The sequence below is a fragment of the Cryptomeria japonica genome, chromosome 5 (assembly GCF_030272615.1).
Source record: "Cryptomeria japonica chromosome 5, Sugi_1.0, whole genome shotgun sequence".
In the NCBI taxonomy this organism is placed as follows: Eukaryota; Viridiplantae; Streptophyta; class Pinopsida; order Cupressales; family Cupressaceae; genus Cryptomeria; species Cryptomeria japonica.
Window position 1 is genome coordinate 158,627,057 of NC_081409.1, and position 72,089 is coordinate 158,699,145.

Consider the following 72,089-nt stretch of genomic DNA (forward strand, 5'->3'; position numbering starts at 1 on the left):
GAACAGAAGGTGATAGGACACAATGGGACAACAAAGAGAAGTTTATTTCTTTTGAATTGATTTCCTATATTTATTTGATTGGCAATCTAGGAGTTTTCATAGTTTCTATTTTATTTTTTAGGTTACACACCAACAACAATGGGCATCCCAAGATACACAAAGGGAAGATAACCAATCTAAAACCTAAGAATCCGAACAATCCTATTCTAGACAAGTTAAAGAGTACTAAAGAAAAAGATAAAAGATTTGTCTTCATTGATTTTTTGCCCTGAAGCTACCAAGTAAGTGTCCAAGGCTATCCGAAAATTCACAACTTCATTAATCATAGTCATGCCCATAAAGGTAGTATCATCAACAAACTAGAGATGTGAATAAGGAGGCAATTTAAATTACTCCATATCCATCCTTGAATCAAACCGCACGTCACACCAGATTTAATAAATCTGCCTAGCCCTTCAACCATGATAAGAAACAAATAGGGAGAAAGAGGATCTCCTTGCTGAAAACCATGAGAAGCCCTAAACAATTCAGATGACTCCCCATTGATAGGGACACAAAAGGATGGTGAAGTAACACAACTCAAGATCCAGTCCACCCACTCACACCCAAAACTAAAAGCAAGAAGAATCTTGTGTAAAAAATTCCAATTGACTCTGTCATAAGCTTTGGTCATGTCCAGTTTCATGATCATAGCCTTCTCTTTTGAATTCGCCATCGAATGAACAACCTCTGTAGCAATGACAATCCCATCAAGAATTAGCCTGCCTTCAACAAAACCTCCCTACTCCTCAAAAAATAAGAGTTTTGAGGCACACCTTGAGTCTTTTAGCAATTAATTTAGAGATAATTTTGTATGCCATATTACTTAGTGCAATTGGTCTAAATTGGTCTAGACTCATTACATCTTCCTTCTTGGGGATAAGAGCTAAAAAAGTGGAATTCATGGCTTTCAACATTTGTTTATTTCTATGGAATTCTTGGACCATCTCTAGAAGGTCAAATTTGATATTTTCCCATAATTCTTGATAAAATTTAATAGGAAAGCCATTAGGGCCAGGGGCTTTACTTTTTTTTCATGTGAAACACAACTTCTAATTCTTTCAACGAGATGGGTTGAATGAGAGCTTCATTCATCTTGCCAGAAATCAAAGAGGGAATGTAATCCATTATAGATCTTTCTTCATCTCTCGCTAGGGGAGAATCTTCAATGAATAGAGCAACAAAATATCTAGAGGCTTCCTTCAAAATATCACCCAAAGATGATTGGACACCTTTAGAAGACATGAGAGAGGAAATTAGATTACCATTCCTTCTAACCTTAACTGAATTGTGGAAAGAGGTAACTATGTTCTTATCCCCCTCTTGAAGCCAATCAATACACTGGCACATACCAAGAGACCAAATTCTAGGAGCTTCATTGAGTAAATCTTCCACTATCAACTTAGTTTCTTGAATAAAAACATTGTCCAGAGAATGAATCAATCAACTCACGAATAGCCTTTTGTCTAGGGGTGCTATTCATACCAATCAGCTTCACTTTCACCTGATCTAGCTCACGACCCACTTTTAAGGTCTTCTCCGAAGAGCTCTTCTTAAGGGATTTATGACGTAGACCCAGGGCCTAAGAGGACCAACAACCTTTACTCGGATCCAACTTCTCTTTTACAGAAGATAAGAGCAGATTTTGTACAGTAACAACACCTTGCTTGACAAGGGTTTCATTTTGAACAGGGACTTCAAGAGCCCGAGAGGGTAAGTTTGTATCCATTTGCCCCTCATGTGATACAAACAAAGTCATATTCTTATTATTATTCTCACCATATTTAGGCATAACCATTCCCAAAGGTTCAACACCAGAGGCCACCTCAACATGAATTCCCTCTTCTTGGACCAAATCTTCCAAAGCCTCAAACATATTAAAATTCTCGTCATTTTGCCTATTCTTTAATGTTCTCTTATGCCCTCTCCCCTAATTCCGAGGACTAACAAGAACAAAACCTTCTTTGTAACCCTAGGTAAACAAATTAAACTAGGATCTTAGATTTAATTAAATTTCAACTAAACTATACCACTAAAAAGCCATGCAATGTATAATAGAGAACTAACTCTCGACAATTAAATATACCCTAAGAAAAAAACAACATAATGATGACATAAATTTTAATGGTTACAAAAGAGAATGTCTAAAATCCAATATCTATATTTATGTAAATCAAAATAAATAATTACAACATGTAGATTTTGGGATCTAGATAGGATCACAAGTATCCCAAAGGAGTTTAATTTAACCACATTAATATAGTGGATTGATTCAACATGTATGAGCAACAATATTAAGTGATGTTAACTTGACCAGAGAATGATGACAATTAACTACCATAAGTGAAGTAGTGAATGAGGAAGTGGCACAAGATTTCTATCAATCATGGAATTGGTCATATGCTAATTATTTCCTAACTTCATACAAGGTGAAAAATATAATTGCACTAACAATAATGATATCTAACCAATGGACTCATCTCTTCTATTAGGTGGTTTCTCTTTCATATTATGTTTAGTGTCAATATCAGGTGTGTTGTGATGAAACACATGTTTAGTGTATGCATCTAGAATCTTCAAATGGTAAGAAAATACAAAATGTAAGAGCATTTAATTGCAGATGATTGCTAAGTCCGTAATATTCTCATGTGAATTGGGTCTAGAAAAGTTTGGAAAAGAAATATTGGCCAAACTAGTTAAAGAAGTTCACAACAAATAAGATGAATCAAGGACCACTCTAAAGCTCTACCACTCAGATACAATTTAAACTCACCTATCAATAAAATATCATCATTTATGTGCCATGTATTCAGGAAGTAAGAAAGAAAATATTTAAGTATGATTCATTAGGTATATCACAATAAGACCATCCAAAACTTTCTCACCAAGGTTCACAATATCATCATGCAAAGTACGGTAAGGAAATATAGTATTGACATGAGAAGCTGATAAAGTATGACCAAGACACAATCCATCATCACATAAACAAAGGTGATATAAAGAATAAGTATCCAAAATTCAACATGCGATGTAGAATCATGATATTATATATCATATCATTATTTACGAGATGATGTATATTACTTAAAATCATAATTTTGTGGATGTGAGATCATCATGACAAGTGGATGAAAGATCACCATTAGATGCAACAATATGATGATTGGGTGTGGGAAGTAAAATTACATTATCTATGTCTATTTAACGAGGTAGATAGTCATTGGGCATGCAGTCATCAAAATCAAAATCCAAGTGATTACCTCAAGCACACAAATAGATAACATACATGTCTAATGAGCATAGACAAGTACTAATAAACTCTATGAAGGACTTGGAAATTATGAAACGTGATAGATAAAACCTTTTATAGAGTTCAACAATTTTGCATCCTTATAAAAATATGTATTGAGATAGGAATGATATATGCATTTTGTGTAATAAGAGATAATAATCTATCAAAATAGTAATTGTATGCATGAATATCAACCAATGAGCAACAATTATCAACCAATGAGCAACAACTAACGGGAGTTACGAGAATGAGAAAATATAAGGGGGAGGGTGGGATAATCTAGCTAAATCATTACGTATGCTCAAACCTTAATCTAAGAGATTCAAGCAAATAAAATCAAGACTTATAATATATGAAACATTATAGTACTATAATATTTAAAGATATAAATTAGAAATCCTAGAAAGGTGGGATGCGAGGATTGGGTAGTTTCACCAAAATGTAATGGAAAATATAACTTGCTTAAGGTAACCTAGGTTAATCTAATGCAAAATAAACAAATAAGCATAGACTAGTCTACACACATAAATGATATGGGAGATTGATAAAGTGTAATAATTACATGTGACAAATAATAATACAAGACAAGTGAACTTAGCTTGATACTTGACAGATGTAGAAAGCATGAAGAGATATGGGTACAGTAAGTCTTGTGATTAGGAATATTTATTCTCATGTTGACAATTACTTTGAAATTAGGCTTTTTGGTTCATTATTTGTAGGAACAAATTTGATTATTATGCACAAATTCATGACCATGAACTCAACCTATGTGATATGTAGATTTCATTTCTTCACTTTGTTCAAGGTACTTTGATTTCTTTGATTTTTTCTTAACATCTGCAAGGGTTAGTGGTATTGATAAATAAATTTACTACTTTGTTATATGACTAAATCATGGGGCTCCTCGCAACCTCTTGAGGTAGAAAAATTTGAGGACAACACTCTTAAGTCATGCAAAGCTTTTGTAATTATTGTGCAATGCTATATTCTTTTTAGAGCAACAATTGAATTGTGAAGATGCAAATGATTTCTCCTTATAATTCAAGATATTTTAGACAATGAGAATGATTATCTTTAAATACAAGGACATAACAACATGTCAAACAAATTTGTGTTTCATCTACCCTAGGCAATAAGGGTAAAGGCGAGAAGACAATCAAATATGAATTTTGAAATAGAAACTAGGATAGAAAGAAATTGTGTTTCTGAACTAGTTTGATGATTAAAAAAAAGCTAGATTGTATGCATGCGAGTAATAAATAAGTAGATAAGATGAATGCATAATATTGCACGAACATTACACACACACACACATCCCACTTTACACATAATCATGCTATTTGTTTGTTTATATATAAATGCTCACCTCAAAAACTAAATGAGACATAAATAGATATACAAACGTCTTTTTTTTTAATCGGTAATATTATTATTTTATTAAGAAGTAAAATGTAGTACATGCTAAGCCATCATTCTTCCAAAACCACCACTTGAAATCAAAACCATCCTACTAAAACCATACTGTTTATCTAACTGAAACACCAAAAAAAAACCTTCCCCCATCCCACTACAGAAAAAGGTCCCATTACAATGTGCCACATCGGCATAAACTGTTCATCAGAGAAAAACCACGAAATAGCTACACTAAATCAAAAATTATGTACCAAAGGGTACCATTGTTCATCAAAATTCTTCAACCTTCAGCAACATTGTGTGAACTCAAAGCATCCGCTGACCTGAACGAACCACCCACCGCACCGCCCTGCTCAATCTGTCTTGCCAACTATGCAGAGAGCCGTCTAGTGATCGACCTTCTTCTTCACGCCTCGTCCACCAACCAAGCCTCCATGCCCACCTGTTTGATAATTTCTTCAAGCTCCATTATTTGAACATATACCACCAAACCCTCCCATCCTCTTCTGGCATCATCTTTGAATCAAGCTTTGACCTCCTCGTGGCGTCGTAAAAACGAAATTCGCAAGTGTCTAGCTCGAAGCTCAACATCATCCTCTGGAATACCTTCGGATACATTAAATCCCCAACCTGGAACAACCCACTCCAACAAAGACTCCAAGTTTAGTAGATACGCATGGGGAACAATCATCCTCATCACCTTCCTTACCTCCTCACACGCATGCCCCAAGTCCAGTCCCCAAGCCATGATAAGAGAATAAATATCAGCTCTCGACCGACATCTATGGCCGATTACCACCACCTCCTCACCTAAAACTAGCTGAACCACTTTCAAGATCAGAGGGTCTCTTGCCATGGACATGTTCTCGAGCTTCTTCATCGGGACGAGACCCGAGAAAGTTGACATTAGCTTCGAAGATCTCAGGGTAAAATTTGCTTCCATATTGGAGGCCCTCAAAACCGTTAAGCTCTGGAAAAAAAACGTCAAGCTCTGCAAAGAATCTGTAGCCTTCTCCACCAAACTCACACAAAAGCTACATTGAATAAGCGAAACTACCAATATTAGAAATTAAGGAGGCATTCTCTACAACCGCCGCCATTTCAAAAAGTATTCCGCTTAATTGCCCATTAACTCGACCCATACTCATAGCTTTGGATAAGATGTAGGCTGCAAGTTGCACATATCAAATTTGCAGGAGTACTGTTCTTGATAGACTGTCTTAACTCCATTGCACAATACAATCATTGCTATCTCACCACATCAACTTTCCTTTGGAGAGCTCACACGCCACGTTTGACAGACCGTCAACAATGACATTCCCACCTCGTTTAACATGGGAAATACAAAAGTCTTGGAAGGACTTTAGTTTTGCACAAATAATATGTATGAACTTATTTAATTTCCAACATGGGGTGTCACCTTTGATAAGGGCATTGATCACAATCTGGGAATCCCCGTCCAAGTGGACTTTCGATGCCTTCATGTTCATTGCCAAGTCAGTCGCTAACAACGCTGCCTGAGCCTCCGCCTCGTTGTTGGTTCCGTCTTGTAATCTTCTAGCTCCTATGAAGAAGATCTTCCCCTCATTATCACATGTCACACACCCCACACCTGAAATGCCTAGATTCCCTTTTGAGGCCCCATCAAAATTAATCTTCACCCAAACCCTCTCAGGTTTTGACCATGTCACTACATCGATTTTAGAAGAACTGGTCACAGGATTAACCCTGGAAAACCCATAAACGGGTCAATATACAAACTTCACCACTAGACATATTCCCTGAATAGATTCACTCCATAGAAATCTAATGCATATCATCTTCAACCATAAATAACTTATTAATTAATAACTAGAAAGAGGAAAATAGAATGATAATTTTAAAAAATAATGATAATTATCTGAATTAAAGAGAAACTGGTCATATATAAAAGATACGGGGCCTCCTACAGAATTCTTATAAAACCCTTTATTTTTGTTGTGGACAGTGCAGGCATTAGGGAATCGGCATTGCAATGGATAAGATATTTGGACCAGGCTATCAAGGCGATCCTGGCGTCCCACACTCTGGCACGGAGCCTTTTGAAGCCATTCTCTGGGGAACCCTTTACACCAACATATTGGCCATATGGGAGCCACACTTCAACCAGGCCACCAGCGCTTTCAAGTAACATCACATACGTATCCTCTTCTCTTTTCACATCAAAGTTGTAAATTTCTCCGCATAGATGATAACATCCTCAAGTGGTGAAATCCCTACACTGTTGGTTCTTGCATAGAATTAAATTCTAAATTCTAAACCCTGAAACTTCCATGCTTTTGAAAACACCAAATCTCAATTTTAATGTTCTTTGGAAAACCCTAAGCTTTGTGTTCTGTTTTGTATTTTAGCAAGCAGACTGTTCGGCGTATCAATTTAAACGTTGCGCGCGGCCTGAGTCTTTCTTCTTGATTTTGGATATTTTTGTCGAAAGTATAACAAAGAATAGGTGTTTCATGTAAACGGTTCAAAAAATACTGAAATTTTGAAGTTCGCAGGTTATTGGGATATTTTTATAGCTCTTAATTTTTAGCAAGAATTGTGCTTGGCATCGATTTAGTGTGGTTTATGAAGGTTACCAATGTGTCCCTCACATATCTAAAATAAATAATAAAGTGGGCTCATCAACCTTTGACAAAAGTGCAGCTACATGTACTAATGACCTCACAAATATACATGGATGGATGAAAATGCTAATTTCCTTGACTATTTACAATAGCTTTCATAGATTGATTACCCTTGAATTAATATACTTTTTCCAATTTTTCGACAGTTTATTTTTTTTCCAAATCACTGTTTTGGCTCAAGCTGTCACAAGTATTCCCCATTCATTTGTATTGATTGATCCTGACCTTGTATCTAGAATATACCCAGCTGACTTCATGACTAAGATAATTTTTCTAACAGGTTTGATCACTTCTATCGGGGCTTTGATATATCTATATGAGCTTCATAAATGGCGATTATTCATGTGACTTGCAGTACTTAAAACATAATTAGAACGAGGGAAATATGCACCGAGGCCTTATGAGTGACTGTACAATATCTTTTTAAATAAAGATCTCAAGCCAATTCAACACAAGGAACTGTTCATATATCAGTTTAGAGAACAGTAGTAGCATCGTAATTCTGATTATTTCTGAGAATTTATTAACTGCAGACAGCGCTGTAAGAGGTTTTCCCTTTGTAGAGCTTAGAGTTCTGATAACAGATCACTTCATTTAACTACGACATTTCTTTTTTGATTGAAATGACAGTACCATTTCCAGCGAGTAATGCTCCTCATATTCATCATGACATCTGATTGTGGACTTTTAAATCAGTTTTGCAGAAGGTGAGTGATATTCTCTTATGTCATCTTAGTTTCTTGGTTAATGTATGTAAGGTTTGGTCTTCTTAGTTGAAGCTGGATTCTTATCAAGCCATTTCAAGATGCAATCCTTTACGACATCACATCATTAGAGGTCCATGATGGTTTACTTTGTTAACTATATTTGTTTCCTTGACATGCAACCTCAAGGTCTATCCTAGGAATGCTATCATAAATGATAACGAGTATAGATATTGCATACTAGAAGTAGTCACCAAGTAATCTCTCACTAGTGCTAAGCAATGCAAGAAGCTTTTATCAGTAGAAAGTTTATCCTTCTTATGGCTATATCTGAGATTAAGATTGACTTTGTTGCTCAAACTCATATTGTAAATCCCTTAACATAGTCACAATAGTTGAATGACATGCTAGAGAAGTACAAGAATCTCTTATAGTCACCAAATCACAATAGTTGAATGACATGCTAGAGAAGTACAAGAATCTCTCATAGTCACCAAATGCAATGACTTAGCCTTGTGTGGTAAAGTTTACAATTGATTTGATACTAGGGCTACATTTCCTAATGCATTCCTATATCATAAATTGTCATTTGCGCATGAAGAGACTAGGTGAGAAATCCAAGAAGTTGTGGACGAGGGACACGTTAGTTCCAACTCTTAAAGTTGCGATAGGGCAATTCTATTTGTGCCAAGATGGACAGTGTGTGGTCATTGTACATTGATAACAAAGCACTTAACAAGTTCACAATGAAGAACCAAAACCTACTCCCTCAAATAGAGGATCTCTTGGACTAGGTTCATGGTGCCAAGTTGTTAACAAAATTGATCTTAAGCTAGGTTATCACCATATTATTGTTTAACTTGCAGATTATTGGAAGACAACCTTCAAAGCTATGGAATGTCTATTTGAATGGCTGGTTATGCCCTTCGCATTGACCAATGCTCGAACAACTTTCATGTGGATGATGAATGACTTTCTTATGTCATTCATCAACTTATTTATTGTTGTCTACCTTGATCATAATCTAATATTTTTCAACAAGACATTGGATGAACACGTGCCACATCCAATAGGTGTTTCACACTTTACAATAGTAGAAGCTCTACACCAACTTGGACAGATATTAATTCTCCATGCTGGAGATACAGTTATAGAATGCATTATGGATGCATAGGGAGCAATGTGGATGTGGCCAAAATCTGTGTCATCCAAGAATGCCTACACCAAATAATCTTATAGAATTTCACAATTTCTTGGCTTACACATGGAGCTTGTTTTGCAATTTTGTCTCTCCAATGTTTAATGTAATTCCATTTTGGTTTTTAGTTTTTGAGCTTTGATGAGCAAAGGAGGTACGGATGAGTAAATAGAATGTAAGGCCTCTAGGTTTTAAGTTTGTTATTTTCAATTACCATGCGTTGTTTTCTTTTGTAAACTTGATTAGTCCTTGAGATAACATCAAAGTAAATAATTTTAGATCTAATTTAAGTAAAACAAGTAACTATAGTTGGGAATTGAAATAGGATTAGAGCCACTAAATGAAAGAAGAAAAGGTTAGAAAGATGTATGAGAAGCACACAGCAAATACTGAGAGGTGGGGGGGGGGTGAATCAGTATTTGGAAATTTTCAACTCTTTTAAAATTTTAAAAACTCATGAAACCACTTAAAACAGAGGAATAGCAAATGAAGAAAAACACAGAAACGAGAACACAAGATTTTCTCGTGGAAAATCCTTTCAGGTAAAAAACCACGGCACAAATTTGTTCATTCAAAATATGGGCACCAACCCAATTACATAAGTGAGCTACAACTCATACAAAGAGCTCCAACTCAAGGCAACCAAGGCACCAACCTCAACCAGAGCACTGTTAGTTTTTGTGATCAGATTAACAATGATGAGCAGGAAATAATAATGCAGAGTCACAAGAATCAAAGCACACAAATAGAAAGGGCACACAACACAAGTCTACCCTGGGAAAACCTCCCTCTTGGAGGAAAAACCCAGCAACAACAGATCCTCAGATCTGATTATTCATTATGAATAAAATTTCAGTCTTACAGCACTTATCTCAGGCTGAATACATGTGCAGATATCTTCAGCTTCAAATGACTTTTTTGTAATCAGCATAACCGTGCCTTCTTCAGCATGAACAATAGACTTAAGTTCGCATCAATCAGAGCAGAGTCGCATCCATAGATCAGGTATCTTCACACCAAAGGAGAGCAGATATATTTCGCACTGTTATTGCAGATCTGATTCACATATCTGATAATTGTATCGAGATGCATTCTATTTAGCTTTTATATATGAGGATTGGTGCCTTATTGGGTTGGCCCAATAAGGCACCTTTTGGCGCTAAAGTCTTTGTACTTTTCACACGTTATATGTGCAAAATAGGTTCGGCCCTATATCTCACTCCACGATTTATTTAGGTTCAGCCCTATCTTGGGCTCTAAGGTAGATGCCACAATCTCACACGTTTGACCTTGCTTGGCGTGTGGAAGAGAAAGGGCCCAGCCCTATCCTAATTTGTGCACATAGATAGGACCCAGCCCTATGTGCCCTTTTACATAAATACATTAGATGGAGATAGGGCCCAGCCCTATTAACACGCCTCCTTAATGAAGAAGGGCCCAGTCCTACAAGGATTCGGATGATCCCTTAAGGCAATCCGAATCCTTTTTATTTTCCTATCCAAGTTACACAAAAAAACAACAAGCACCAACTCAAAAGTTTGTCAAAACTGAACTGCTAAAGGTTATCATCTTCAATCACGACATCACTGCCAGCTTATATTAAAAGCTCATAACACACTCCTTCACTCCCGTCCAAACAAGAATTAGCAGAATATTTCATACAATATTTTTAACCAAAAGAAGTATCGATTCAACCCAGCTTGAAGAAAACTGTTAAGCCTCCACACAGATTTACAGCTCGCAGCTCTGCTCAAATACTCCTGTCTCCCAGCTCACGGCTTTTACACATTTGCGATTAGAGAAATAAACAGAATATGTATTCCACTCAGATGAATGCTCCACAAAAATACTAAACACCTTAGTTTGTTTTAAAAAAAAAAACATGCTGAAACACATTCCAAAAAGGAATTTCAAGTTTGTGTTTTTGAATATATCTCACTACCTCCACACAAAAAGACTCCAAAACATATATACCACTGTATCATATCTGGCAACTAATTCTCCACAAAAAACGAACAGCCTATTCGTATTTGCAAGTAACTGAAATTTTTAAAAAAGATTCAAAAGTATTTTCTTGTATTCCATGACCTCTGTGCTTTTATTAAGCATGAACTCTGCTGAAACAAAACATTTTTTATTCCATCATGCTGAGATAAGACTTTCTTTAGAAAACATATATCAAAAGAACATGTCTTTTAAAAACTTCCATTTGCACGACCCTGCTTGAAAATAAAATTTCTGATGCTAAAAGGCTCAAAAACGATGCCAGGCAAAACTATGATTCACATCAACTTCACCTGATACACAAATCATAGCCACCGCGATAATGACTCAATATCGTGCAAGGAGAAATGGATAAGAGGATAAGAGAGACAGCGACCCCAAAATAGTCATATTCATTAAACATAGACTTGAACGCCAGCTAAAATAAGAATGACGACATCCGTTAAAAATTAAATTGATTCAAAGACACTCTCCCAACTCATAAAGGAGCCATCACTGCATAAAATAAAGATAGAGCATCGAACTTTAATACCAAATAAGAGAAAATAGCATCTACTTGAATGACTAGCTCTCTACTTGGCATCGCATCATTTATTTTTAAAAAACGTTGCCAGGATTCAATGCACAACTCCAATAAGAATTTGTTGAATAATTAATATGTTGCCAAAACTTAGGAAGGAATCGGGTCCCATAATTCTCATAAATCTGATGATATGGCATAAGAGGCTGACATGGCATAAGAGTCTGACATATTAGCTGACTTGTGGACAAGTAAGCACACACACAGGCTGCTCAACTAACACCCAAGCATAAAAGCACCTCATGCAGGTAACCAAGCAGTTCAAACTGCTCAACCAACCAGGCACAAAGGCAGCTCAACCAACCAGGCACACAGGCAGCTCAACCAAAATTCACAAGCCTTTGACATCAATGACAAATATTCCATCAATGTGTCCATGATTTGCTGGTTGATGAAGGTAGAGTGTAGAAGAAAGTTGAAGAAAACATTTTTATGTGAAATTTTGTAGTAGATGGTCTTGGTCTAGAAGTCACGTTCATGTCTTGGGAAATTGTATAAGCCATATTGGAAATTGTGCTAATGACCTTGAGAATTGCACTATTGATCAAGGAGTCCAATTGTCCCAACCTAGATGTTGTAGTTGTTATGTGGGAAATTGTGACAATGACCTTGCAAACTATGCTATTGTCATAGGTGTCCTATCGGTATATTTTGCAGTGCCAAATGCATAGGAAAATGCATTATTGACCCTAAACACATGAGATAACGTGTCTTGGTTGCATAGATCTGAAATTTGTGGCAGATGGTTGTCATATTTTTTTTAAATCCTAATGATGCTGGCAAAAATTGGATTTGATTCGACTATGTAGACATGTTTAGGTCAAAAGTTATGAGAGGATAGGAAAAGGGGTCATGTCTACTTGAGAGATTGTTTTAATTTGTCTTCAATTGGTATATTTCAACTTCAAAAATAGCAATAGAAGTTGGGAGTGTGTGATCGCTGGGATGTAGGGGTAATGTTGGTTTGTGCAAGAGGTGTCAAGGATTAACCTTAGTAGGCCTACTAAATGTTTGAAGTGGTTTGCAATGAAGGAAGATAGGCAGATGAACTCAACAAGGTGCCATGGTTGTGAAAAGGGGAGGATTGGTAGGATATTTTTAACAAGTTGTGCAATTCGAAAATTGTTTTGGATGTTTCAATTGGGTTTGGTTCTATAGTTGGACACATGCTGCAAATGCACTTGCAACAAAGAGATCGCTTGCATTATTGTTGTAAGTTCCCTTGCAACAAAGGAGGATTTTTTAACATGATTACATTTGATTTATCAATGTGTTGTAGGTAATATGGAGTGAATCTTTTGGGGTTGTTTTCTTTAAGCAATCTATCGTACTTTCAACAATGCTTTGAATGCAAGGAATGTGACCAATGAATATAATATGGTTGGATTTTGGATTTGGTAGCATCTTGGTGATGGTCTGAAACAACATCATGTTGTCTTGGAGTCAATTAACAATTCATATGTTTGTTGCTAGTTGTTTCTGGCTGGCTTTGCATGCTGGAGGATGTTGATGTAGGTCTTGAATGATACTATTTTGTCTCTTATTAGTGTTGCCGGGAATAATCATTATGTTATGTTGTCATATTATGTTTATGTTGTCGTCGGTAATAATGAGTTACGACAGTCAGTTAGTTAGTCGTCCCGAAGGGCAGTTGGACGCGACGGTTGTTCGCACCCCTTCGGGTATTATATATTGCATACCTTTCCCTTGAAGTAGGATCATCATAGTCGTATTGGGGTGTAATGTTATAAGCACATGATGTACATGGACTGTTGAATTAATACAAAAACTGGTTCTTTAATATCTTTCAATTATGTTCTGTGCATTTTTTTTTTGCATTTAATCGTTTACCCGTATGTGGCAAACATTTGGCGCTGTTGCCTAGACATACTCGAGAAAGGATGGAGTGAATGGCGCACGGACACGATGGGCCTACCCGTTGGTGAGATTAACCCAGAGGCTGCCGACGCGCAAGTAGAGCTCTACGATGGAGAAGACACTACAACGAGGGAATTCTCAATCCTGCTTCAGGTGGCAATCGAGACCTATGTCCGAAGGGAGGCCACGGAGGTTGACGTCCCAACGAGTGCAGTGTGGAGTGCACTGGAGGTTAGCCCCGCAGCGAATCGGTTGATGAACCACCTCCTCCGGTTGCTTGCACAGGCATCATTGGCACAACGAACTCGCCTGGAGGAGATTGCTCGTGAGGAGTGACGCCAACAAGTCCTCCAACAGTACGAAGAAAACAGTCGTCGCTGGGAAGCGGAGCGTGATGGCACGAGGCCAAGGGGAAATTGAACATTGAACCTCTAGGAGGAATAAAGAGCACTCTATACTATAATAATGGTGTCGTACTATTGACACAAATTGTATCCGACGGGATGAATTAATAAAGAAGTGTTATATTTTCATGTGTTGCTATTTATGGGGATGTACGGGAATTAATGCCCAACCTATTAAACAAAGATAGAAATAAGAAAGCACAAACAGAGGAGTGGGAGGCCGCACAGAGGGCCTTGATTATGGAACAACAAGTAGAACGTAGACGGAGGTTGAGGCAACTTGCTGAAGGACGACTTGTCGAAGGGTTGCTCGAAGGGAACCAAGGTGGTGTCACAGAGGGTGCAGAAGCCGAGGAAAATTTCTACGCGTCGCCAGAACACTGTAGGGTGAGAAGCCACGAAGAGTTTTTGGGGGAAACAAGGCTACGAAGGAATCTATCGCCAGAACACCGTAGGGTGAGAAGCCAGGAAGAGTTTTTGGAGGAAACAAGACTACGAAGGAATCTAGTCGAAGAGACCCGGGATCAGTTCAGGAACTTATCCCTTATGCCGTGTAGTGAGGATCATCAAAGGGAGCCAGCAACGGGCGCGGGTGAGAATGAAGGTGCGGGGAACTGTACGACCGTAGGTGCGGAGGAGTCGCAGACACACGACAGACAAAACACCATACCCCCAGTCACTCAAGCAGGAAACACCATCGGCGCAGGAGGGAGTGGCGCGGGTGCATGACAGACACAACCACCTCCGGGGACACGACCCCCATCAATGGCCAATAGGCAGAAGCTGCCAAAATTCACGGGCGACGAGAAGGAGGATCCCGTCAGGCACTGCAGAACTTGCGAAACCATATGGGCGGCCAATGGTGTCACGGACCAGGACGAATGGACGACGGAATTCCCAACAACATTACTGGGAGTCGCCATCGATTGGTACTCGGATATTGACAAAACTATAGTGGCCACATGGGACACGCTGCCGAAAGCCTTCGAGAAGGAGTTCCGCCTACTCCGAGATGATAATGAAATAGTGATAGAGATATATAGTACGAAACAGGGACAAAAGGAATCAGTTTGTGCCTACGGAAGGCATCTAAAGGAGCTAATTGGGAAAATGGAGAGTCAGCCGATCGACAGACTCAAGAAGAGGTGGTTCGTAGAAGGCCTAAAACCCAGTTTGAAGAAGAAAATGAAAATAGTCCCTCCTTCATCATACGACGACGCATACAATAGGGCTATGGACTTAGAAAGTGAATAAAAAACGTCCAAGAAAAAGGGGAAGTCCTCTAAGGAAAATGATTCTTCCTCTGATGAGAGTGATAACGAGGGGTCGAAAAAGAAAGTGACGGCTCTGCAGAGGGACATGGAGCGTATGATGAGGGAATTTAAAGTGATGAAAGGCTCTACGAGCCGGACCGAAGGAGATGTGTGGTGCACGGAGTGCCAGGAGGAAGGACATACGAAAGGTATGTGCCTGAAGAAGGCCTTTTGCGAAATTTGCCAAGTAATGGGACACTCCATCAAGGAGTGCCCATACAATATGAAGATTCGAAGTACGCAAGTGCTGTTCACTGAGCAGGCCACAACATCCGCACCAGCGGGTACTACCCAACAAACCAACACAACGACATCATTTGGAGGTTATTGGGACAACAGACGCGGCGGCGGAAGGAATAACAACAATAACAATAACAATAACCGAAGCCGTGTCCAGTATGACGCCAAGGGCCGACCAATGATCCAATGTAGGGCATGCAATCAGTGGGGGCACTTCGCTCGGGATTGCACGAAGGAAGCCACCCCTCAGCACCTCTGTCGATGGTGTGGGCCAGGCGACCATGAGGACGCAAATTGCCCGAAGGAAGGAGTAAACCTTTTGAACATAGAACCTACGAAGGCAGAAGTGTTGGCAATCACAAGGGCACATGCCAAAAAGGTTGTATACCCAGATCCTCGCACGGAGACCGAGAGAGTGCGGGAAGCAAGAGACGAGATCACAAAGGAAATGGCCGCACAAGGACAAAATAGCCACGAGGCTGCAAGCCTGTCACAGACGAGGGGAGAAGAGAGAATCTTACGACAAATATTGCAATTGGAGGTACCCGTGAAGATTCAAGACCTCCTTGAAACCATGCCGTAGTTGAAAACAACTATCTTAAACTCCATACCCACACAAGTGAAAACGAGGGAGGTCGTAAGCCCCACGGTCGACTCCATGTTGTTAGTAGTCAACAGCGGACGCCAATCGGCGGTGGTAGAAATGGGCATCCTTGGGACTACCTTGACGGACACTATTGTGGACGGAGGGTCAGGAGTAAATGTGCTCCCAGAAGCAACATGGAAAAAATTGGGAAAGCCTACGTTGTGGCCTCCCACGTTCAACCTACTAGGGGTAGATCAACACGGGATTAAACCCCTTGGTACCCTCATGGGCTAGCGGGTGATGATTGGCACGCGGCCATTCGTGCTGGATTTTGCAGTGATTCCACTGAAGCAGAAAGGGTATGACGCCATTCTCGGGCGTGGGTGGCTCATTGTAGCAAAAGCAAACCATAACTGGAAGCGGAATACTCTTTCCTTGGAAAACATGGGGAGGAAGTACGTGATCGATCTCCGTACGCAGATGGTGAGTGAGGAGTTAGCATCCTCCTCCGACTCGGAATCTGAGGGAGACCAGTTGGGGGAGGGTGGAGACGGACGCGGCATGGAGCCCAATGAAGGAGGGGTGTTAGAACTGGAAGCATGCTTGGGGGATGACGGGGACTCCTTGAATGGCCTCTTCCACTGGCAAATGGGAGATTATGAATCATTTACACCCTTGTGCAATGTATTGAGTATCGAGGAAGAACCAGATATATTTCCCCCAAAATATGGAGAGTACAAGGAAGGGGAAGCCTCTGTGAATGACACGCCCGCACACCACTTCCCGAAGGGTGAGTATTAAATATCAGGAAGCCAATCTGAAGGAGACAAATCTTGGGGTGATGAGTGACCCCAAGATCATCCTTGTCGGAGATGACTGGAATCCAGTGCTGAAGGCTGCAGCCTTCAAAATTTTCCTTGAATACAAGGATGTTTTTGCATGGACGTACAAGGACCTGAAGGGCGTGCCCCAGAGCTATGTGTACACCGCATAACATTGGTACTGGGTGCCCAACCGGTAAGGAAGTGGCCTTACCGTATGAACAAAAATTATGCTGCACGGGTGAATGACGAAATTGAGCGGATGTTGGAAGCAGGCATAATCTTCAAAGTGCAGACAAGCGAATGGGTGTCTCCCATTGTGATTTCCCTCAAGAAAGAGGCCAATCAGATCCGGATCTGTGTAGACTTTCGGTGTTTGAACGATGTCACTATTAAAGACCTGTTACCCATACCCTTCACCGACAGCATCCTCGAGGAAGTGGTTGGACATGAAATCTATTCCTTCATGGATCGGTTCTTTGGGTACAACCAGATATCCATCGCGGAGGAAGATAAGTTGAAAACGACCTTCGTGGTGGAGGACGGTGTGTATGCATACAACCGAATGCCCTTCGGCCTATGTAATGCACCCACGACCTTTCAGCGCATCATCTTGCACATCTTCGACAAGATGTCCGAAGGGAACTTCAAAGCCTTCCTGGACGATTGGTCTATCTACAGCGGACAGGACATCCACCTAAAGGCCCTCGGGGAGTGCTTGGAGAGATGTCGAAGGGCATGGTTGGCCCTTAATCCGAAGAAATGTAGATTCATAGTACCACAGGGAAGATTGCTTGGACACATTGTGTGCAAAGAAGGATTGAAAACGGACCCTGACAAGATTCGGGTCATAGTGGAAATGGAAGCTCCTACAGACGTCATGGGGGTAAAATCTTGGTCATGTAGGGTACTACAGGAGGTTCATCAAGAACTTCGCTGGGGTGTCCCACCCGTTGGATAGATTGACATGAAAAGGGGAGCCATACATATGGACGAAGCCTCAGAGAGATGCATTTGAAGAGCTGAAAACGAGGTTGATGGGAGCACCCATACTGGCATATCCGGATTGGGATAAGGAATTCCACGTTCACGTAGACGCTTCAAATTATGCCATCGGGGCTACATTAGCCCAGGTAGGAGGACACGGGTTGGACCATCCGATTTATTTTGCGAGCAGGTTGCTCTCCAAGGTTGAAAAGAACTATAGTACCACAGAACGCGAAGCCCTCGGCATGGTCTACGCCGTACAAAAATTCTGACATTACCTACTCGCTACACCATTCACATTTTACATAGACCACCAGGCACTAATGTGCTTGGTAAACAAGCCTATTATCCAAGGGAGGATAAGCCGTTGGCTATTGCTACTACAAGAGTTCACATTTACAATTGTGGTAAAGACCGGAGCGAAGCCATGTCATAGCCGATCAGCTGTCCCGGATCAAGTCGGGGGAACTTCGGAGGGAGTAAATGATGATTTCCTAGATGCGCACTTGTTCCAAATAGCCATACTCCCTTCGTGGTACAAGAAGATTGGAGAGTACCTGTTGACGTCCCAATTCCCCGAGGATATGCCCCCAGGGGAGCGGAGGAAGCTAGTACTAAGGAGCAGGACCTTTTCACTGATCAATGGCTTACTCTACAAAATGGGGCCAGACCAGGTACTAAGGTGTTGTCATGGAGGAAGAAGTCCCCAGTGTATTGAGGGAGGCACATGAAGGACCCGCACTTGGACATATGGGCCTAGACACTACGGCCCGCAAGGTGTTGTTGGCAGGGCTGTGGTGGCCAATCGTACATAACGACGCCAGGGAGTGGGTCGTGGGGTGCGACACTTGCCAACGGGCGGGCAAACCTTTGAAGCGGGACTTCATGCCCCTCAACCCCTCACATGCACAAGAACTCTTCGAACGATGGGGACTCGACTTTGTAGGGCCTCTTAAGGCTAGCCGTACACGACGGTGCCGTTACATTGTGGTCACGACAGAGTACTTGACTAAGTGGGTGGAGGCAAGGGCTCTCTCGGATAACTCTGCAGTAAGCGCGACTAAATTTATCTATGAACAAATTATTAATTTATTACACGATATGGCATACCTATTCAGTTGACCAGTGATCGAGGGGGCCACTTTGTGAACCATGTCATACGGCTGTTGACCACAGAGTTTAAGATTTTCCACTCATTATCGAGCCCGTACTACCCACGTGCGAATGGGTAGGCCGAGGCCACGAATAAAATATTGGTGTCGGTAATCTACAAGTCCTACGGAGTAGAAAAGGAAGACTGGGAAGAGAAGTTACCCTTCGTATTATGGGCCTACAGAACGACTTACAAGGTGACCACCGGTCAAACTCCATTTCAACTGATGTACGGTCATGAAGCTGTGGTGCCTATCGAATTTATGGTACCGAGTCTTTGAATAGCAATTGAAAATAGACTCTGAGACATGGAAAGCCTGCGGGAGAGGCTTTACAACTTGAACAAACTGGATGAGTGTCAAAAGGTGGCGCAGTGGGCCACGAAGGCCGCACAAGCCAAAAGAAAAGTATGGCACGACAAACACCTAAAATGGGTAAGATTCACCTCGAGACAGCTAGTTTTGAAATACAACAGGAAAAACGAGATCAAACCAGGGAAGTTTAAGGTGAGATAGCTAGGACCCTTCCAAATTCGCGAAGTCGAGGCCAACGGGGCCATCCGATTGACAACGTTGGATGGAAAACAGGTGCGTGAGGTTGTGAACGACTCCAAATTGAAACCGTACTGCGAACGACAACTGCACCAGCGGCCTCAGGGACAAAAATAAAAATAAAAAAAAATAAAATATATATTTCAAAAAAAAAAAAGAAAAAAAAAAGAAAAAGAAAAAAGAAAAGGCCACGGTGGGACCACTGTGCGGTGGAAACCACCGCATGAAGACACCGCCCAGCAGCATAAAGAGACGTCACCAGCCGCTAGCACAAACACACGACACCCGCAAAGACACCGACACAACACAAAAACGACGTCACACAAACACGCAGCCCAGCCTATACAAGACACAGTCACACACAAGCGCACGTAGCCGCACACACACAGCCGTAGGCATTCGGCCTGAAGACAAAGGTGGGATTTCCAGCATATCCGTAACCATTGCTGCAGGGAAGGGGAAGTGGTGTAACGGTTTTACAAGTAGCCATATCTCAGCTGGCAGGTTAAGGAGCAAAACTACTGGGAATGTATTTAGCCGGCAAACGTCATTGGCAAGCAAAGTTGCAGACAGACATGGACAAGACCACAAGGGTTTTACCATCGGGAGTTCGAGTGGCAGAAGGCACTGATACAGGCACCAACACCAGCAAACAGAAACACAGGCCAAAGATAGCCACAGCCACAGACACGGGAAAGGTTACTGCCAACACTATTGTGTTCGAGGGTGTGAATGGAGCCGAGTGCTGCAAGTGGTGGCAGGAGAATACTGTCGATCAGGAAGTGAATTTTTTTTACAGTGAGCAGGAGTTCATTGGGCTATCCAGATGCCGGTTTTTCCCATAAAGAAATTCGAGGTACCGTTGCGAATGATGGTTGACGTGTTTGACGCCACCTCCATAACCAGCACGTTTGACTACGACAACCATAGGCTAAGGGTTTCCTTCACAGCAACAGATTTTACGAGGGTATTTGGCATACCAGGCCGCAATGGGAAGAAAGTGGAGTTGAAAGCTAAGAAAGTGAATAAGGACATGAAAGAATGCTGGGTGAAGATGGTCTCCTGCAACCTTACACCGGCTGAACTGGCCTTTGTGACCAATGCCACAAAAAATAGGGGAATGAAAAAGTCATTTGTAGCCGAAGGGCCGTGGCGCTATATCATGGATGTCGTGAAGAGTTGACTTACTGGGTCCAGCCGTGCATCGGATATCACCCTACCTCAGATTATTTGGATGAATGGACTTATGAATGGGGTGCAGTACGATTGGGCTACAGTACTGGCTGACAGAATGTATGAATTCATGACTCTACACCACCGCACCTTTTACATGCCGCACTACGCCATTGGGTTGTTCCTGGAGGCTATGCGTTCCCAATTGCTGGAGGACGAAGTAGACATCAAACCGGAAGGTAGTCTGGCACCAAGGGAGTCACCCATCTTCTATTGGCGACATATGGATGTAGGGCTGACACCTGCGGCAGGGCAGAAGAGGCGAAGGTAGGATGTGTCCGAGTCCAACGACGTTGACAGTGGGCGGGAAGAGACCTCGGAAGCCTCAAGTGACTCAGATGGAGATAGTGGGGCAAGCTTAGTCGAGGCCATTCCCGCATCCACACCCCCACCCCAAGTCTTGTTCGCCACACCCATGCTAACTAGATAGAAAAACTGATAGTAACTTCACCAATCTCAAAATCAATCTCTCAAAGTAAACTTAGAACTATCAATGTAATACCACTGTCAAGATAAAAACTCGTAAGATAAACCGGTTGACAGTTACAACAAATTAATAGTAAACAACTTCAAATTCATAAACATCCAGATGCTCTTTCATATGTCAACAGACTTCATTTCTCAATGCTTCCAGTTATCATGACTTATCAAAGTAGTTAAGTAGTTACGTAAATCAACCATAAGAACATAGCCACAAAAACGTTCACCACTTGACACAAATATTTTTGACGTGGAAACCCAAATGGGAAAAACCACGGTGAGATGAGACTCACAAGATAACTATCTGAACTCTTCTGAAGTTCGCCTTGTTAGGAGCCTAGCTTGTTAAAGCTTTACAAAAGTCCTGTTAAGAACTGATCCTGTTAGGAACCACCCACTTAAGGGATTGACTACAATGCCTTGTTAGAAGCAATACCTTGTAAGGAGTAACCTCGGTAGAGGATTTGAAAATCCAAGCTAATGGATCACCTTGTTAGAGGATTTGAATAGCACTAAGCTTGTTAGAGCTTACCCGGTTAGGGGATTTCAATTCTGCTGTAATTGTTAGAAAACAACAGGAGTTTGCTGATCTGTTTGAATAGCACTACACTTGCTTGATCAGATCCTTTTCATGCTCCTATCTGCCTTTACTCAAACTGCAGATACATCATCTGGTTCGGCAACCACACACTCAACTGATCTTTGCCAACTCTTAAACTAAACAACTTCATCAACCTTATAAACAAATCAATGAGGTCGGTAACACAACAAAAATTTAATTCTCATAGAGATTACAAACAAGTTGGTTCAAGTATGACCATTGGATTACATAGCAATCTCTGCACATCAATCAAAAAAACCTCGATCGCTCCTTGATCACCGCTTCATCGAACTTAGTAACTCATCACACGCTTTGCATTATATGCAATATACTTGCTCATTCCCTAGACAAAAACCGTTACATCAGCTCGCCAAAAAAATCACTTGAAATTGTCTTCATACAATAATCATACGTGTAATCATTGCCGCCCATCATCAGATTGTAAACCAATATGACCAATTCATCAAACTTAATCGGTTAGGATTTATCAAAAACAACAGGTAGGGTTTACCGGTTACCAGTTCAACTCTCCAATATATAGCAATACCAGTTCACTCCACAAATTCTTCCTACCGGTTACAAAACAATATTACAACATAACATATCATTAATGCAATCTTCATGCAAATGCCAACAGTCTGTCCCTTCTAACCCAAAAGGCAGTACCCCTTGTACCCCCTTGGCCTCATGGGACTCCCTGGTCTACTACCATGAGGTGGCATACATAGAAGAGGATCCCAATGCCATTTGCCCTCCTTGTAATCCCTCAGTACCCCTATCATGGGTGACTTTAATAATCAATCAGAATATATAAAGAATCCAATATTATGCATGTATTCTACATATATTAATCAGTCATACACAACAGCATATTATTAGTCAGTAATGAGCAGATGCAAATAATATTCATTATGCTATGTTAAACAGTCATAAATGACAATGCATCATTAATCAGCAGTGTGCAGATACAAATAGTATTCATCATGCTATGTATAGAGAACTCATACCGTAGTCCACAATTTATGTTCAAATCTGCTGTGTATTCTATTTGTTATTAATGCCAAATCTGATCTCATTTGATTGAATGAATTACTTTGATTGTATGACTCAAAGTATTGGTGAGTCATGATTAAGTGATGGTTGATTAGGTGATTGAAGAGTGATGATGTAATGATTGCTGGTTTCATATATTGGTGAATGATGAAGATTGACTGAATGCTGATTTGATAGTATGAGTTGTTGATTGATTGTTTGCTTGATTTGATAATTGATCATTGCTTTTGTGAATCCATGAGTGATGAGTGATGATTGAGTTAGTCATCCTTGAATGCTTTGAATGATCTCTCCTTTATACTTTATTGGTGGAAGAGTCACCACCTTTGACAAGAATTGAGGTACCACCTTTCGTAACAATTGAGTCACCACTTTTCGATGCTGCTTTTGAGAATAATATATATTATTATCCAAATTGATCTCCCTTCAATCTCTTCCTTTAAATGAACTTTCTTCCCTTTATATCTTCCCATGAGAGGGAGAGGTCACATCTCTTCATCATGCCCACCCTTTGGCAAGAGACACAACCTTTCACAAATTCCACCCTTTGAAATAGTACAACCCTTCATAACTCTTGCCCTTTGGAAGAGACACAACCTTTCACAATTAGCACCCTTTGAAAGAGTGCAACCCTTATATTTTCTGCCATTTGAAAGAGTCACTTTTTTATCTACTTCCCATTCCTTTCTTCTTCCATTAATCCTTCTTTGATTCACATGCTTCATTCATTTCTTTCCTCCTCTTTCCCCTTTTTAAATGATCTCTTCTCCCTCTTATATCTCATGTTTGAGGGAGTTACAAGTTACAGCTCTTCATTCCATGCGTTTTGACCGTTTATTAACTTAATTACATTTTATTTATATTATATTAATTTTTTATTGTTTTATGTTTTAATTTATTATTAAATCCGATGTTGAGAGGCAAAGGAGAGCAAGAAGGGGCTGGGCTAAGGGGCTGCATGGATTTTATACTTATCAAGAACAGCAGGATGTGATTGACATGGTGATCAGATTTCAGAATTATTTGTAGAACCAAAGGAGCTGCCCCCAAAGAGAGCTACGGAACATGATCCTCAATTGTTATCAAAGTTTCCTTGTGAAACTTGTGGTTGTATAGGCAAAGTGTAGTAGAAGCACAAGAAATAAAAGAGCAGTTTGAGAAACTGTTGGAGCAAGGGGTAATTGGATCTAGTACCTCTCCATGTGAATCTCCTATTTTCATTGTGCCAAAGAAAGGTGGCATGTAGCAGACGTGTGTAGATTATTGGGGACTGAATAACTTAACCATGAAGAACCGGTATACATTCCCTTGGATTGATGATCTACCACATCAGTTGCAACATGCCAAGCACTTTACAAATTTGGACCTTAAATTTGGATGTCATCAAGTGAGTCAAGAAGAGGACATATGGAAGACAACCTTTAAAACATGCTAGGTTTTTTTGAGTGGTTGGTTCTCCCATTCAGGTTGTGTAACACACCAGCTACCTTGTGAGCGATGTATTGAGATCATTAATTGATTCTTGTCTTATTGTTATCTAACTGACATTGGTATTTAGCAAGTTGTATGAAGAGCATTTATCTCATCTTGGAAAGATGTTTGAGATCTGGAATGAGAACAAATTGTTATTGAATGGTAAGAAGTGCAAGTATGCTAAAAGATAGATCCATCCAAGGTTGAAATCATAGTTAATTGGCCAAAGCCCACTATCATGAGTGAGACAGTTTTTTAGGTACATCCTAATGCCTCTATAAATTTTTGAAAAAAATTATCATACATTGCTGCCTCATTGCATGAAGTTATTGGCAAGGTAAGGAAGTTCTAGTGGGGTGGCATATAGAAATGAGCGTTTGAGGAGTTGAAGAAGGAGATAAGTACAACACTAGTCCTTGCTTTACCTAATTTGTGAGTAACTTTTGAGGTAGAGATAGATGCTAGTGATTATGCTATGGGTGTAGTGTTGCTACAGGGAAGTAGGCCTGTTTGCTATCACTTTGATACATTTAGAGGGTTTCCATTAATTTACAATGCTTATGATAAGGAACTATATGCCTGGTTTCTGTAGTGAAGAAATGGAAATATTACATAATGGCGAAGGAGAATGTAGTGGATACTAACCATAAACCCTTGCAATACTTGCAAGCATAAACAAAATTGCAGTAGCCTAGTTATTACAAATGGATGGGATTCCTTAAGCGGTTCCATTTCGTTGTCAAGTGTAAGCATGGTGTAATGAATAAGGTGGCTGATATGCTGTGCAGACGATCTCTTTTATTGGGAGTAAGTAGCTTGTCTAAGTTGGAGCCTTTCCTAGGCAAAGTATGTTTAGATAACTATAAACATGCTGCAGATTTCTGTAAAGTATATCAGACTGTATGCAACAAGAAACATGTGGGGTTTGAGCCTCATCAAGACTACTGCCTTTTGGAAGGATTCCTTTATAAAGCGGGTATACTATGTGTGCCAAAAGAGCAAAGGGTTTTGTTAGTATCAGAGGCACACACATCATGTGTAGCTAGACATTTTGCCATTTTGGTGTGAATAAAATTGTAAGTAATCTCCAAACATGTTTATTGGCCATATTTACAGGCCAATGTTGCAAGTTTTGTTTGTAGTTATCAGTTGTGCAATATGAGTAAGTTCAACAATTGGAAGTTGGGGCCGTACCAGCTGTTGCTTCTACTTGGGAAGCCTTGGGAAAACATCTCTATGGACTTTGTTGGAGGTCACCCAAGAACTAAGCGATGCAACAACTATATTTTTGTAGTTGTGGATTGCTGATTGCTTGTAAAAAATAGTGACGGACTGATATAGCAGAGCTTTTTTTTAATCACTTGAGGATGTATTTTGGTATCCTAGAAAGTAGAAAGTGTCAGTTCTGATAGAGAGAAAGCATCATGTCTGATGGAGAGAAAGCATCATCTCCAATAGGGGTTCTAGGTTTTTGATCAAGTTTTGTTGCATGTTCTGGGAAAGAATGGACACAAAACTCAAATGGTTCATTGCCTTCCATCCACAAACAGATAGACAGAAGTTTGCTATAGTTGTTGAGGGGCTATAATTAGAGGTTTCCCAAAGGTTAGGATGAATACTTGGTTTATATTTAGCACTTACAATAAGGCCATTTATTTTTTGTTGAATCTTTTGCCTTTCGAGGTATGTTTTGGTTTTATGCCACCAAGCCCACACGATATCCATTTTGGCCAGTCAAGTAAGGGCTAGAAAACAGTGACTTTAAGGTTGATAAAGCTTGCATGTTTGTGGAGAAGGTGAGACAGATGCACCTCCAGGTCTGAGAGAGATTGAAAGGGTCTCAGCTTAAGTACAAGACATGTCATGATCAGCGTAGGACAGAACATAGATTGCATGCTATTGACATGGTTTGGTTCTACTTGGGTAAAGAGAGATAATAAGGGTCTTCATGGAAAGCTGAAACCTTTGTGGTATGGTCCATTTCATATCATAGAGAAAACAGGGCAGAATGCTTTTCGTTTGGAATTTCTGAAGTATATGAAGATGTTTTTAGTGAATATTGCCAACTAGTTATGCTTGTTTGAGCCTTCTATTTTGGATGAAGAGCTATAGGATCTAGTTCCTCCTTTATTAGATATTTTGCACCAAACGATACGGATGAATTGGAGGAGGATGCCGTTCTTAATAATAATGTGATGTAGATCAAGTGAGGAGAATGTGACACATTGCTAATGGGTGAAAAAGGACATTTCTTGAATAAGGCAAAGTTGTTGTCTTTTGACGATGTGGGGAAGAAGTTCCCACATTTAGTTGTGTTTGGGAACTAGGGAAGTGTGATTTGAAAATTGGTTTGGATGTTTAAGATCAGTTTCGGTTCTATAGCCGAGCACATGCTACAAGTGTGCTGGCAACAAAGAGAAGGTTACTGTTGTGACGTTTTCACACATCACACCATTGCAACTGGGGACCCCCACTTTTTGCTTGTAGGTTAGTTGTTTTAGCTGGTCATCTAGCTTGGCAGTAGTTTCTTTAGCTATTAGCCTCTTGCTTGAGAGGGGATGTAGTGCAACTTCTCGGTCAGGGCAAGGTATGGGTCTTAGGGGTGATAGTCTGGTCAAGATGTCAAGCAAGTGAATACCCTTAGGTCAGAACTCAGAAGTCAGGAACAGCCAAGGGGAAGAGAGCAATCAACTAAAGATGAAGTATTCAACAAGTCAATCCTTGACTTGGAATGATTGAATGAGGAGCAATATCTTAGTAGGGGCAAATAGATAGGCTAAGTTAAGGTTAGCCAAACTGACCAAGGAAGGAGACATTCCTCACTGTCTCAAAAACTCGGCCAGATCTTGAGGGCATTCCTCACTGCCTCAGAAGCCCGACATATCTTGAGCAATATTCCTCACTCCCTCAAATCCCCAACCTAGCAAGGTGACTTGAAAATTTTGAAAACTAAGATGTGATCGCTTTGGTGAATGAAGATGAAATTCTTTTGAAGAGAATTGAGTGAAGGAACTCCCAATGATGAAGGAGAAAAACAATGAAAGATGTATATTCTTCTTACCCTTAAAACCCCGACCAAGTCTTGGCAATGTTCCTTGCACCTCAAAAAGTCTGGCACCTTCCTCATCCACCAAAATGTCCGACTTTCCTTGCATGCTCAAATCAGCGATCATTTCTTAGGCATGTTCTTTATCTCTCAAAATCCACGACCATATCTTGAAGACATTCCATTCCATCCAAAAACCTGGCCTAGCAGGTGCACTAATGAATGAAAATGATGCTATCTTAATGCCCCAACAAGGATGTAGTTGCCTTGGTGAATTGACCTGCCACATTCCTTACCCTTTTTAATTCACGGCACATTCCTTGCTCCCTAAGATCTCTGACCATTCTTTGACAACATTCCTCACGCCTTCAGAAGCCCGGCACATTCCTCATCATCCTAAATCCCCAACCACATGCCTGACCTCTCAAAAAGCCTGGCCATCATGAAGAGGACTTCCTTAGCAAATCAGAGATCAGACCTGAAACATAAGGAATGCCAGTCTTGAATTATCTCACAAACCCTCTTAAACCTATAAACAATCAGATACACAAATCAGGTCAGACCTTTAGGCATTACAATATCAGGAATCAGAACATCCTTTCACTCCATTTAGAAGGCATATCCGATTAGAAAGCTTGGAAAATATGTGAAAGCTGTTGTGTTTGATGCTATCTTGTTTGTTGTTGCAGGTGATCAAGAGAAGGAGCTGGCTGCGAGCAACATCAAAGTATGATGCAAGAAGCGAGCACGTGGAATGATGGAGAGAAAACATTACAACAAGGAGGGATCAAGACATTCAAGGCTCAAGGAATCAAACCCAAAGAACTTATCAGTGCAAGGGGAGGATCAGCATTAAGAATGAAAGGCTCGGCAGCACTTCAAGCAAAGAGTTTCATGACATGAGAGGAGACAAGGAACACTCCAACAAGGCAAGTATGGAGATCAACATCAAGGAAGGAACTAATGACTATCTTGAATTTCCTTCGGAAATCCAAGAATACTTGTCAGTATAAGGAATCATGACAAAGCTAGTGTTGTGACGTATTCACACGTCACCCCATTGCAAATGGGGACCCCCATTGTTTCGCTTTCTAGGTTAGTTGTCTTAGCTTAGCTGCTGGTTGCTGTAGAGTCTTTTACTATTAACCTTTGTGTTGAGGAAGTGTAAGGGGTCAAAAGGATCAAGGATGAGCTCTAGAGTCTTGTAGCATTTCATCTCTTGCAAATTGAGTGCATGAGGTTAATGTATGGTCGTCAATTCGATTGACGAAAGCCTATGGTGCCAAATGGTTAAATGGAAAGTGTTAAGTAAGCGAGGAGGTTTGAGAGATGAATCCCATAGGCAAAATTTGGCTAAGTACAAGAAAATTTCCTTTGCCCTTGCATAGGAGCAACTTCCTTTGCTCAAGTCTGGGAGCAACTTCCATTGCTCTTGGATGGAAGCGAACTTGACTTCCATTGCTCAAGTGTAGGAGCAAATTTTTGGGATACTTCCATTGCCTAGACATTGGAGTGAATTTTTTCCTTTGACATAAAATATAGTTGATTGCATCTTATTAAGAGGAAGGTTGCATGGAGAAAGTTTGGTTAAAGAACTTCCATTGCTCCTCAATCCAAGCGAACTTCCATTGCTCATCTTTAGGGGTGAAATGCATTTCCTTTGCCTTGGTTTTGAAACGAACCCTTTTTAGTCACTTCCTTTGCTAGTGATTTGGAGTGAACTTCCTTTGCTTGCATCTTGAAGCGAACTTCCTTTGCTCCCATTTTTGAGCGACTTCCTTTGCTTGTGATTTGAAGCAATTTCCATTACTCTTGAGTTGAAGCGAGCTTTTGATTGCATTTGCATTGCTCCTTCTTAGGAGCGAAGATACTTCCATTGCCTTAGTTTTAAAGTGGTCTTCCTTTGTTGCCATTTTGGGGCGAGCTTTTTAGAAGGCAATTCCATTGCCTTTCATTTGGAGCGAATTTCACTTGAAATCCACTTCCATTCCTCATGTTTTGGAGCGAATTGGATATTTATTGCCTAAGTTTAGAATTTGATTTCCTTTGCCTATGTTTTGAGGCGAATTTCCCTTGATCACGTATAAGAGCAAGCATTAGAAGCAAACTTCCATTGCCCTTTGTTTGGAGTGAACCTTGTTGAGTCATTTCCTTTGCTTGTGTTGTGGAGTGATCTTCCTTTGCTCGTGATTTAAAGCAATTTCCGTTGCACTTGAGTTGAAGCGAGCTTTAGAAGGCACTTCCTTTGCCTCCATTTTGGAGCGAACTTTTTGAAGTTCACTTCCTTTGCTTAGGTTTTGAAGTTCACTTCCTTTGCTTAGGTTTTGAAGTGAACTTCCATTCCTTATGGTTTGGAGCGGACTTTTCAAAGCGGGTTTCCATTGCTCTTTTGCTGGAGTGAAATTTTTGAACAAGACTTCCTTTGCTCCAAATTGGAGTGAATTTCTCCTTTTGTGCTTATTAAAAGATGCAATTGAATGAGCATTTTGGAACTAAGATTTGAAATGAAAAGTGTTTAAAAATCAGCTAAGTCGGCCTTTTGAAAATGATAATAATTTTGTGTGCAATGCCTTAAGAAGTCGGCCTAGGTAACTAAAAGACACATCTCTTCCCTTAGGCATCTATAAAGAGGCATTCATTTAGTCATTTCAATCATCAAATCAAAGTGAATTTCTTCTCTACACAAGCAGGACAGCGAATTCAAAAGGCAAAGGAGCAGATTCAGTTGCAAAGAAGCAAATCCAATCAGCAATAACAGCGAATTTGATCATAAGGGCAGTGAATCTAATCATAAGAACAGAGAATTCAATCAGAACTACAGTGAATTAGAGAAGACATAAGGCTAATTTGCTCATCCACCTTCAACATCAGCGAAGTTCACAAGCATTATCAGACATACTTTTGGATTAGGAGCATCAAATCAAGGTCAGAATTGTCCAAATCAGAGTTGAAGTGTAAGTGATCAGACCTAAAAGAGACAGTAAACTCAGGCCTGAGGATGTGAATCACAGCAAACATGACCAACGTCATTAGCCCTTAAGTGATCATTTCTAGATTTTAGGAGGATCTTGAGAAGTTAACCTCATGATTTAAATAATGCAATTAGAGATTGATTTCTGTTTTCTTCTCTTGCAGGTATGATTGCAAGGGAATACAAAGGTAGCATAAGGATGAAGGAGGAACAAAGAAGGCGTTCTACACACTAGGCAAAGAATTTTTTACCTTTCAAGGCGAGTCTGCACATTCAAGGAAGGCAAATTCAAGGCAAACAGAAGGTTGATGTGAAGAGGATCAACATCAAGATGTTCAAGAACTCAATATTGTAAAAGAATCAAAGGGGCTTCAAGCAACGCAAAGGAAAATAAATGAAGTTAAAGCTCAAAGTTAAGTATATCATGAACAAGGGAAGATCAACCAAAGACATCACATAGTCTACACTCAAGCATGATCAAGTCAGAAGAGTTAACCAAAGTTAGAGGATTAGCTTGATCAGCATGATATAGTTTGGAAACACGCCTTCATCATCATCATTGCTGAAGTTTGAAATATTGAGTATCAAGAGATATTACTCAACACTCTTTCATGACGATGAATCAGGTCTACAAACTGCAAGTTAAGGTGGCATCCTAGTCACTACTCACCCAATTAGGAGTTCCACATCAGCGTGTCCAAATGCAATGCACTTGCCTCATCCATGGGGACACAAACTCCAATGTACCTACCCCCACTTTCTACTGATCAAATATTCCAGAGCAGACATGTGTCCAAATATTGTAATTATCTTATTGGCTAAGGAGAGTTTGTTCCAACAAACCCTAATTAGGGTTTCATCTTGTAATTTTAGTCATTGATCTCAAATCGATCTGAGCCTTTGAATTGTAATGAGCTCTCTATATAAGGCTCAAAATTTTCATTTGTACAAGGTGAATAGTTAATAGTGAATAGTCAATAGGAGGTTAATAGTGAGACAATAAGAGTAGAAAATAGTTAGATCATTAGAATAGAAGTTAGATTAGGAAAAGGCAAAGATTGTTGCTAAAATCTTGTTGTAAAGAGCATTCGATTTTATTGAAGCTATGGTGAATTAATGTGTCATTTCAACAAGTCGCATGGTCTCTACTTCTCAATTCATTTGCTTTCATGTTGATTAGTTGAATGAAAGTGTTGTGCATGATTCATGGTGAAACTCCTAATCCATACCACTAGCAGTTTGTTGATTGCAAACTCGCCTTGTGTGGATAATTGGAATACTTGAATGAGCTTAAGTTCAATTGTTATTCAATCATTGATATGCATTCAATTAATGGTGTCTATGGTTGATAATGATTTGAAAATTATCTAATTTCCTTAGAAGATTGCACTAAGCTTTGTGGAGTTGTTGCTTCGCATGTCAAAGCAAGGCTTAGTGGAGTTTCACCAAAGGTTGTTCATTGTCTCTTGCATCTTAGGAGTAGCGTAACCTTCTTAAACCCTACGTCTTTTGCCCCTTTTTTTAAATTCTCCAAGCTAGTAGTTAGACTCTAAGTTCCAACAATTTAGGCATTCTGGTATTTGACGCAAGTCCCCTTGGATTGCCAATAATCACAACGACCAACTGTGCTCATCCATAAGTCGTGACCCGACATTAGGAACCTTGGAATCTTCCAATTGATCACATAGTTTAGCATTTGGGAAGATTTTGTTCAAGAGAGGATAAGATACCTTCATATTTTATTTTGTGTTTGATTGTGCATAAAAACACATCAACAGATAGGAGATTCAAAATGGAGAGCAATGCAAGAACAAGTTCTAGACATCATAAGGAAGGAGTTTCCACACGAGAGAAAGAGAATGCAAATGCGATCAAGACAAAAGATAGTTCCAGAAGAGTTAATCAAAGCTAGAAGATGAGGCAATTATCTCCTACCTTTATCTCGTTCATCATTGAGCTTGGAAATTTTGAGTATTAAGAGATATGCCTCAATCACCCACAACTTGTGATGAGTTACAAGATGAGCATACCGAGGTGGTGTCCAATCATCTTCAACCCAGTCACATCATTCTAAGTTAGGACATCCAATTTCAATGCACTTGACTCATTCAACAAGGAGGATAACTACCACATGTGGAGGCACAAAGTTCGATGTACATAATCTCATCATTCATTCGTCAAACATTCAAGGAAGGACATGTGTCCTATTTATTGTAATTTTATCATTGGTCAAGCATTAAATGCTATGTAATGGGTGTAATGAACCCTAATTAGGGTTTCTATCTTTCAATCTTAGCCATTGATGTGGATTTGGTCCTGACCATTCAATTGTATTGGGAGTACTATATAAGGCTTGCTCTACTCATTTGTAAGGAATATTAGCAGGTTAATAGTCAGTAATAGACAATAGCAAGCCGTTAGAAGTAGAGTAGAGTAGGAGGAGGAGCCATAAATTGTTGCCAAGTTTGTAAATAAACATCATTTTCATTGAAGATATGGTGTAATGTGTTGTTTCTTTGACATATTGCATGATTTCTTGTTGTATCCTCATCTTAGATGAAGTTAATTGATTGTGATGGAGTAATATGTGGATGTTGATAATTCCTTAGTTCATACTATTTGTAGTTGGATGATTTTCAATTGCAGTGCATAGTTAGCCTGAACATTTAAATGTGCTAAGTTCAATTGTGGATGTGTTTATTTAAGTTGCGCTAGTGTGTAATTCATGATATGAAAACCTTGTGTTTCACTTGAAAGATTGCATTGGCCTTGTGTAGCTATTGGTAACATGGTGAAACAAAGCTTGGTTGAAGGAATGTGTCCATCCAAGCATGATCCATTATTCTCATTGATCTTAGGAATAGATTAGATCTCTCTAAACTCTTCATCTCTTTTTTTTCCTTTTTTTTTTCAAATCAAATAAAACCCTTCATCTCTTTTTTTCCCTTTTTTTTTTCAAATCAAATAAAACCCTTCATCTCTTTTTTTCCCTTTTTTTTTTCAAATCAAATAAAATTCCATGTTCCAACAGCATTCAAACATTCAAGTTCAACATAAGTCCCCTTGTGATTCCAGCAAATCACATCACAATCATTGAGTCTATCCATGTATAAGGTCAAGACCTGACTATCGGAACCTTGGAGTCGTCTCGTTTGATCACATTGTTTAGCATCTGAGAGGTCTTTGTTCAAGAGAGGATAAGATACCTTGGTATTTATTTTGTGTATGAAGTGCAGAAAAACACATCAACAGTTACTTGGATGAATTAATGTATTTTGTATTGTTATACATCCACTTGTAGGAAAGGAGAGTCTTTTTAATATTTCCACAATTGAATTAGTAACATTGTAGGTAATTTGGAATTAATCTTCTGTTGGGTCATTCTGTTTAAGCAATCTATATCACTTTCAACAATGTTTGAATGTTGGGAAGCTAACTAACAATTATCTGGTTGTTCAGATTTGATGGCATCTTGGTGTTGGTTGTGAACAACACCATAGAGTCCTGGAACTAATTTTCAATTCATATGTTTGTTGCCAGTCAATTTTGCCAATTCTACATGTTGGAGGATGTTGAGGTAGGTCTTGAATGAGACAATCTTGTCTCTTCTTTGTAGTTGACTGACTTTGCCAACCATTTTTGTATGCTTGTTTGGGATTGTTTTAGAACACCAAACAACTCTGTGGGCTAGCAAATTATTCAATTGCTAGGCGATGCAATTGTTGGCATTCCCTAAGTTGGGTGTCGCTTTTGATCCTTGCTAGTAACATTGGGCTTGAGATAACGTTGTTTGGGTGGTGATGTGGATGATTGGGGGGTTACAAATGTGCTATTGTTTCCATTCCAATGCAATTGTCCACCTTCCCCCTTGTTGTGCAAATAATGAATGGATAAAAGCAATACATTGGATTTTGAAGGTTTGATGGGCTCAGGAAAGTTACTATCACATATGAATTAATTACAGTTATGGTGTTTATAGAGCTCTTGTGTTTGTAGGATTCTAGTGGAAGCATAGGAGTGTGGAGGTTTCTTTGTGTCACTTGAAAAGACCATTGAAATGACATTGTACTCCATGTATTGACACTAGATAGTGATGTATGCTAAATGAATACCTTATATAAAACTTTCACCCATTTTTGGTTTCCTCAAGATGAATCTTTGTGTCATGTGATCTATTTTATTTTGTGAATTTACTGTGTTAATGGTTTCCTTTCATTTTATACGAATATCATACTATTGTTATTGATTTAATTCTTTAAAGAGTAGTTGAGTGTAGTGAGAAAAAAGTTAATCTAGAAATCCATATTTGATTGTGCTATTATGGTTATTAATCCAAAGGTTTATGGATCAAAGTGATTGCAAAGGTAATGTAACAAATATTTGGTGGAAGAATACCAAGAGTGTGTAAAAAAATACAGGAGAATTGAAGTAGAAGATTAGAGAGACTAGAGAGAATCTAGGCAGTTCAAATGGAGGCTTAACTTGTTTTAATAAATGTAAAGCGGAAAAATCGAACCCTAGTTGTTCCCCCCACTCCACTCCAAGGAGAGAGAAGGGAGGTCCCTAGGGTTGATGGTTTTCACTTAGGGAAGACTTTACATTCAAAAGAGGGGTTGAAACCCACAAGATCCAATCCCACACAATGCAAGACTGGATTTTAAATGAGTTTCAAGGGTTGTGACATCAAGGATACCATCTTTTGTAAAGAATGTAGATAGAATGATTGAACTAGGAATGCATGTAAAGCAGGAAAGATTCGCTTATAAACAGAGATAGGGATACAGGATGAAGCTACGGACCTAGAATTAGTAGTAAAATGTTGAGACGATGCTGTTCTGCAAATTTGAGCGAAAGTTGACGGGACGATGGCGCCCGGAGTGCACACGGTCCTCCAAAAAATCCGCGAAACGAAGGGGGATCTGTTCGTCTCTGCACAAGGATTCCAGATCTTCAATTACAGCCGCGTACCTGCAACCTACACACAGAAAAGAGAGGACGATTGGGGGGTTAGGGATTAGGGGTTTGCCTTTAGGTCAAACCCCGGTTTTGGAATTAACCAAGAAATGAGAATGCTGTAAATGTAAATGTTTGTAATGTAAACAAGTATTGATACCTTGTTGTAAGAATGTTTGTATTCTTACATGCGAAGGTGTAATGAATGTTGTATTTTGTATGTTGTAGGTGATCTCCTCTTCAATGGTTGAATCCTTGTCTTGAATGCAACACTTAGCCTTGAATGGAGACTTAGAATGCTCAATTGTTTGAAGGGATGCTTGAATGTTTGAATGTTTGAATATCGCTTCCGCCTTTTGCACACATATGTTTCTCTCCTTTTTCTCCTCGCTTTCTAGGAGAGGAAAAGTAGTTTATATTCTTGTCAATTAGGGTTGAGAGACTGATTTTTCCGACCTTGGGCCGACATGGGAACATTATTTTCCGAATTGCAAACTTAAAGACCCGATGCCCAACAAGAGACCGGGCCCAAAATAGGGCCAGGGACCAGGGCGTTGGGCGCCATGGTCCCACCTCCCGGGACAGCAAGGTGCAAGGAAGGATCAGGCCAAGGTGTAGAAATATGCAGTTTTTGATGTCGCAAATAGGTTTCAGGGTCTCCATTCAGGTTCAACGTTGCGCCGCCATCGTGAAGACCCAAATGCAGTCGAAATTGCAAGTGTCGCAATTTTAGGATGCTACATTTAGCCCCCACTTTAGCGGGAGTATAAGCGTACGCCCATACTTCCGGTAACGTACAAGGAAACAACATTGAAAAACTTTCACCACGTCAAGGAGGCAAGATACACCAAGCCCCCAGTGGACTAAGAATCTTACGACTTCGATTGACAAAGTAAAAGGGAAGATCACGAGGGAGAACCATGACTGTCAGTAGTAAGGTTCCCTCACTATGAGTCATGCAAGAAAAATACCAAAAATTTTCAAGGCAAAGCTAAGTTCGCCAGGAAATTTTCAAGTATCTTGAAGAGATATGAACGGGGTGTATGCCCCCCTACGTTAAAGCGATCACACACGCCTCATCGGGGGTGATTGCTTTAAGGTAGTGATACATATAAGAAATGAGAAGGGAAAGGAGCACGTTATCACAAGGATTTAGCCCCCAAGTGTGAGATAAACCCAAGGATAATAAACACAAAACACAAAGCACAAGGTGACTTCGCTGTCCTCGGGGTCAGTATGCTGTATGATAATTCATGTATATCATATGTATGTATGCATAATTGTTCTTCATTCCCCAATCAAGGAAGGTCACCTAGAAGAAGGGAACACATGTGTCTTTTGAGTCAACATGAGAGAGACCAAAAGAGATCTCAATGCTTTGCATCGTCCTCAAGTAGACAACACTAAGGACAACAAATGGAAGAATGAGAATAACACATAGAAGAAGTAACAAAAGAGATCAAGAGAGGAGGAGAGAGTCTGCTATGCTAATGAAACTAGTCTAGCACGTCATCTATCCCCCGATCTTGCTGATCAATATTCCGGGAAGGTAGGAAACACACTAGAGGAGAAACATCCAACATAGCAGATGGAGCTATCACAAGATCCAAACAAGGGCTATGTTCATGTTCCACGCCACGTTGTTCTTGTCTAGGAGCTAGGATAAGTGCTTTAGAAAATTCGTTAGATAAATGGTTATCAACATCAACGTATTCATATTCACTATCAGAATGAAGAGGAGTAACATTTTCATCATGAATAACATTTTCATCTATATCATCATCAAGATTTATAAAAATAGGATCTTTAACTCGCACAAGATCAAAACCATCATGCATCTTATGTTTAGGAGATTTTGGCTCAATTTTCGGCTGAGGAGAAAATGGAATAATACTAGCTGAAGGTGTTTTTAGGGATTGCAAAGTTTGAGAAGCAGCTGCCTGAGCTCTAAGACGACGCTTTCGTCGGCGTTCACGTGCAGAACGATTTCGTCTAGTCTTAGTAGGAAGTTGAGGAGGAGGAATGTTCTCATCCTTATCACTTGGGTGTTTAGGTTGTGGTCTCTTAGGTTGAACAATAGGAGAAGAGGAAGGTCTCTTCTCTCTATAAGAGGAAGGAGGAGGAACTGCTCCATATAAAGGAGGAATATTTAGTTTAGGAAGGAGACCAAGTCCATCATGACGAGGAGGTATAGGTTTACCTTTAGAAAATTTATTAGTCATAGACGTAGTCACATTCATAGAGATGGGTTGGGAATTTTCTTGAGGAAAGACATTAGTTTTATCTTTCAAAGGAAGAACTTCCTTCTCAAGAATGATAGGAATGTCAAGTTTGGGTGTTCTAGGTTCACTTAGAGAAAGGATCATATCTTTTTTCCACTTTTGATAAGATTTGAAAAGGTGATCACTCCGCGGTGGAAGGGATTGGAATTGTTTAGGCCAAAAATAATCAATAGGAACACTAGAAGTCCTTTCAGCTGGTTTAAAGAGGCTATGATTGATAGTAACAATTTCACCATTATGGGGAAACTTCAAACACTTGTGAATAGGAGTAGCAATAGCTTTCATGGAAGATAGCCAAGGATAGCCTAGCTTCACACGAAATTGTTCGGATGATGGAATAATAGCAAAGTCTACATCAAGGTACTTGTTATGGACCTCAATAGGTAATGTAATAGAACCAATTGCAGGAGAAGAAAATGCATCAAATAGTTTCACAACCACATTTGTTTCGTCATAGATCACTTGATTCAATTGCAAAGTAAAAAGAAATTCTTCAGTAATGACATTAACCATACAAGAAGGATCAATAAGCACTCCAGGGCAAGGTGTATTCTTGACTTTTGCAACTATATATAAAGGACCATCAGGTGCCCTAATAGTTTCACTGGAATCAAATATGATGGAAGGTTCTTTAGGGATGTTCTGCTGCTCTACAAAGTTAATCACATTCGGAGTCATAGACACAAGATCATCAGGTGAGACAGAGGAATCATTAGTATCAATCACATTAGAGGTATGAGAAGGTAATGGATCAGTAAAAATCTTAAGATTTTGGTTAGGAGGAGCTACAGATGTGTTGCCTTTATTCACACCAGAAACAGAGATAGTATTATTATCAATCAAATCTTGAATTTTACCCTTTAAAGCAAAACATTTTTCAGTATCATGTCCAGGTTGACGATGAAATTGACAAAAAGATTTGTTATCAAAATAGGGTGAAGTAATCTTTGCAGGATCTATTTGCCTTATAGGAGGAAGAGTAAGCACATTTTGTTCCAATAACTTATTCATAATACTATGCAATGATTCATTCAAAGGAGTAAACTTTCTTTCTTTCTTGAAAAACTTAGAAATAGGAGGCACACCTGATGCTGCATTCACATTGTTGTTGATGATGTTTTCATTGAACTTAATGACCTCTTTGTTCGGTTTATACTTCCCAAATGGTTGTTGACTACTATCACCCTTATCACTCGGAGCCATAGGATTTGCTTGTTCCATTTGACTCACAGTCAGTTGATAATTGTGAAGAGTTGCGCACAACTGTTGGAAAGAAGTAAACTCAGAAAACAAGAGTTTTTCTCTAATATCTTTTTGTAAATTAGAAATAAAGATTTTTTGAATATCATTGTCAGGTACTGGAAAAGAAATCTGAGCATACAAATGCTTATATCTACCAATGAAATCAGTCACTCTTTCTTTAACACCTTGTTTACAATGCATTAAATCAATCAAAGTAACTTTAGGACTTATATTGTTTTGAAATTGTTGAATAAAAGCATTTGCAAGTTGTTTGAAAGAAGTAATAGAATAGGAAGGCAACGAGCAATACCATTGTAGGGCTTTATCTCTTAATGTTCTAGTAAACAGTTTTGCAAGCAACCTTTGGTCATAAGCAAAATCGGTACATATTGTTTGAAAGGTCTTAACATGTGTTAGAGGATCACCCTTACCATTATAAAGCTCCAACTGCGGGATTTCAACATGTTTAGGGGGGATAGCTCGAACAATGTCAAGAGAAAGTGGGCTCGCAACATCAAATGTGGGCACACTAAACTTAGATTGATTCATAGAGGCAATTTGTTGCTGTAAAGAAGAGACAGTTTGTGCAAGATTGTTAATGGTCGCTTCAGTCGAAGAGTTCATATTAGACGTGTTAGATTGTGATGGAGGTATTATGTTGTTGAAAGAAGGCATTGATTGAGAGTAAGGTGGTGGGACACTATGATAGTTAGTCATAGGAGATGATTGGAAAGGAGGAACACTACAAGGAGGAATGGAATGGTTAAATGAATTGCCCCCTTGTGCCAGGTTCATTTGTGGAGATATAATAGGAACACTCATTGAAGGAATGATTGAAGAAGTTGGATTGATTGAAGAGGAAGGATTGCCCCCATGACTGGTGATCATAGGTGGAACTAGCAATAGGAGTCGTCAAAGGAATAGAATGATTAACTTGAGTAGGAGGTTGTGTATAACCTAAGGTTTCGGCACAACTTTTCATCGGCATCACATTCGAATCCACAATGTGTGCAATACCACGCAAAATATCAATTCCGTTCTTATCACTTTGAACCATACGTTTTAGACCCTCGATTAATGAAAGAGCTTCACTGTCGGGGTATTCTTGAGACATCCATTGTCGAAAATCATCAAATTATTTATCCAATTTCGAAAGTTGTTCTACAGAAACCTCATGGAGAGCTTCTTCATCATTAAGAGGATTAGAGGAATTACCCATGTCCTCGTTAAAAAGGCCATTCAAATTAGGTTCCATCTCCTCGGTAATTAGACCTTGGAAGGACTTAATTCTAAGGCTTCGTCTAACGGGAATAGTGTAAGTAGGGCTTACTGTTGTAAAACTCATGCACTAAAAAGAGAGAAGATTTTGAATTTTAGAGGTAGCAAATTTCACTAAAATCAGCCAATCTCCTAGAGTTACGCTGTTAAATGCAATCAGGACAATCTCTCGAAATTTCAGAAAAAATGTCAAGGACCGTGGCGAACGGAGTGCACACGGTCCTTGCAACTTTTTTCGAAATTTTCAAGGATGAAAGTTATGATGATTTTAAATTTAATCTGAAAAAATTGAGTGATTTTACGATCTGTAGATAGGCCAAATTAAAGTTGCAATCTCAAAATTGAACCCTACCAAGATTGTTGAAAAATGCAAAAATTTGAATTTTGAAAAAGAAAGGGAAACTGAAATTTTAAATTTTATGATTTTAGAGGGAATACTAAAAGTAATGCAAGCTTTGAAATTTAAAAGTTGACTCGATTTCATGCAAAATCCAAATTTGAAAGTGGAAATCAAGGTTGTTGCAACTAAACACTTAATTTCAAAAGTCACGAACTGCAAAAATTTGACCAAAGCATTGAAATTTCGAATGAATGCCAACACACTTTTCAGATTTAGTAAGAAACACAATTTTAACAAAAATTTCAATTTCAACAATTTTTGAATGATTATAAGCCTTTATCCAAGCAATCACTAGACCAACTTTGACTTTAATTTTGAAAGTGTTAGAATTGATAAAATTAGCCAAAATTCTGGATTTTAGCAGAAAAATACAGTAAGATCTGGCTCCTGAAATTTCGGAAAAAATGTCGGGGACGATGGCGCGCGGGGTGCACACGGTCCTCGCAACTTTTTTCCAAATTTTCAGAGATGAAAGATATTGTGATTTTGTTGCGGAATCCAAAGTTATAGCTGATTTGGAGGTGTTTTGATCAGTGAAATTATCAGTCAAAGGTTGAATCAAGAGGGTTTTTAAAAATTAGGGTTTTGACACTTAACCACTTAATTTCCAGAATTAAAGCACAAATATGAATTGACAATTTGCAATAGAAGGGTAGATCTGAAACAAGCATTAACAATTAAACATTTCACAAGCTCAATTACTAAAAAGAAAATTTTAGGGTTTTTATGCAATCAACCTCTAAAATTTGCAAAAGATCAAACATGGAAATGTAATTAAGGAAGCAAAAAATTTTCAGATCTAACCATGAATAATCAGAATTAGGATGTTCACGTCGGGTTCACCAAAGTGTAAATCGGAAAAATCGAACCCTAGTTGTTCCCCCCACTCCACTCCAAGGAGAGAGATGGGAGGTCCCTAGGGTTGATGGTTTTCACTTAGGGAAGACTTTACATTCAAAAGAGGGGTTGAAACCCACAAGATCCAATCCCACACAATGCAAGACTGGATTTTAAATGAGTTTCAAGGGTTGTGACATCAAGGATACCCTCTTTTGTAAAGAATGTAGATAGAATGATTGAACTAGGAATGCATGTAAAGTAGGAAAAATTCACTTATAAACAGAGATAGGGATACAGGATGAAGCTACGGACCTGGAATTAGCAGTAAAATGTCGAGACGATGCTGTTCTGCAAATTTGAGCGAAAGTTGACGGGACGATGGCGCCCGGAGTGCACACGGTCCTCCGAAAAATCCGCGAAACGAAGGGGGATCTGTTCGTCTCTGCACAAGGATTCCAGATCTTCAATTACAGCCGCGTACCTGCAACCTACACACAGAAAAGAGAGGACGATTGGGGGGTTAGGGATTAGGGGTTTGCCTTTAGGTCAAACCCCGGTTTTGGAATTAACCAAGAAATGAGAATGCTGTAAATGTAAATGTTTGTAATGTAAACAAGTACTGATACCTTGTTGTAAGAATGTTTGTATTCTTACATGCGAAGGTGTAATGAATGTTGTATTTTGTATGTTGTAGGTGATCTCCTCTTCAATGGTTGAATCCTTGTCTTGAATGCAACACTTAGCCTTGAATGGAGACTTAGAATGCTCAATTGTTTGAAGGAATGCTTGAATGTTTGAATGTTTGAATGTTTGAATATCGCTTCCGCCTTTTGCACACATATGTTTCTCTCCTTTTTCTCCTCCCTTTCTAGGAGAGGAAAAGTAGTTTATATTCTTGTCAATTAGGGTTGAGAGACTGATTTTTCCGACCTTGGGCCGACATGGGAACATTATTTTCCGAATTGCAAACTTAAAGACCCGATGCCCAACAAGAGACCGGGCCCAAAATAGGGCCAGGGACCAGGGCGCTGGGCGCCATGGTCCCACCTCCCGGGACAGCAAGGTGCAAGGAAGGATCAGGCCAAGGTGCAGAAATATGCAGTTTTTGATGTCGCAAATAGGTTTCAGGGTCTCCATTCAGGTTCAACGTTGCGCCGCCATCGTGAAGACCCAAATGCAGTCGAAATTGCAAGTGTTGCAATTTTAGGACGCTACAATAAAATTTCTCATGAACTAGCCATTGGGGTGATCTACTAAGGCAAAGTGCTTAGGTTTTTGTAGGCTAGAGATACAAATTTTAATTGGACACTATTGCGGTTGTGATAGTGTCAATGTGGACATGTGTTACAAGAAGTTGGGAATAAGTAGGTTAGCTAGGGGATTAATGCCTGGCTTGTATGGTACTTTGTTGAAAGATTTTTAGGTTTATAAATGAGCTAAATGGATTTTAAAACATATGCAAAGGAGTGGACATTGAAATGAGATCACAACATAGGGTGAAAATTTCTAGTATGCGTTTTTTGCCACTTTTCCCTTCCAACTAATAGGGGAAGGTTTAAGGGTTTGGTGATTAGTCATTTGTGGTGATCTATATAGGTTGATAAGTGTTGCTTATAGGAAAGGGAAGCAAAGTGGTTAGGTGATTTTAGGTTGAGATGAACTCGATGATTACAAAAACAAGCTGACCAGCAAAATAGGGCCATTGTGGTTTAGCAACTTATATGTTGATTGCACTGCATGTAGGGTATAGATGGTTAGAGGCATGTTGAATTGATGATACTTCAGCATGTCTTGTTAGGGTAAGAGGCATAATTTGACTAGCATTAGCAGCATAAGACCAGGGTTTCAAAGCTGCATAATCCATCTTTGTTTCCCCTGTTCTTCCCTGCCAGATCATACGATTCTCAACTCCACTCGATCCTACCTTTTGTTTTGCGTCTATCACCCCTCTTCATTGTCTGGTCTGTCTCTCCTAAACTTCCTCTTCCAATCTACGCAAATTCCCTCTCTTCTTCCACTCGAATTTCTTCCTTCTCTCCAACTGTTCCATCCCATTTTATTTTCTTTCTGCACACACTGTTTTCTCCAACAGAAATCCACAACTCCCTAACTGCTTCTTGCAAAACAAGAGAACCGGACATGTGGCATCCAAGTTTGGGACTCAGCAAGCCAAAATTGCAAACAAAACATAAAAGTGAACAAAGTAGACAATAAAAACAAAACGTTGACCGATGCTCCTGCATCACTTTGGATAGCAGGATATGGCAGAATTTTGGCAGGAGAACATTTTAAGAAATTATTTTTTCATGTAGGGGGTGGTCAAAAGTTTGTAACTTGCTCTTACTCAAATTGAATATGCCTATGACAAACCATGCAGTTTCTACAACAAATTTGCCAATAAACACATGCTTGTCCCTTTCAACTTGGGCTAAACTTAGGGTGTGTGTTTGTATATCAAAATGTGTAGTTAATGGCCTACCTGAACCCTTGTCATATTGAGATGATTTACAATAAACTCTATATCTTTCAACATGCATTTTGCATTGGAGCTATTTGAAACTTAAAAAGTATTATAAAAATGATTGTTAGCTTAGCTTTATTGACATTGCCTTGGTGCTTTTGTCCAGCATATCTTTTATAATTTAAGCTGATTTATTATGGTTTTGAATGGTTAATGTTCTAGTAGCTTGCATTTCTGCTGAAGTGCCACAATTTGTCTTTTATGAGTTTGTTTTGGATGACAGTTGCCCCACTATTTTGTGAATATTCAACAAGAAACAACACCATGCAACTGAAATCAAATTTTGATACAGGCATGCTAGATATATTTGTTATTCAAGTTGTAATCTGTACTTGTAAACTTACCAATGGTCATGGGCTGTTACGCCATCTCAATTTATTAAGGTTTTGGCCACAAATTGTATGAGTTGAATAGTACTGATTCAGATATAAACTAAGTATTTAAGTTGAAGAACAGTGATTCAGATGTTATCTAAGCTGGACATGTGGCAAGGAGGAGGAGAATTCTGATTCAAAGGAGGACAATAGGCTTTTGGCTGCAAAATTCCCATGAGAAAGATTCCTCCACTGAACTCTGGAGGCTTCAAGGGATCTTGATCTGGTTAGAGCCAGCAAGGTATACCGTAGCAACATCAACAGCTCTACATGTAGACTCATGGACTTGGATGCCACTTGCAGTGAGACTATCTTTGTCTAGTTGGGAGTAGAAAAATTTAATAAAATTGTGGAGCTTTGTAGGTTTTGAGTCCTGAGCATAACATGAAATTGGTGATCTCCATCTTACTGTTGTTTAAGTATGGTGACGGCTTTGTGAGGCAAAATACATATGGGCAGGTTGTTAGAACTGCATTACAATCTGCTGTGCTGTTTTGTTAGTTATTATAAAAGGCAAGTTTTGGGGTACTGGAGCTCATTGTCATTTTAGTTATCAATTTGCTCATCAAATATGAAAAGAAGGGTAAAGAAATTATTCATGCATTGAGAATGAGATTTCTACCATATTTCATTAATTATGAACAAATTTCCTATAGCACCTTCAACCTTGTCTTATTATCCATATAATGGATTTGGGAAAGTTGGAAAAATGGGGCATGCAGAAAGTTGAATTTCAAAAGGACAGTGAATTAGGCATCGAACTCATACTTGTATATTTCCAAATGTCTTTACATGAGTTGAACTAATTTGATTGCGCAATGAGCCTCCAACCTAACATATCATATCTTGTGACACACATTCTTTGATCCTCTATCTATTCCTAGCAATTGATTATGAGGCATGACCAGTAACTCTCTTTATATCATGTCAATTTATTATATTGTCACAACTGCACATGCGGCTATTTTAATGCAAGAAACTGCAAGCTAACTTTAAACACCATTCCTTTAGATAATGTTCCAAGACATCAAGCAGTTAAATTACAAGTAACAAGTCATGATATGCTTGTATGATTTTGGTTTGTGTATTCATACTGATGGTTTAAGTTTTGGGGCCAGTTTAACACTATTGGTGTAACATTGAGCTCTAGCTAAATATCATGAGGTGATGATTTGGTAGTTGTAGATGCCAAAGTGGCTTCATTATTTCTTTTGGAACTCAAATCTGTTTGATAGCATATTGAAGCATTTACTATCCATATGGTACTTAAAGATTCAATATTTGACTGTATCGACTTTTTGTTTTCATTGTCATCGTGATGAACCTAGGAGAGATGGATTTTGTTAAGGCATACCCATGGATACACATATTACTAGGTTTATTCCAGATATACAGTACAGTTTTATGTAATATTTATTCAGGTACACTTCATTGACTACTTTGTTATAAATCTATCTTACATGGGGATGTGTCCCCTATCTTAAAACTCCCCATCCCTGTCCCCTAGCCATTTCTGCGACGGGGGGACGTCCCGTTGCTGTCCCCAGTGCAGCAAATCCATAGGAAATGCTGGTAAATGTACCGAGGCATTTGGGGACGTCTCGCCTTCCCCAGGATGGCCAGGGGATGTCAGAAACGTCCCTCTCCGTCCTGGGGTCAGCAAGCCGTCCCCTGCGCCTTGGAACACTTGCAGGTGTGAAAACAAATTAAAAATTAATATAACAGTAATTAATCATGGCAGCAGGATAACAGCAATTAATCATGACAGCAGAATAAAGTCAGTATGATTATACTCTATAAGATAACAATAGATATAAAATTTCTGATTACAATTTCATTTTTTTTAATTTAAAGTTGAAAATTTAAACTCAAAGTCCCAAACATCAAAATACGATTATGCTTCATTTGGTCCATCATATCAAATGAGATATTTATGTTACTCCCCGGTTGAAGAAGTGGTTCATCCAATCAAAGCTCAACCAATCTTGGCTGCACCTCCTCCCCATCAATTCACCTAACATATTCAAAATTAACATCCCAACATGTTGTTGGAGTTTGTTGATGCTCTGTTGTGAGAACACCACCTTAATTTTTTAAATTTTTTTTTTGTACATATAACTCAAGTGCTGTCATAAGTCTGATAAAACATTGTTCACCATGTAAAGGCTGCAATTACAAGTTCCCTGATGTATTCACCTTAACATAGAAAGTTACATTACACAACATGCATAGTTTCATAAAATCAAACGTTAAAAAGCTCAGAACTGTCATTATATGCGCTATAGCATGTTTGAAAATGACTTGTTTTCATGCTGATATTGACTGATCAGTCTGGTATACCACCCAGCGTAGGAAACTTCGGTTTGACACCTCCTTAAAGCATAGATCAGCAACTAAACCAACCAGCAATTCCAGGTAGCCTTCAAAAACATCAAGTCCAATAAAAAACTGTCATACAGTTTCAGACCCCTCTAGAAATCAACCCCTTTCATTCAAACATTATTAGACTGTCACCCAACTCCTTATACCAACTCAACATGCAAATATTAATCAATATGGCTCTGATTTTTTCAGCTTTAAAAATTCTGTTACATACTAATAGAACTTTCTGAGAGATGATAGGTCTGATTTTTGATTAAATCATCTAGTAAACTTTTGATTATGCCTTAAGGGTCCCTAAGAATCACCATGATTAATTTATATATTATATTAATATACTGGCGTCCCCTAAAAATGGCCCTCTAGGGGACGTTCAGGAAATGTGTCCCTTGCTGTCCCCCGTCCCTGTCCCCAAAATGCCGTGGAACATAGGTTTTAAATAATTGAAGTCTGCATCCTTTTTTTACCAAAAAACAAAATGCATGAACTAAATATATATCGTATAGTGTTGTTTGTTTTTTAAAAGATTTACAAAGCATTATTACTTGCCATATCATCTAGGGTTTAAAATTTTATAGTATTATAGCAAATGATTAGGGGATATACTATGGGAATTTTTGGAGGCATTGCTTTGGTATGGGATATTAGTTTCTAAATTTGAGTGGATAGATTAGAATTTGGTTTCTTAGCAGGCCAAGTGATAGTGCTTACATGCTAGATAGTAGTGGTGAAATCAATTCATCATTGTATGAAGAACTAGCCTGCATACCTGATGTGGGGCAGTAAGATGTTGATGTGTAACATTGCAAGAACGACTGTAGTATTTTAGGGTTAGAATCACGATAATGTGGATTTTAGAATTTAGACTTATATTCAATATTTTACATTAAAAATCATTAAATAGTCTTTTAGTATAAATGAATTGCTTGGATATAATTTTTGAGTGAGGTAATTTTTCATTACAAATATAACTAAGTGGATATTTTTTTACAGTTGGCATGACTTGGCAATGGTGTGTGAAAATCATCGAATGAAGCGTGCACTTAAGAAGAGAGAACCTTATGTGCCGAAGGTGAGCATTCTGTATACAATTCTTTTGATTTCTAAGGATTGCAAACGTCCATGAATTAATGAAGCTTTTGTCTTGCATATGAAATAAAAATCTTGATTCGTCACTTTAATGATTGGATGCCTTATTTTTCCTTGAAATTATGAAATCCAATTCTTGAAGTTTTGCATTAAGGTGAGGTTTCCAGGTTCTGTATCATAGTCTCTTCTTGGAGTGATCATTAATATATATGACACACTGAATGACCACTGACAATTAATTTGTTTTATTGCAGTGGAATCAAATGATGAATCGCACACAACGGACAGCTTACTATTACAATTGGCCTGTATACTTTCCTTAAGTATCAATCTAATTATATAGTTTGCAGCTGAAGCATAAGGGTGATAGAAGACTGTTGTTTTTAAGTGAAGATGCTAAATTTCTCAAGATCCATTTTTAAGACTTGTATATACTCTACTTATCTATGATGTTTGAATCCACCATTTTTTTAACTATCCAAATGTTGTAGCAATGTTGGCAGACATCAATAAGTTTGATGACCTGTAGCTAAATAATTCGGCAATAGATTGCATAAATACTAAAAGTATTCACAAATAGGCTGGAACTGAATATCATTATTCAATATATGGAATTTTTCAAATAAACAGCATACAAATACGTGCTAGAATGGCAGAACACAAATTTCAGCACAAATTACAACTATGGATGTGATTGCCTTAAGTGAGTCAGGGGGTTTTTACTCTCTGATTGCTCTCTGATCCCCTGAATCCAAGGGTTCTCGTAGGAGAAATTGCATGGAAATTGGCAGTGCCTTCAAAAGCAACCAAGTTCTTAATTATAACAGCAGGAGGGCTCACGTGGTCCCCTAAAACTCAATGCCTCATAACGATATAAAATAATATTTGTTAACTCTGTCGAGCTCCTCAAATAACTTCCATGTTGTCTTGAAAATCATAAATGACCACTCCTTTATGGAAACCCATGCCCCCTTATGCTAGGATTAAACATTATTTTATTATTATTTATTGACCATAACACTTAATCTCCCAGCTCATGGCCCCCATAATTAAATTTATTTATATTTCTCAATCTTTCTAGCAGAAAATAAGGATTGGGCCCACACACAGGCCAATTTAACTAAATTACAATAGGTATAACAAAATGCTATCGGACAAGTAGAATGCTTGTGAGGATATTGAAAAACCGTAGATACAGTTGAAGTTCTCATTACCCTTGCATTTTTTTTTCCAAGTGCTCATTTCTTCAAAGTTACAGACAATAATTTATTGACTGTTGCACCTGATGTCCCAAGTCATGGCCCACATAATCAAATTTATTTATTTTTCTCTATCTTTCATGCAGAAAATAAGGATTGGGCCCACACAGGCCAATTTAAAAGGGGACATACAATAGGTATAACAAAAAATTATCGGAAGCATAGATGGGAAAACCTTAGCTGCAGTTGAAGCTCTCATTAACCTTGCATTTTTTCTAAGTGCTCTTTTCAGCAAAGTTACAGCCAATTTATTGATTGTTGCACCTGATGTTCCAGCTCATGGCCTCTATACTGATTTTTATTTATTTTTCTCTATTTTGCGTGCCGAAAATAAGGTTTGGGCCTACACAGGCCAATTTTTAACTAAAAGGGGACATTTCAATAGGTATAACCAAAAACTATCGGACAAATAGAATGCTTGTGAGCATGTGGGAAAACCTTAGCTGCAGTTGAAGCTCTCACTAATCTTGCATTTTTTTAACAAGTGCTCTTTCCTGAAAAGTTAGATAATATACTTGTGCTGCTTGGATTGTTGTACTAAAACAATCATCTGTCCAAAAGCCGGAGAAAACACTGCAAGACCATCTTAAATTCACAGTAAAACTGAAACGTGATTCCGTATAAATGTTTAATGGCAGAAGATATATTCGAGGCTTGCCAGTTGTCCTTTTCTTTCAATCATATTCATGTTAATGGATGATCTTGCTAGCTTGGTTTATCCTTTTGGTTTTGACATAGCATTATGATAAGTAAGAGTGACATGCAGATCACAATTTAGTCTACTCGCAATAGTACCTATAGGGGCCTTGGAACGCCAATAGGAATATTAGCAGTTGAACTACTGCACAGAAACTTGCATAAATTAATGAAATGAACTAATTATTTTCTCTGAAATATTTGTTTGTGAAATAGAAATGCATGGTGATAGGATATAAGAATCAATTGAGGAGAGTGATGTGCTGATAACAATTTAGTGTACTTGCAATAGTACCTATAGGTGCCATGGAACTCTGATTGGAAATATTGGCAATCAAACTTCTACATAAAAACTTGCATTTATTAATAAAATGGACTATTTTTTTTAAAACTGAAAGTTGCTTTTATCTGATCCTTAAAACAGTAAAGAAGTCAAGTGCATGTCTCCGTGCATTCAATAATGCAAAATCAGTATTGCAAACAAACAATATGTGCTACATCATTTATTGGAATTACTGCTCACGAAGCAGGTAAAGCTAGTTATCTCACGTGCTCAATTTAGAGCCATCTCAAAGCAATCTTTATAAACATGCAGCTTGGTCAGATATGGCAAGGATTTGCAATTAGAGGACATACAAGTTGATTTTAACTTCAACAAGGATATTCAAATCAAAATGAATGTTTACATCACTCGGAAATATATAAGACAACAGATGTTTCCAATATATTGTCCCCGCTTCTTGGAAATCCAGCTGTTAATAATGCTGCTATGATTTGCATGCTAACTATGTGGAGGTACATGAATGACGAGTAATTTGGGCAGCCAGTTAGGGTTCTTGCTTTCTATATATAAAATCTCTTGCATTGACAGAAAATCTGGATTTTGGAGCGAAGGCTCAAAAAAATCCAAAAATCTGGATTTTGGAGTGGAGGCTAAAAAAAATCCAACTTAGAAAACCTTTTTCCTCAACGTACCTAAAGCCCTCCCAATTCATATATTTTTGGTTAATCACTAGATGCGATTAGTGGAAATCTAAACCGACAAACATTTTAAGCACATCTTTCTGTATTACATTCGTACAAGCCAAAAAATAGTTTACTTAAAGTAATTTATGTTCCCTTTAAATTGTTGATTTTGGTTGATTGTAATTTCCTATTTAAATTTACAGCAATTCCAAGAAAAAGCCATAAAAAATTAAAATTTCTCAAGGAATTATGTGGGTACATTATAGTGTCGAAATTTCAAAACCATTGACAATAAACTCATTTCAGCTGAATGGACAATAATAATTGAAAGGTTCACACACTGTTTTTGACGTTGACATATAGAAGGGATTAAGAAACAATAATTGTTATAGATTGGTTATCTAATTCACTAGAAAAAGGCAATGCTTAGATGTTAGTGTTTACACGGTTTTCTTTTGGATTAACTTTCTAGCATAAACAATGTAGGATCGAGGGAAATATACATATTTGTCTATTGCATCAAGCCATGTTCTCAACGTTATGGTCTATATCATCTTCGTTATGTAATGCATCATTAACATGTTCAACATTGATACCCTTTCCATTGCCATTGATAAGTCTTTTGAAACAAGAAAAAAAGAAGAAAAAACAAACAAACTTTGATATCCTTTTTGTTGCCATTTAGAAGTATTTTCAAAAATATAAATTCTTGAAACAACTCTTTCATGTAGTGGACACCCATGATGATACACCAAAAATTTTCGAGTATGGTTAATTAGATTAACTTTCTGATGCTTTACGTGTTTCCGTCTCTAGATTTGAAAACCCTGTCAATTAGGTCTATTATAAACTAGCGCCTATATGATTCTCAGCTCCAATAAAAGTAGTCGAAATCTCCTCTTCAAGGAGGCCATGGTCTTCCATCATGGTAAACTAGTAAAATGCTTATAGTAGCATATGCACGATGAACCATGACCAATACCATGTTGATTAGAATTGATAAGGGAGAATTCCATGAAGAGTGCATTTTTCATTATTGAAACGAAGATGAGGCTTTGGTGGTTGGAAAGGAAAAATACGACTTACATAACTTTCAAATATAAAGATACGAGGGAGTTGTACAATGATAGGCTTTTAAAACATTTTGATGATGTCAAATATGCAAAATGACCAAGAATTATAGGGGGCTTGGTTTATGAATGGTTTATGAATAAATCAGGTTTGTTTAGGATGCTATGGTTTATAGGGGGCTTGGTTTATGAATAAATCAGGTTTGTTTAGGATGCTATGGTTTTCTAATGTTGAACCCAATGATTTTTGAAGAACACTTTTAGTTTGGATTGAAAGCCATTTTCTTCAAAGTGTGTTGTCTCCTTGTTTCTTTAGTATGGAAAGGGTTATCTCACATACGCGCGCGCACACACACAGATATCTATATATATATATATATCTAACTCTAATTCTAAGTCTATAGAATATAATTAGTTGAGTGTTAGTTGAGAGGTGGAAGTGGAAGAATAATTAACTCCTAACGAGGAGATTCAAATTAGTTAACTCCCAGCCTTCACCCACGATTACGTTAATTAATTAAAAAATAATTAATTGGATGCATGAGGATAGTAAATAAATTAAAAAAAATAGTGTTTTAAATTTTTTTTTTAATAGATTTCTAGAAAAGTGGATAATCAAATAAATTAAAATTTTTACTTAATTATAGAAGACTTAATATATGTATATGTATATTGTATATCCATATGTATACATATATAATTATAGAAGACTTAATATATGTATATGTATTCACACACACATATATATTTATATACATATACATATTCATATACATCGGTATAGTATAGTTTTATATTAATAATTAAAAAGTTCATACATAATTTTGTTATCCATAGCCAAAAACAAGGATCATAACTTTCTATGAATACTATTCGGATACCATACTACTCTCCAACAAAGACCTTGTACTACAATTCGCTACCTGCTACCCAAGTTTTGGCTTTCAACCATTGTCCAAGCTTAAAATATAAACTTTCCATTTTACAATTTTTTTTAAACAAAATGTGACAAAAACTGCAATCTTTCTAGACTTTCATTTTCATTTTACCAGAGCCATTAACCCAGTAGTCTTCCAAAGCAAATTTAGTCTTCATCCCCACATCCTTCTGTTTCGCCACCCGCCCCGTCCTCGTCTCCACCTCCTTCTCACGAATATAATCTTTTATGGTCTCCCAACCCACCTGCGCCTCCTCTCTTTGCTCCATTGTTCCAGAGACCAAAGGCTCTGAACTCTACATCGTTCCCTTTTGGCATAATTCCTTCACCAAACGGATGCCTCAAGCCTTTGTCCACCACAATTGGCGCCATCAAAGAGGTCAAGCCACATAGAGAGTAATCTGGGATGCAGGGTTTTGCCACCTAGACCACCTCCTCCTTAGTTCCAAATGTCAACCCCCACGCAATCATCCTGGAGATTATGTTGGCATTTGTTCTATAGCGAAATTTTGACTGCAAGTAGTCTTCCCCCAACAACACCTCCATAAATGCCCCCGATCCTTTTTTTAGACATCTTCCTAAAAAATGCAAGCCATTGTTTAATAGAATGGAGCGAAAGATTCCTTCCCATTTCTGCTAGCTATGCACTCTACAAGCTCCCTCCTATTACTATTTGAAAGATTCTTCATACACCTCAACCTTGGGATGGTCAAAACACCGCCCTCCTTTGTATTTAAATAACTCAACCTAACCCCATGTCAAATCAACATTAATTATTTTTAATTTGCCCTCCTACCAATACTGTACGATGCAACCAACTCATCATTTTTAGTTTAGGTTACTAATGCCACCTCTAGTTCAACTTTTATCATTCCACCATGTAGTTTGGAGGAGTAGAATACAACAATAGACAAGCATTAAGTGCATTTATAGTGCGACATGTGTTGTTCCACATCATCCACCCAAATGATGCAGAAGATCATGGGTAGTACAACCAACCAACCCCTCAAAATTGCTCCATTAGAGAGTTAGAGATTCAAATACTAGGGCCATTCCACAACCTCAACACTTTGTTTATTTAAATCGCATCCTTGATTTGATAACTGGTTAGCTTCGACATTGCCTTCCCATCACATGTGATATTTTAAAACCTTGAATTTTTGTTTCTTTGTCCGATAATATAAATGATTTTATTTATTCACCAACAATGTGATAATCCTTTAGCAATCACCTCTCTTACTATTTTGGAGTCACCCTCCAAATGTAACCTGGTGATTGAAACCCTGCTTGTGAGTGAGATGACAAGCAAAGCGGTTTGCGCCTCCGCTTCACTATTGGTGCCATCTTTCAATTGTTGAGCTCCCCTTACCAAAAGAATTTCTTCTTCATTTCTCACAATGCAACCTGCACTTGAGACTCCTGAATTCCCTTTTGAGGCCCCATCAAAATTAATTTTTATCTAACCCAACTTAGGGTTTTCCCATACCACTCTATCCTTTACCTCCTAAGGAGGATTAATCTTATTAGGCCCATTAATGGGCCAATTAAAATAATTAGTTAATTATAGGAGCCAATAAGAAAGAAATTAATTAAACAATTACAAATTATTTAATTAATATTAGAAGAAGATTAATAATTAAATAATATTAATTATTTAATTAATGTGCATGTGGGAAATAAATAAAATAATAATTTTAAGTTAGTATAATATAAAAATATGATGATATGACTTTATAGTAATAATAATGTAGTCTTAATAGAGTTTTTGCTTGGTCAAGAGTTTAATAGAATTATAATAATAATTAGATTCTATTTTTTTTTAAAAAACTTTTGTAAAGGGTTTAATGGAAATATAAAAATATAAAAATAAGAATATATGAGAGCATAATCATATATTAATAATGTTTTAATGTATTAAGATATTATTACTATATTTAAGGACTTAGCCCTTTTGCTAAAAAATAATTAAGTTATAGTGAAATAATGAATTAATATGGTTTTTTTTGGGTGTACTTTAACTATATTCTTCTAAATATAAGTATGTTAGTATGATAATAAGAATAGAATAATATAAAAATATACAAAATTAAATATTTTATAAAAAATAAAAAATATAATAAAAAATTATTATATAATAAATTATAATAATATATTTATAATATATTTTAGTAATAATATAATAGTATCATATACTAATAATAAATTATTAAAGTGAACAATATCTCTAATTAAAATAAAACTTTAACCCTAATTAAATTTGAAGTTAACCTTAACTAAAAAATAACCTTTATAATAATTATCCAATAATATAAAATAATAATGTAATGTAATTTAAATTAATCTTATAAAACCACAACCCTAATTGGACCCTTACCCTAACTAAATCTTACTTGAACGATAACCCTACTTTAATTGAAACTTTGACGATGAATAACCCTTACTTGAATTAAACTCTAACTATTATCATAATTGAACATTAGTCTTATATATCAATAATACTATTTAATTATAAACTTAAGATTATCTCTCTCTTCGCCTACACATATATAAGGTAACACTAATACATTTGGCCTCAAATTCCGACGAGCATTTTCGACGATCTATGGGATTTCTTTTGCTTTGTCGGATTGATTTGTTTTTTTTTTCAAAAATTTCCTCGTGTTCGTTTGAATTCCGACGTGGTAAAATTGCACGTCGGAATTCCGACTAAAAACCAACATCTTGAAATTTCACCTCGGCATTCCGACGAACACGGATTTTACCTGTTGATCGCATATGTTGGTCCGATGATTTTCACAGCATCTAGATGACCTCTCTTCCTGCTGATCAGTGCAAGTTATCCCGCTAGTCTCATCGGCCATCAAGATAGCTTAAAATGTGTTCAGGCGATGGGCATGATTTCCCCGATGTCTTTTCCCTCGACGTAGCTCCTCCTGATACGTTATGTCTCTTTTGCATAAGCTTTGACCCTATATCGTCTTAACTTTTGCTGATGCTTTTTACTTTTGCCAGTGTCCATTGGGAAAAGTCTTACCGATAGTGATGCCCTCCTAAATGGCACAAGGTTAGCAAATGATAAATAACACAAAAGACACGAAACTGTTAGTGTTAGTCAATCAAAAACTAATCTTAAAAAGGCATACCAAGAGAGACACTAAAAACATGCAAGCATATTTAACTATCAAAGCAAACATGATGAGGCATCTCCAAATACCTCCTAACATGCTCTTAGTTTCTTTCTCCCTTGTTCCTCTCCTCTCCAAGTTCCAAAATAGTGTAGCTCTCAGCAGCTTTTTGCACTATGGATGCTTATGGAGGATTGAGATTGTAGTATAGCTCTAAATGTGAAATGAAAAGCTAATACTAAACTATTGATACTAAAATGATTTATTTTATCCAAGATGACAATACATGAGTTAATTATGCTAAAATGCTCTCTAAAAATGTCTATAGCTTAAATGCATACAAGTTTTCAGGATCTGAATTATGAAGAAATGGGCTCTATTTATAGGAAAAATGGAGCAATGGATGGTTGAGATTGAGCAATCTCAACAAGGGTCAGGATTGAATGATTTCAAATCCATGTGAGGGCTTTCAACCCAATCCCAGGATGACAAGTGTCAATGTGAGATAGGTTGAGAGGGGAGGGAATAAGCATTAAATGCCTGATATGACCTTGGGATTTTAGAGTCAAGGTTGGTTGAATGAATAAAATCTTTATTCAAAGAATAAAGCTTTTATCCAATGGATAAACTCTTGTGCAAATGTGAAATGGATGAATATGGTCAAAACAATAAATGTTTAGGGGGACAAGTTTGAAATAACCATAAATGGTTATGTAAGAGCCATAAATGGTCATGTAAGAGCCATTAGTGGTCTTGGAAGACTTTGGGGGTTAATTTGTTGAACACACAAAGCATTAAATGCTTTTCAAAGACTTTGGAGTCTTTGAGAAGTGACTCCATTTTGCTTAGGAATGTGACAATAATTAGGGGATGGATTAGGCTAATTAGGAAGGGGTTAGAAGAATCTAGAAGGGGATTTAGGAATGCAATTGGATTTGGTGGGTGAGGGAAAATAGGATTTTATTAAAATAAAAATTCATTTATTTCAATAAATGTGTGCAAGTTGCATTTGTAGGAAAATGCAAGTGGGGCGGGGATAATGATTTAAATAAATGTTTTATTTAATTTATTTAAAAGAGGAATAGGGGGATTTAATTAAATAAATAGCTTTTATTTATTTAATTGATTTGAATTTGACTTAATGAATTAATTAAAATAAATTGAATAATTTATTTAATTAATAGAAGAATGTTTGAAGAATAAATTAATTAAATATTAATTTAATTAATTGATGGCTAGTGGATTTTTAATCAAATAAATACGAAATATTCATTTAATTAAAATGGACAGATTTATATGACTACAGATAGCATCATCGACTATTGACAATACATGATCTCTACTTTGTTGCTAGTGTGTGTTTTGTCGATGGACTTCTCTGGTGTAGTATATCTCAATGACATGCTTCTAGTTGTGTTACCATAGTGTAGATTTCGTATTTCACGTCGGAATTCCGACAAACACACGGTATTTTTTAAAAAAAAGTAACTACGCGCCATCAATATACGCGAGCTCATCAGGGTGCGAAAATTGGGAGGAAGCGGGCACAATTGCTACAGAGAATCCACTCTTTCTCTTTCTCATTAGTCCCTGTTGAGAATCGAATGCGAAACCTCTTCCTTGCAAATTCGTCGCGCATGGGAAGCAACCCATTGGAGCTAGAAACCATAAACACTAGGGAATTCACTCTACTAATACTCACGAAATTCAAATTGAAGAAAATTGCAGCAGCAGACAACAGTGCCATTGACACAACGACTATCACCATTATTGTTACTACATCTTACCTCCTGCGCTTCATGTTGTGTATTGTACAAGAGGTTGGTCCTTTCGTTCTTGTCATCAAGATTTTTTTGTAAGTTCCTTTGCTTTCCTTGCATTCTCTTGTTCACTTTGTTTAATGGTATCAACTTTGGCAAAACATGGATCCTCAACCTCCTTAATCTCTTCATTTTGTGGCTGCTAGTTATAAAGACAAGTCGATGGACATAACAATCGCCCTAGTTATGATTCACTATCTTCCTGTCTTCAAAATCTTTAGGTCTTGATTCAGTTATAATTTGATCTTGTGTAATGAGAATCCCAAACAAAAGTCCATAATTGAACATGTTGCTCCTCCTCTTGGTTGTTTCTGACATTAAGCCTCAATTCCTCGGACCACATACCCATAAAATGTCCACATAATAAGATTAAATGCATCCATAATGAGTAAATTTAAAATTAGGGCAATTATTAGGGCACAATTGCTGCAGATAGATGCTCAACAACAACTGTACAAGAGGTTGGTCCTTTCGTTCTTGTCATCAAGATTTTTTTGCAAGTTCCTTTGCTTTCCTGGTATTCTCTTATTCATTTTGTTTAATGGTATTCACTTTGGGAAAATATGGATCCTCAACCTCCTTAACCTCTCCATTCTGCGACTACCAATTATAAAGACAAGTTGCTTCATAGCTTCTAGAGGGGTAAACAATTCTCTGCGACTGTAAACCCTTCCAACCCTCAAAATACCTCTTTGCATGGAAGCAAATTTTCTAGGTCCAAGGCCAGCTACAAATTGCAGAGGTGAAAACATCCGTTCATGTGATGCTGCTAGGTTTATGTCAACACCAACTTGGTTGGTTACTGTAACCATTACCTGTTCGACAATTCTTTGCGACTGTAAACCCTTCCAACCCTCAAAATAGCCCTTTGTATGGAAGCAACTTTTCTAGGTCCAAGGCCAGCTACAAATTGCAGAGGAGAAAACATCCATTCATGTGATGCTGCTAGGTTTATGTCAACACCAACTTGGTTGGTTACTGTAACCATTACCTGTTCAACAATTCTCTACGACTGTAAACTCTTCAAGCCCTCAAAATAGTGCTTTGTATGGAAGCAACATTTATACGATTATTTAGGACTCTATGGGCAGTTGGTTGTACAATTTTCCCCACTGAAATGGTCTCTTCATTTTCTCCAGTTAGCATATAAAATTCCTCATCCTGCGATGGCTCTTATATCATAGTAGCAAAAATCGTTTTGGGAAAAAATTGGCAAACCAAAAGTATTAGATTTTTTTTGAAAAAACGGGAAAAAATCAATTTAAAAAAAACATAACAAATTGTAGGCATAGAGACAAAAACTATTTAAAAAAAAAACTTAAGGGTATTTCCATAGCATAGAGATATAAAGAGCAACTAAAATAGAGTTTAACCCATGAATTGTAGAAAATTAATTTTTGTTGTTTATATTCATATTGCCGATTCAATCTTTATGTCAGCAAGAGTTTCCCGCTTTTTATTGGATGTTCGTTGTTCCACCCTTCTAGCATATTCATCAATATCAAGGGCCTTTAACACATGGGGATATTTTTTGACATGTTCAACTGCCATTTCTTGTGTTCCCTCATCCATATCATCTATATCCTGTCTTGCATCTTCACAATATACATCCTTAGCCATTTTCTTGGCTAGTTCATGTGCATCAATAAAAAAAATAAAAAAATTAGATTTAAAAAAAACATAACAAATTGTAGGCATAGAGACAAAAACTATTTAAAAAAAAAACTTAAGGGCATTTCCATAGCACAGAGATATAAAGAGAAACTAAAATAGAGTTTAACCCATGAATTGTAGAAAATTATTTTTTGTTGTTTACATTCATATTGTCAATTCAATCTTTATGTCAGCAAGAGTTTCCCGCTTTTTATTGGATGTCCGTTGTTCCACATTTCTAGCATATTCATCAATATCAAGGGCGTTGAACACATATGGTTATTTTTTGACATGTTCAGCTGCCATTCCTTGTGTTTCCTCATCCATATAATTTATATCCTGTCCTGTATCTTCACAGTATACATCCTCAACCATTTTCTTGGCTAGTTCATATGACACAAGTTTTGGAAGAATTATCATAACTTTCATTTGAACCGTTGGATCTTTCTATAAATTGGAGGACAAGTCTGTAACAATGATATCAAGAGATTGACTAGAGCGATTGGGTTCATTACAAGATAAGGGCAACCTTTGTCATGTTTGTCTTTCTCAAAGTATGGTTGGTGTCTATTAAGTTGTTGTCTTGTAAGGGTGTTTTGAAGATTGAGAAGAGACTTTTGATGGGTATTAATCCCATTGTTGTCAAGTATGCCTGATTGGAATTGAATGTTTCCAAGGTTTATGTCACTTCAATTAAATAATTACTGAAAACTTTGAATTGCTTGCTTGTAAATGAATGCTTTAAATAAAGGGTTACTTTATTATAAGTATGATTTCTTAATTGAGATTACTCTGAAAACACCTGATTAAATTATCTTCAAACAATAGTAGACTAGTGCCTTCACCCTTGACATAATGTTGCAGTTAGTCTTACTGAATTTAACATTGCTCTGAAAGACCAACAAGACATAATGAAGCTTGACATCCAATCCTTCAAATTGATAATCAAATTGAAACTTAACCCAAACTATAATAACATAGGATAGCACATTGAAACAATCTAAATGGATAGATTTATCATAGGGAACTAATCAAACAATAAAAAAGATAAATACCATCAAAGATGAAAAACACTTGATCTTTGTATTGAAATAAACATAAGATAATCAACTGATTACATATAGCACAATGTCTTTTCTCCAGTTTGGCATTTCCAAAAAATAAACCAAGATCATCACGTCAAAGGCATCTATATGAGTTGTAATCAAAATATAATATGCACTTAGTCTTATTGAATTTAACTTTACTCTGAAAGACCAATAAGACAATTTTAAGCTTGCCAACCAATCCTTCAAACTGATATTCAAACTGAAAATTAATCTCAATCACAATAACATAAGATAGCACATTGACACAATCTAATTGAATAGATTTATCACAGGGAACTAATCAATCAATTGAAAAAGTAGATACCATCAAAGATGAAGAACACTTTAAGGTCAAAATATGGCTCTGCAAAAGTTCACATCCACGAAAAGTGGATTACTGAAAAACTCAACTGCAAATTCGAAAGGAACAAGGCAGAAGAAATCTCATGGATTTGCCATGCGCTCACTCGGGCAAACTGGACAACCTCAAAATTTTGCCCACTGTAATAAGGTGGGGTTTGCAAACAGATTCGAAGCCTTAAATACCTGCGCTATGGGGGCAAATTCCAATCAGTATTGAGGTCCCGAAATCTCAAAAAACAAACCCTGCATCTGTCACGGGAGCCTCTGGTTGGTATGGGAAACAATGGAACCCTAGACCGACTCTTAGCAACCATTACAATGTAGGAAAGGGGATGGTCAATAGGCGGCCTCCATTAAAGGCATCACTTCCTGGTAATTCTGTTGCCACTGGAGCAAATTTGACAAAATTAGGCAAAAAACGGATTAGAGTTGAGCCTTTGTCAAAGCTCCCTATAAACCCTCCTCGGGTTAACATCACGAAAAATAAAAGATTGAAATACAGAGAGGAGCAACGAGCAAAATGTTATCCCAAATTGGACCAAAAACAATTATTATTAGCAATCAATACACAGACATCCTTTGGGAAGAATATATGAGGCGGGGGTTGTTTGGAAAATGGTGCGGATATGGTGCTTCCACCTCGAAAATCATCCAGTGGCTGGTTTCGGCCACCAAGGGACAGGTAAGTATCACAACCCTAGAAGACAATTATTTGTTTATTCTCTGCAATTCATCAGAACTAAGGGAAAATATACTTAACAATCAACCTTGTTTCTTTAAAGGTTACTGTTTTTGCTTTTATAAATGGAAGCAAAATTTTCCCCGAAAATGTTTGAGAATTGCTTAGTTCCCAGATGGGTAGAACTGCCAAATCTCCCAGTAGAACTTTTTAATGAGCACTGCTTGATTAGAATAGGGGATTCATTGGGAGGTTTTGAAGGTTTTGTAGAAAAAATAGAGACTCTGCTACAACCAAAATAATGGCTAAACTGCACATAAAGGACGTAAGCGTGGAACCTATTAAGATAATAACTAACCATTCGATGTATGTGGTAAGACCAAAGACATATAAGGGCAGGGTGGAACAAATTGAAGTAATCTTACCATGTCCAACCCTTCCCAGCCCTAAACAACACAAAAAAGATCAACAAACACCATCTGAGGATATGGTAAATGCCACCCTGAGCTCGACTGAAAGCGGTTTAGTTAAAGAAAAACAGAGGGAGAGAAAAACTACCAACATAGTTTCAACAGATATGAATGCAATTAGCAATCCAGATCCAAAACCACTTCCAAGAGAAACCCCAACCCTAGAGTTGGAGGAAGGGGAAATTGATTACAGCTCCGAGGGCGCATCTGAAATTCCCTCAGTAATGGACCAAGCCATCCCGATTCCTCCCATGGGAGACCAAACCCTCCTTAAATGGTGCATGGAGGACCACTCAAGTGAAAAGGCAGAGTTGGATTGTTCTATGGAAATGAAACATAGTCTGGAAAAGGTTACCCAAACAGAGAACACACATGAAAACGGTAGCTTTGAGTCATCGCCCATTAGTCCCCTGATAATAGAAACAAAGGAAACAGAGGAGGAGTATGCCAGGAGGATCACTAAGGTGAATAAAATCATTTTGGAGTATGTGGGCAATGAAACAATCAATGACTTGACCGACTCCTTTATAAATGAAGTAGCGGATGAGGAGGAATTGGCTTATCAGAAAAGACTACTAATTTCAGGTCTCCTGGAAGGGAAAATTTCAAAGGCTAAAATTCTAGAAGTCGAAGCCCCTATGGATAAAGAAGAAGAGGAGTTGGGTTTAGCCAAAACACTAAACATTATTGAATCCCCAGATTGTGCAAGAGAGGTAAAAAGAAGAGGTAGGAAATCAATATTAGAACTCATTAGTAAAGCGAGCAAGGCTGAGGGCCAAACTACTTTAACTAATCTCTTTCATGTAGGGAAGGGGAAGGTCCTTCCCAAGGAAAAATGAATCTCTTTACATGGAATGTTAGGGGCCTGAATGCCCCTAACAAGCAGTGCATTTTAAAACGCCGCATAACTAAATTTAACCCAGATATAATAATGATACAAGAAACCAAACTAAGTAAAGAGGAGTTAGAAATATTTGATAAAAAATTGGGAATAAGGAGAATGGAAGGCTCCCCAGCCAAAGGGTCTTTGAGAGGAATAGGAGTAATATGGAACCCGAGGATAGTGGCCTTTAACCTACTTTATAAGACCCCTAACTGGTTGTGTGGCAGGATTAATAATATTAAGAATAATTTAAATTTTGTCTTTTTTTTGTTTTTTTGATCAATAAAAGGCTGAGGCCAAGGAATTTTATTAATTAAAAAATAGTTACATTTACATTTACACTTCCATTCAGTGTGGGCACCAGTAGGAAAGAATGGAGGGAAGAAAACCTCCAGTTTAGCCCAGATCCCTCAAGGATCAGAAGAAATATTAAGACTTAAGTATTATAAATGGAGAAAAGGATCATGAGGGATCTTGTCCAAAATAGACATGAGGATTGCATGTGAGAGTCCTTTCTGAAAAGTTGACCAACATACTGCCCCCATCACAGAATGATCCTGCTACTTGAAAGCGACAACCCTTTCTATACTTGATAAACATGGTTTAGCGTGCTCTGCTCCCCAAGCTGCATACAATCTTAAATATTTCTTACCAGAATGTTCAGAGAAGGAAAAACCAAACAAAGATCAAATTCTGACTTACAAAATTAGTCATACCTGCCTGGATGGTCATCCTGAGAAGATGCAAAACTCAAGATATTAGTATCAAAAAATTCCAGAAGCATAATGCGTGGTCAATGATTACCCATCGGCGAAAGAGAGTTAAAATCAAGAGCCATCAACCAATTCCATAAATATTTCTACAAAGAGATCACGAGGAGTTACCTTCTATCTTAGAAAATATTTCAAACATGAGCCTTCCAGCCCTAGTTAAGTGTCTTGGGCGAGCATAAGAGAGATATCAGATCGACCCTAGTATTAATAATATTATTCTTGAGATTACTAGGGAGAAGTTAAAGTTGAAAGAGGATAAATGATGAAATATACATCAGAGTCTATTAATCTTAAAGTCTAAAGATGAATAAAAGCATGGTAATACAGATGAATACCTGAAGATATTCTACCAATATATATATATATATATATATAGGACAAATTGCGGTCATGAAAGGCCTAGAGAGCCTGAGAGCAATTGGGACTGATCATACCCAGAAGAAGGTGTAGCAAAGCATAACACAGCTTAACAAAATCTTGAAGCTAAGAGAAAGCTTCCTGGTGTAATTATGACTCGAAACTTCTAAAGATCGAAGGATAAACACAGCTTATCAAAACAATCCTAAATCTGATAAATTTATTCTGGGGGTTACTAGGGAGAAACTAACTTGGAAAGAAAGATGAATACTGAAATAAACCTCAGAGTCTATTAATTTTCAAGGTCAGAGTGCATTGCAGGAAATTAAGAATATATATAAACATATATACATATAGCTGTATTTAAATATGGTTAAGGAGAAGAATGACTGACAATATTCCTCATAAAGAGACGAATATATAAATTTATAAATGTATATAAATATGAGTATATATATATTATATATAGGTCTAAATTGTGATAATGAAAGACCTTGAGAGCCTGAAGGTAACTGAGACCGGTCATACACAGAGAGGAAGATGAAGCATAGAGTAAACATAGCTTAACAAAATATCGAAGCTAAGATAAAGCCTACTTGTGTACTTATAGCCCGTTACTTTAGAAGATCCAAACAAAGACATATCACCATGATAGATCAAAATAAGCACATAACCAAATTTTGCAAATATATAAGCATGTATTCATATATCTATATATAAATGTGGGCATATGGCTGCATGTCTATATATGTCCAAAATATAAAAAAAATGGCTGAAAGGCTATACTGTTTGAGGATCACCGAGAAAGTATTAGCAGAGCTTAAACATATTTGTGAAACTTTTTAAAAGAGTTTATAAGCTAAAAAATACCCAAAAGAAAATGTTCTTTTACTTCAGAAACAAAAAAGGGGTCCTTTGATAACAGAGCAGATGCCAAGAAACATTCCATCCCGGAGGAGCTTCACCTCTTCTTGCCTGGCCTGCAGAGAGGCTTGGAGCTAGAGCTTCCTGGCTTTGATGCTGATGGGTCGGTAGGGGAGCACGGGATTGGCATATTATTAGGGATGATCGTAATATTCTCCACCTCGAGACAGTTACTCAACCATTTCTCACGAGGAGGTTTCTTTACTAGAAGAATCCAGGAGAGGAATAGGAGATTTCTGCTCCTAACAGGTCGAAGAGCTTTGAATGCAATAGGGTCGTTGATGATCAGAATGGGAAAGCGAGGAACTGGGTTATTCATTCTGATGAGGATATCATAATCCTTAGGTTTGGGAGCTGTGAGTTCCTCATCAATATTGATCACCACCCTCTCCAATTCACCGAGGATATCTTTAATGAAGACCTTCTTGCATAATTTCAACACAATATCCCTATCTATCTCGAAATGCATTGTGAGGGCTAAAAACATTGCTGCAATATCCAAATTTGCTCTGGTTCGGTCCTCATTCATAATGAATTCTTTCCCTAAAAATTTCATAACTGCTTCAGAGATCAGAGGGTTCTGTTGGATGACGATGCCTTTCATTCTATCATCCTTGATCTCGCCTACAAAAGCCATATGGCATTTCAACCCTAGAAGCCTGAGAGTGGTATCCATTGTAGCTTAACTGAGAAATGACGACCCAACTTGGCATACTAAATAGAGCTCTCACTCTTAAAGCCTCTTAATGAACAACTACATAATGAGTTGATACGATGCAAAAGAGTGTAATCTTCAAGGATCAAGGTAATTAATACCACCATCTATAGCCGTCATGCAAATAGTACCTAGATAGTCACATCTTTGAGGGAGCATAGCCTCGATATTGCCAGGAGTCGTCAATTAGATTTGATCGAGAAAGAGGGCTGACGTAAGATGTCCGCCCATCACGTCTCAGATGTCCACTGCGGCTTACCAAATATAGGGGCTAATAAACGGTGAACTAGAGATGAGGATAGCTAGGTAAGTTTTAGTCCTAGAAGAAGGCAATATCTACATGAATAATAATATCTATATATCCATGACCACATGTATCTTAATATGCTAGCATGTTTATATACCTATGCTTATTTAATGTATGGTATTGCCTCCTTCTAGTCCTAAAGATTATCCCTACGGAGCACCAAGACTACATAAAGCTAACTCTAGGAGAAACCAGGTGTTAGGAGACAAAGAGACCTACGGTTAAATGCCTATATAAACTTAAACATCTATATCTAGGAGGGGATTTGAATAAGTGAGATATATATATATATATATATAAGAAAGGAAAAAACAATATATATATATATATATATATATATATATATATCCGGGGATATATATATGAATATATATGTATATATATATGTATACGTATACATATATATATATATATACATATGTATACATAGATACGTATATATATATATATATATACATATGTATACATAGATATATATATATATATATATATATATATATATATATATATATATATATATATATATATATATATATATATATATATATATATATATATTGTAGACACCTAAAAATGGTCAACGCTTGCGGAGTCATACTTTAACATTTGCGCATTGCCTCATTTTAGGTTTTTGCGTCGCATTAACATTTCTCCTATGATTCGTACTTGGTTTTTATCATTTGCAAAGATCGAGTCTTTCTTCTACATTCTTCCTTTATCTCGCTCTCGAATTTGGTCTTGTCGACAACACTATCCAGTCATGATTTTAATCAATTCTATCTTATTGCATCAATGTGCATGCTCATTTGTCATTATTTTGGACATCGTCAATCCTAATTAGGGTTTTGTCCTCCTGTCAATCTTGCGATCGATTTGTCATCGATCGTTGTCCTCTTATCAATCTTGTCGATTTATTATCAATCCTTCAATCTTGTCGATTAACGATCGATTTGTCATCGGTCGTTGTCATGCTCGATCTTGTCATCAATCGTGGTCATTTTCAATCCTGTCGTCTTGCAAACTATTTTGTCATCAATTCTTGTCCTCTTGTCAATCTTGTTATTTTGCGATCAATTTGTCATCGATCGTCGTCTTTCTCAATTATGTCAATTTGGATCAATTTGTCATTGTTCCTCGTCAATTGGCGCATTTATCAATCAAATCATTTATCACATTGGTCCTTTGTTAAATCAAAATCATGATCGATATCAATTATCCTTTGTCAAGACCTAATTGTCATTCTCGCATTGCTAATTCGTCTTCTAGGGTTTCATGATTTAATCATTTAACCTTGTGTGTCATTTCTTCCTTTAGGATTAATAAATTATTTATTTATCCTAAGTCTTCTCATTGCAATTAAATGTTCATTTAATTGGCTAATTATTCCTCTTTGTGAATTAATTAATAAATGACAAATTATTAATTAATTTACCTAATTTCTAATTTCCATCAATTTCTTAATTTCTTAATTCCTCATTTCTAATTTTTCTAATTTTCTAAATTCTTAATTTCATTTCCTCCTATTTCTCTCCTAAATTTATGGGAATGACATAGAAATTTGTCATAAATTGTCATAAATCCTTTCATAGAAATTTCTCATAAATTGTCATAAATCCTTGCATAGCAATTTGTCATACACACGTCATAATTTTGCTATTCTTGATTTGAATTTCCATTCGAATCATTATCATGCTAATTTGATCTTTTTCTCCAATTTCTCTATAAATTGGATGAATTTCTTCAATCAAATCCCTTGATTCTTGACCGCTAATCAGATTATCGAATTTCTAATCAATTACATTTTGAGTACTCTTGATCAATAATCCCGTCTACTTGCTTTCAATTGTGTGTGCACTTGTAGGTGAGATCCACAACCAAACCATTTGAAGAGGAAAGAAGAACAATGGAGCCACATGAAGGAGCATTCAAATCACATCTTTGGTTTGCATAATCTTTGCTTTTGAATGTTTTTATTTCATGTCTTTATTGAATTTTGTTTAGGATAGATTCATTGCATTTAGTTTTGTGATTGAGCTAATGATTAGTATTTTGATATATGCTTTGATGATTTCCTATTTCCTAATGTACATTAATTGGTGAACCCGACGTGAACACTAACCTTCTAACCTCTTTATGGTGTTTTTGAGTGCTTTCAAGTTGATTTGCAGGCCAAAAACCCAAAAACAGGGTCGTGCAGGGTTTTCTGGAGACTTCTGCGCCCGTGTGAGACATTCTGCGCCTGTGTAAGGCACAAAATTGCATTTTTTATGAGTTTTGCACCTGTGTAAATGCATTCTGCGCTTCTGTAAAAAAAAAACAAAAAAAACAAAAAACAAAAAAAAACTGTGCTTGTGTAAGGTAACCTGTGCCTGTGTAATCCTGCGCCTGTGTTATGACTTCTGCGCCTGTGTCATGACTTCTGCGCCTGTGTAAAGTCCAGAACAGAGGTAAAAATGCAGTGTTTTACTTGAAAATTGTCTTGTGTTTGCATTCTATTTTCTGTTTTTTGGTTTTTGGTACTAATTATCTATGCAGAGTCTTGGCATACGCATGGCAAAGACAATAAAACAAACTACTAACACGCTTTGTGCAGATTCGAAAGTCAAAGAATAAGCGTATCAAACTCCTAACTTGGGTTTTTGCAGGTTGCCTTGGAGAAACAATCAAACTTTGTGTTTGCATTTAATTTTTAGGCACCTAGTGGTTTCTAAATAGGTTGGAATGAACATTTGTTTGCTTTGATTGTTGAGTATGATATTGGAGTAGGAGAGTATGCTCTCATCCTTCTTAGGGTGATCAGAAATCCAGATCTTCGATACCATGCTTGTATTGTTGATTGTCTGTCACATTTAGAGGGCCTGCCTTCCCGACCACTTTGCTTTTGCAAGCAAGTGATAATCGTGAGAAGGGGACGACCCAAAGTGAGTAGGGCTAGAATTCCTTGGCATTCTAACTCACTATAAAAAAATACCCGATGAGCGAAAGCTTTGAAGGAAGTGTTACGTGGGAATTGCAGTTACTTGGGAAGTGATGACCCTTGAACTCTTTCTCATATCAACATCTAAGTAGGACCTCACGGTCTAAATCGTGCTTGCGCGACTACATTTGTTTGGTATCTTGGTGGGCTTAATGTCTCAATCACGCTTGCGTGACATCAAGGAGTAACACTTAACAAAAATCCTTACTAAACACCTTGTTTTTAGAGGCCAAAAACCCTTCTAGTTGCTTGAGAAGGACAAGTTCAGATACTTGGAAGAGATACTAAGTTCGCCATGGGGAGATTTCCATGGGGACTGATGCTTGGCTGCCTTGAGAAGTGAGTGCCGTGGAGGGGAGCCCGTGGGGTCAAGCATCTATGTATTCTCCTTGAATCCTATAACAAGTCTACCTCTCAAGTACCTAATGTCCTTGCCTACCATAAGAAATGTGTGAATGAGCATGATTGTTTTGAGTCTATGTTAAAATATCTTGTCTTCTTTACTTGTCAAAAGTTGAATTGCATCTCATTTCAAGAACAAAATAAATTGATTCAAAACAAGGTTAAACATAAGAGCATTTCATCCAACAAGATTCAAAAACTCATCTTCAAACATGGTTGTCAAATATTGTTCAAAATCTTGTCTCAGCAAGCATGTCACTTACATTTAGGTTCATCCTAGGTTGCATTTTGCAAAGTTCATTGTCAAGTACCAAGGTTAGGTTTCACCTAAGTCATACTCTTTTCAATAAAAGTCATCCATTTGCATATGTCCTCTTGCATTAAAGTCATACCATTGTCATACATTGCTTACCCTAGGTCTCTTCATTAAGCTTAGGTCATTATCATATCATATTAGGGTCATTTGCATAGTAATTGTCCCTTTGCATATAGTGCCAAAACTAGGTTTTGCCATACTTGAGTAATCCAAATCTTTGATAAACCCTAAGTCATTGTTAGGAGATCTAGACCTTATTAAATCTTTTGTCCTTTTGTCATCAATATCATTTGGTCAAACCTAGCTTAGTATCCAAGCATATAGGAGAGACTTTGTCATTTTGTCCTTTTGTCACTTGGTCCTTTTGTCCTTTGAGGTCTAGACATCATTTCAATTTCCTAAGGGTCTCTTTCTTAGATTTGCATTCCAAAGAGTTTGTCAAAATCTCGAAAAAAAACCAAAAAAACATAGGTTGCATTTTTGCCATAGATTGCATTCTCATTTATCTAGTTTGCATTTAGTTGCATATCATACATTATCCTTGAAAAATTCCAAAAATATTGCATTTGCATAGTGACATGTCTATTGAAACAAGGTTCCAAGCACCAATGATGCAACAAAGTTTGACATATCAACCGACAATGCAATCACAATTATATCCAACCCAACAACAAGGCAATATTGGTCAAACTTTTCATGATGATGTAAATGTCCAAATACAAAAACTAGAGGAGAAACTAGCTCAAGAAGAAGAGATATTGGAACAAAGAGTGAAAAACATTGCGAAGAATAGATCACAAATGTCCAAAATGCTTCGAAAACTTCCAGGTCGAAATCCAAATATTAAGCCAATTGATGTAAGGTCTCTTATCGAACGATCAGACATACCAGCTCTTCTCTCCCAAATAGTGATGATGAAACAATTTCAAGAAAAGAGCCAACAACATTATGTGCCTTCACATCAAGAACAAGAAGGTGTTTACTATCAATCAGATTTCCAACCAACACAACCAATGGTTCAACCAATTGTTCAACATATGCAACCAACACAACCAATGGTCCAATTTCAACAATATGTCCAACCAACTATACAATGTCAACAAATGGTTCAACCAATGGTGGAATATCAATGTCAATCAAACATTCAAAAACAAAGGTTGCAACGCACACCAACTCAAGTTTCAAACATGTCAGAACAATTGAACCAAGTCCAATATCAAAACATGACATCAGATCAGAACCAACTCCTTGCCAAACAAGTTCAAATTCCAGATACAACTATGTCAAAACCTCGAAAGAAAGGTGGCTTTATTGCAATGATCTTAAGGAAATTACCAAGTGAGTTCTTTGAGGAAGATCAAGATAATACACTTATGTCTCGCAATGCCTCATCCCTCCGCAAACAAATTGACTTTCCAGTGGCATCTATCCCTACACCTTTAGAAGTTTCACAAGAACCTTCCATATCGTCCTCATCAAACAATACACCCAAGGATGCAATTATCCAAGGGCTATCCATAATTGATTGCCACGATAATCCAATTCATGATGCACATCCTTGTCATGTTTCAGAAATACAAGACCCAATGCAACCATGCACTTTATTTCCATTACCTGTTTTAGAGGACCCCATTCGAAGTCCCTCTTCCTCATGTTCAAGAATTGATTCCTTGCCAGAATCCAGCACAAATGTTCAAATTCCATCCCCTTTGTGCCAAAGCATTGATTCCTTGTCAGAATCCTCCATGCATATCCAAAGTTCAACCCCATGTCAAGAGGATAATTTAGAGTATGAAGAAATGTGTCCTACAGAAGATCAAGATCAAGATCAAGATCCTGAAACCTTATCATCCCATCCAATTGTTGACCAGGATCCCATTTCCCTAGACACTCGCAATGATTCCCCTATTCTTGTCCATCCTATCCAAAGTCCTATTGACACTCCATTCCTCGAGCAAGATCGAGATATCCCAGTTCATCCAATCCCAGATGATCCCCTTCCATTTTATGAACACAATATCCTTTCAAATCCCATTGACATTCCACTTCCTAAGAAAGATCAAGATATCCTTTCCATCCTTTATGATGATCCCATTGAAAGTCAAGAGCAAAGCACCTTTAAAGAGGATTCCAATGATCTTCCTCCTTGTCAAGATCAAATTATTCCTTCAGATCCTCCACAAGATCCACTTGTTCCTCCATCTCCTTGTCCTAATGCTCCATATACACTCCAAGATCTCATTTCTTGTGATGATCCCATTAT

General features: G+C 37.8%; 1 protein-coding gene across 1 annotated transcript; it reads left to right on the forward strand.

Annotated features, from left to right (window-relative positions):
- The first annotated feature begins 6,699 nt into the window (after window positions 1-6,699).
- LOC131072697 (uncharacterized) lies at window positions 6,700-48,623 on the forward strand. The gene is made up of 3 exons (XM_058008934.2): window positions 6,700-6,913; window positions 47,951-48,029; window positions 48,301-48,623. The coding sequence occupies exons 1-3, from the start codon at window positions 6,762-6,764 to the stop codon at window positions 48,367-48,369; spliced, it is 300 nt and encodes a 99-aa protein (XP_057864917.1). The 5' UTR covers window positions 6,700-6,761; the 3' UTR covers window positions 48,370-48,623.
- Window positions 48,624-72,089: the final 23,466 nt, after the last annotated feature.

Coding starts and splice junctions, on each gene's coding strand:
- LOC131072697 (XM_058008934.2), top strand. CDS start 6,762: ATGGATAAGATATTTGGACCAGGCTATCAAGGCGATCCTGGCGTCCCA. Junction 6,914..47,950: donor CAGGCCACCAGCGCTTTCAA/GTAACATCACAT, acceptor ATTTTTTTACAG/TTGGCATGACTTGGCAATGG. Junction 48,030..48,300: donor GAGAACCTTATGTGCCGAAG/GTGAGCATTCTG, acceptor GTTTTATTGCAG/TGGAATCAAATGATGAATCG.